This window comes from Propithecus coquereli, unplaced genomic scaffold (genome assembly GCF_000956105.1).
Source record: "Propithecus coquereli isolate 6110/MARCELLA unplaced genomic scaffold, Pcoq_1.0 Scaffold239, whole genome shotgun sequence".
In the NCBI taxonomy this organism is placed as follows: domain Eukaryota; kingdom Metazoa; phylum Chordata; class Mammalia; order Primates; family Indriidae; genus Propithecus; species Propithecus coquereli.
Window position 1 is genome coordinate 2,598,574 of NW_012147941.1, and position 50,750 is coordinate 2,649,323.

The following is a 50,750-nucleotide window of genomic DNA, read 5'->3' on the forward strand; positions in this document are numbered from 1 at the left end:
ATTTTTTTAATGGAGCAAAAGTTTTGAACAGATGGAAGAATATATAGCAATAGTCAATAAGCACATGAAAAGATGCTCAATGTCATTAGACAAATGCAAATTAAGTCCACAAGGAGAAAGCACTTCCTCCCCTCTAGAATGACTAAAGTTAAAAAGACTAATAATACCAGAGATTGGCAAGGCTGTGAAGCAACTGCAACTTCCATACATTTCTGGTGGGGGTGTAAAATAGCACAACCACTTTGGAAACCAGTTTAGTAACTTTTTACATAATTAAACATAAACCTATCCTGTGACACAGCAATACCACTTCTAAATATTTACCCAGAGAATATAAATAAATGTCCACACAAAGATTCCTGCATATATATTCATATTAGCCAAAAACTGGGGGAAAATGAATGTCAGCAGATGAATGAATGTATTAAACAAATGTGGCATATTCACTCAATGGAATACTGCTCAGAAACAAAAGGGAATGAACTACTGATACATGCGGCAAGACAGATGAATCTTCATAGACATCATGGCAAACGAAAGAAGTCAGACACAAAAGAGTACACACTGTACGATTCCATTTATATCAAGTTCTAGAACAGGGAAAACTAATTAATGGTGACAAAAGTCATAATAGTGGCTGCCTCTGGCATTGGGGGAGATTGACTGAGAAAGGGATACAAGGAATTCTCTGCGTAATGAAAATGTTCTGAATCTTGAGAGCAGTATGGTGTAGGAGTGTGCCAAAAGCTTCCAGTTGGACGTATAAAATCTGTGCATTTTATTGTATGTAAATTAAACTGCAATATAGTTGATATAAATGCACATGTGGGATTCCCTCATGGTCTGTCAGCCTGCGCTGGAGTTTAGGAAGGGAACCCCTCTTCCCTGAGTCTGCTTAGTAGCAGGCAGCTATAGAACCGCCAGGAGGTGCACTGGTAGCCTGGCAGAGGCCCTCCCTGTGACCCCAGCCAGTGACCATTCCTGGGCCTTTCTTATACTGATCCAGCTGTTCTCGGCCAACCAGAGGGAACTTGGGCATGCCACAGACATGGGAGGGCCCCTCTATCGAGATACAAAGTTGACAGCTTTGTAGTCAACAGATTTGGGGTTCCAATCCCAGCAGTAGGCTTCCTTTAGAACTGTGTGACCTTGGCTAAATCACTTAACCTCTCAGCTAGGTGAGGTGGCTCATGCTTGTAATCCTAGCACTCGGGGAAGCTGAGGCAGGTGGATCATTTGAGTTCAGGAGTTAGAGACCAGCTTGAGCAAGAGTGAGACCCCCATCTCTACTAAAAATAGAAAGAAATTGGCTGGACAACTAAAAATACATAGAAAAAAATTAGCCGGGCATGGTGGCACATGCCTGTAGTCTCAGCTACTCGGGAGGCTGAGCAAGAGGATTCCTTGAGCCCAGGAATTGAGGTTGCTGCGAGCTAGGATGACTGATGCAACATAGTGAGACCCCATCTCTACAAAAAATTTAAAAAATTAGCCGGGCGTGGTGGTGTACACCTGTAGTCCCAGCTGCTTGAGAGACTGAGGCAGGAGAATCACTTGAGCCCAGCAGTTTGAGATTACAGTGAGCTATCATGACACCACTGCACTCTAGCCCAGGCGACAGAGCAAGACTCTGTCTCAAAAAAAAAAAAGTAAAATAAGAAACAAAACAAAACAAAAAAATCACTTAACCGCTCTAGCGTTTAGTGCTCCAGAAAGGCAAGGAGCCAACGGCTTTCACCTTTGTACCTTCAGTGCCTGGAACACACATCTACTGAATGAGCTGCCCAGTGCTGGGGCAGGACGGCTGTTCTATGGGCTTATAAAGTAAAAGTAAATATCTGCTCCCCTGGAAACAATGTTAACATTTTAGATCTCGAACCCTGTTTGAGAATCTGATGAAAACCTGTGTCCTCTCCTCCCATAAAAACGTACGTACACAGGCCATTTTACATATTCCCACATGCCTGGGAATGCCATGGACCCTGGTTCTGGAAGGTCTCACTTAACTCTGAAGAGTCTATGGAGCAGTCTTGCAACTCAGCTACCATCTATTCTGCACCTGATCTCTGCCAGAGCCTTTATTCACCTTATTTCTTTTCGTCCCTTCCACAATCCGCTGAGGATGGTTTGCAGGTGAGGGAAATGAGGCTTAGAGAGGCCAAGTGACTTGCCCAAGATCACACAGCTAGTGGTGGCTGGCGTTGAGACGTGACCTCATTTGTGCCTTCTGGTTCCAACCCCCTACTCGTGGAAGCATCAAAGCCCATGCAAAGGGCCCAGGAAATGTAACGCTCCATAGCAGCAGCAGGAATGACTTTGCCCAAATCCAGCCCTGGCAAGAAGATTCTGCAATGGATGAGCGACCCCAGGCCCCTCCCAGGTACAGGCCTCACACCGGCTCAGACATGTGTCATCCACCCCTCGATTTCTCAACTCAGCCCACAGCCTGAGGGGTGGGTGTGAAGTGGAGGAAGGGAAGAGAAACAGAGGAAATTATAAAAAGAAGTCTCAGATTGAGTCACAAACATGAGTTATAACTCAGAAAGAGGTTCTGGGGCAGGAGGGGACAGAGAGCAAAGCTTTGCGAGAGGGCTCCCTCTGTCCACGGGGAAGGATGCCCAAATGAACCGACTTCTCTTCAAGCTCTGGATGTCGTTCCCTCTACTTAAAATGGGGCAGAGAGAGAGAGAGAATGAGAGAGAGAGAGAGAGAGAAAGAGAGAACTGGGAGGTTGGAGTCTGTGCCCTGGGAGGAAGGAGGGTCAGAGCCAACACGCATTAAGTGCTTCCTTGCTTGGGCTCTGTGCTATATGCTTCTCACGTATCGCCTTGTTCCACCGTCCCGCAAAAAGTAGACACTACTATTAACTCCCACTTTAAAGGCAAGGAAATTGAGGCAGAGAGTGAAATGGCTTGCCCGAGGTCCACAGGCAAGGGGCCAGAGCTGGACTGTAAGCCAGGACTGCTTGTCCCTCAAGAGAAAAGCTAAACAACGAAACCAGGCCAGCCTAACCCCAGGTCTGCTCCTACCCACTACCCAGGCTGCTTCCTAGTCCTGGTTGCTGTTTGCTTATACCTGAGCAGCTCTGTACATGCCTCACACACCTTCCCCTTTAATGCTCACTATAGCTCTGTTTGACAGTTGGGGAAATGTCAGAACAGGGAAGCCACTTGGCCCAAGGTCACACAGCAGGTCAGTGTTGGGGCTGAGGTGTGATTGCGGTGGGTCTGACGCCACGTCCAGCACTGTTCCCAGTACCCGCTGCCGCCTTCCCGGGTGAGCTGGGCAAGAGTCGAGGTGGTGGTGGGGGGCACTGCAAAGGTCCAGGGGATGGTGGCCCACGAGGTCCTCCTGCTCACCTCTCCGGGTCTTTCCCTCTCTTGGCACAGCCTTTGTAGCCCTCCTTTGCCTGTCACCCACAGCTACCTTCACTGGGGGTGGGTGTTCAGTGAGATTTCCCTCCTGCTACTGTTGAGTCATTTCTCCCCTGAGTCCCCTGCAGTTAGTGGGAACCCCCACGAGAAATGGAGGCTACTCAGAAGACCTCGGTTCAAGGTGGAGGAACTTTCCACCACAGCGGGGGACTGCCTTGTGATGTGGTGGATTCTCCGTCGTGGGCCGTGTTTGAGCAGAAACTGGATAACCATCTATTCCTGTAGTGGGCGGAGGCTGGGCCTAGGGGCCTTTAGAGCCTTTCTGACTGTGAGATTTTATGAGTCACTGTGGGATGAAATTTAGTGTGTGCATCAGGGTTGAATAGGACACGTACGAGCTTTGGAGCCAGACAGACCTGGGTTCACTACCTGGGTCAGCCACCTCCTTGCTTGGGGACTGGGCAAGTTTCCTCTCTTAGCCTCAGTTTCCTTGTTGTAAGATGGAGATAGTAATACCTACCTCATGAGATTGCTTTGAGTATTGGGGATGTAGTGTATACTGTGCCCAGTGCAAACCAGGAACTCAATAAATTATGCAAATAGCTAATCATGGATCAGCGCATTCTTTGGTGGCCTTTCATTAGGGGTTGAGTGAGCAAATTAAATCCATGTGTCAACCAAGGTTACCATGTGTAGGAAACCAGCCTTTTCTCTGGGGGTGCCTGTCTTTGAAACAATCATGGAAAACATGATACATAAGTGGGTAAAACACAAAAAAAATACTCAGGGATTTTGATGTCTGTGCCAACAATTGGGAATCTGAGTCACTGAAGCGAAGGGGACATGTGAGATCATCTAAACAGACCCCTATGCAAACAAGAATCTCCTCCAAGACCTTGACAAGTTGTCATTAGTTCTTTGTGTGTGCCACCCAGGTGATGGGGAATGCACTACCTGCTGAGATTGTCTGTAGGAACCTACCCAAATTTACCACTTATTTTCTACTGTTTGCCATCCAGGAAATAGAACTTTCTAACAACTATGTCCTCTAACCCAGGAGTCCCCAACCTATGGTGAGTTGTGTAATTATTTCATTATATATAACAATGTAATAATAATAGAAACAAAGTGCACAAGAAAAGTAATGCACTTGACTCATCCTGAAACCATGCCCCCCTCCCCGGTCCATGGAAAAATTGTCTTCCTTGAAAAGAGTCCTTGGTGCCACAAAGGTTGGGGACCACTGCTCTGAGACCAGACCCCAATATTATAGGAATTTTCTGATCACATGGGTGGCTGAGGGGAAGGGTAACCAGACGGATCTGCAGAGCACGCAAGCAGGTCTGGGGCATTCTCAGAAGCAGGAAGATGAGACAGCACACTGACGAGGCCTGAGTTTCAGAATCACAGAGATCTCGATTTGAGTTCTGCTCTGCCACTGAGCTGTGTCCTTGGGCAAGTCACTTAATCTCCAATCCTCAATTTTCTTGATTCTCACATGAGAATCAAATGACATAAAGCACGGACTCAGCGTGGTAGTACTACAGATTTTAAAAAAAGAAAGAAAACATAGAAAGCACTTGGCACGCAGCGTTACACATAGTGACCATTTGCTTAACAGATGGCAGCCAACATTTCATGGGAGGGGACATTCTGCAGGGTGGGAGCTCAGGATTGTTACTTGGGCATTAAAGGGAACCCAGGGGACATGTGGATTGACAATTTGTTTTCCCAAGATGTGTTATTGCGATTAGTGGGTTCTGTCCAGGGAGTTGGCACTCAGGGAGGGAAGTTCATGTTGGAGGTGCTGGTGGGGGAACTGTGCTTCTGGAGTCCAGTGAGTTCTCGGAGGGGGACTGTCCTGACTTTGTGAAACTAGAACAGGCTTAACTGTTCTAGGGTTTCACCTTCCTGAACACAGTCATATTCACTCACTTGTTTGATCTTCAGGTGATGCATGGGATGGGCAGGAATTATCCTTATTTGGTAAGGAGGGAAACTGAAGCCCAGAGAGGTGAAGTATTTGGGTTTGGGATCTGGCTGCTGAGAAAGCATTTATGAACATCCACCCCCCACCATCCCCCCAACCTCATCCACCAGCATTTCTTGGCTCTTGAATCTTCCCTCTGGTGCCTGGGGCAAGACACTAACTGCTCAATATCTCAGAGCACCAGCTTCCCTTCCTCCTCCCCAGATGCCTTCCCAGGCCCGTGCTCCCCCAACACCAGCACACCCACGGCTCCCGCGTTCGCTCTCATGCACCCATTCAACAGACACTAGCTGAGGGCCAAGATACCGAGTGCCAGGTACATGAAATACCGGAATGAGCAGAGCACAGCCCACACCTCAGCTTCACAGACCGCTGGGCAGGAAACACATCATCAGCTGCTTCCCAAACAGTGTGGTATACAGAGATGGAACATGTGGGTATCTGAGGACCCTAAAGGAGGGTCACCAAACAGTTCGGTTGGCCTCCTGGAGGCGTCATTTGAATTTTCCCAAAGGATGAGAAACTAGCCAGGCACATGTGGCAGCAGAATCCAGTGGTGGCAGGAGTGTGGCAGGTTCAGGTCTTGTGAGCAGTTTGGGGACAGGTTACCAGGGCTGATGCTGGGGCTCCACCGGGGGCCAGATCACCCAGGACAGCGAGTCTGGGCTAGGATGCCTCAGCTCTATCTTGCGGACAGCAAGGGGTCACTTCAGGGCAGATGCCGAGTCATATTTGTGATTCTAAATGGAGTACGCTGGGGACACATTCTGGAGAGGCTCAGTAGGCTGCTGGAAAGAACCAAAATATGTGGAGGGCAGGGAGGAAGGAGAGGAGGGGATGGATCCCCAAAATATTTAGGAAACAGAACTGACGGGGCCAGGACGCACACCGGATGTGGGAAGTGATGGGACTGAGGATGATGATCAGTTGGGGTGATGGGGTCCAGGGTGGACAACCTTGAGTGGTGGTGCAATGGGAAATTTTGTACAAATTGGGGAAACCAAGTCTCAGAGAAGCGAAACACATGCAACACGGGTGAGGGGCTCAGTACCGTGTGTCTCTGGGTGCTCCTCAGCCCACGGGGCCTCAGCACTGCCCTCCCTGCTACTGAGGAAGGCAGCTGGGCTCAGAACCTGCCTGCCTGGGCCAGCCTCGAAGCCGAGCTGCTGCTGATGGCCAAGATCTCCCTCCATCATAACAGCACCTGTTCACGTCACGTCCAAGGCCCTGGCTCTCCCATCTGTAACGTGAGGGCTGGGAAGTAATGGAAGCAAAGGCCCTGGTTCATACAGCTTCGAATCTTGCCAGACTGGCAGGTCCTCGCTCACTGGTTGTCATCTCTACCTTGCCAGTGCCCCCTCCTCCACCTCCTCCATCTTTCCATGCCGTGTGCACCAGGGCTCAGCACAGGCCTCCCTTCCTTCTCTGCTCAGTCCCTAGAACAGCACTTCTCAGACTTTACTGTGCACACGAATCACATGCAGACCTTGTTATAATACAGATTCCTATTGATCAGGTCTGGGGCCTGAGAGTCTGCATTTCTATCAAGCTCCCAGATGTTCTCAATGATGCTGGGCCACGGACCACACTTTGAAAAGCCCAGTCTCTTGGCTTTATAAACTTTCTCCAAGCTAATGACTCCCAAATTTATATTTCCAGTCCAGACCTCTCCCCAGAACTCCAGCTTCTAATGACAACTCTTATTTGACATCGCCATTCAGATACTTAAAAGGTATCTTGCACAGAGCTCCAAAGATTTCCTATATCCCTACTCCTCCCTAATTCTTCTCCCCAAACTCAGAGATATCCTTGAATCTCCTTTCTTTCTTTCTTCCTTCCTTCCCTTTCCTTCCTTCCCCCCTCCCCTCCCCTTCCCTTTCTTTCCTTTCCTTCTTTTTTGGGACAGGGTCTCCTTCTGTCGCTCAGGCTAGAGTGCAGTGGCATCATCATAACTCACAGCAACCTCAAACTCCTGGGCTCAAGCGATCCTTCTGCCTCAGCCTCCCGAGTAGCTGCGACTACAGCTGCACACCACTATGCCCAGATAATTTTTTAAAAAAATCTTCGTAGCGATGGCGGTCTCACTATGTTGCTCAGGCTGGTCTTTTTCTCTTATCCTCTACACCCAAACTGCCAGCAAGTGCTGCCTGCTTTGCCCCCAGAGCACATCCTGACCCTGTCCACCTCCTCCCCATCTCCACTCACCACCCTAGGCCAAGCCACATTTCTTGCCTGGGCTACTGCAGTAGCCACTAACCTGGTAACCCTGCTTCCCTCCTGCCTCCTCCTCCACCATCAATTCTCTACATAGCAGTCAGAGTGATCTTTTAAAAATGCATCCCACTTAGAATTAAACCCACACCTGATCCTGGTCCTACAAAGCCCCATGTGACTGGCCCCTGCCTCCTTTCCACCCTCCACTTGTGCAAACCCCTGGCTCCAAGGTCACAGCTACATCAGCCTCCTCTCTGGTCCCTGAGCCACCAGCCTGTTTCCCCCTTGGGGCCTTCGTCCTGACACTGCCCTCTGCGTCCCAGTCTTGGTGACCCCTTCTCACCATTCAGATTTCAGCTTCCGGGTTACCTCCCCGGAGTGGCTGCCTCCAACTGTCCAATCTCCAACCCCAATTTAACTCTGCACATGTCTTGTCAGTAGCTGACCTGGGTTTGTCAATTGTCCGTTTCTCCTACGAGCAGGTGAGACCCATGAAAACAATGACCTTGTTCTTTATTTGGCTCACCAGCATCTAGAGCAGGGCCAGAACAGGTGCTCAGAAAGTATTTATTGCATGAGAAAATGGCATTCCCTTCTCTGAGCCTCAGTTTCCCCATCTACAAAATGGGGATAATAACATAATAGCATCTACCTCACAGGGGTGTTAAGATTAAATGAGAACACACATGTAAGGTCCAGGCACAGTGCCTGGCACTTGGTCACCAGTGGTTAATGACGCTGTTACTGTTACCAATACATGATGGAATCCCCTGGCAGTAACGTGTGGGCAGGGCTGGGGGATTCCCACAGACTCCCCTAAAGACCCGGGTTCCAAGCAGCTGGGCTATGTGGCCCTGGCCCATTTCTTGTCACTGTCAAAGTCTTGGACACCCGACAGCAGAGAGAGGGCAAATTCAGGATGAAGAGTGAGCTCAACTCAATTGTAAGTTTATTAGAAAGGCCATGGACAGATGAACCCTGAGTTATCAGCTGAGGAAGAAATGAAAAAAGCCCCTACCCCTCATGGCCCGCCCCACTGGCCTCCCGTGAACTCTGTCCTGTGGCAGACCCCAACAGAAGTCGGCCAAAAGTGCTTTCCACATCCTCTCCCTGGGGCTGCCCGACCTGACCGCAGGGGACCCAGTGGCGGCCGATGTGGATGCTGGTGCCTCGAGCTGGGAGCCGGCAGGGCATGGGTCCTCCCCTGTAGCAAAGTGGTTCTAGAGCCCCCAGCAGAACAGAACGGAAAAGGAGCCAGCTGGGGATAGAGTGAGTTCTGCGAACAGCCAGAGGCTCTGAGAGGTGACGCTGGGCGACCCTGGAGGTGTGTGCAGATGGCTACAAATGGCCCATTGTGGGGGTCCACATGGAGGATCCCAAAGCTGCTCTAAGAAGTCTCAGCCACAGAGAGCCCTAGCGTGACTTGATGCCCCTCCCGGGGCCGCACTGGCTATTTCTGCTCCCACATAGGCGAATGGATCTTGTAAAAATCCATGTTGGCTGATACCATTTTTTCCTTTAAAAAAAGAGTCTGTACAGTGAATCGCTTTCAGCCAGCAGAGCCAGAGCCGAGAAGAGTCCGTCCTGGGGAAGGAGAAGGCACTTCTCACACCCTCACTGGGGGTGATCGGGGCTGGCTGCTTCCGGGCCTCTGGGGGGCTCCAGCTCCCTCTGGCCCTGTGGCTCGGGCCTGCTCCCTCTGGGAAGGATGCTGCGTCCATCAAGCTAGCACTGCTCTGCGGCCTGACAGCCCCGGCCCCTCACAGGGTGGTGGACGGCAGCTTCCTCACTCGCCTCTGGGCCAGGATGGATGACTCAATGGGCTTTAGCTGGGGGGTGGGCTTGGAGCTGTTGAGGGCGGAGTACGTGGCTGCCATGGCTCCCTAGAGAAATGGGGGGAGGTCAGTTCACAGTGGGGGGAGGTGTGGGCGGGAGGGGATGTGTGTCCCAGGGCCAGGCCAGTCCCTCCCCATGTCCCACAGCCCACCCAACCACAGTTAATCCAGCCTCGGGGGTCCTTTGTGGTCATTGGTCCTGCCTTCCCCTTCAGACTGGAGGCCTGAGGTCAGCAGCTGTGTCCTCCAGAGGACTGGGAGCCCAGAAGTGCACTGGGACACCGTGGCATCTTAGCCTGGGCTCCCTGAGGGCAGGGCTGTGTCTCCTCCTCTGTCCCACCTCAAGGTGCCTGGTACAGACATGGCATCTCTTGGCCCTGCCACCTCAAGTCCGTGCTCATGCCACCCTGGCCTCACCCCTGCAGATGCCCAGCAGCCCAGGGTGGCCATACCTTTACAAGCTGCAGGTCCTGGTGGGACAGCTGGCTCTGGGGAAGCTTGTCTTTCTGGGTGATCCACGGGTGCTGCAGGACCTGCTTAGCTGTGAGGCGCTGGTGGGGGTCCACGTGCAACATCTTGGACACCAGGTCCTGGGGGCACAGTGGGCAAGGGGGTGGTGGAAGGGACGGCAGGGGAGCAGACAGCTGTGTCCCGCTCATGGGGACAGGAAGGCCACTATCTCCCTGCAAAAGCCCCTGGGACCTACTGTCCACACTGCTCCAGGGCTCCCACGCATAGTCAAGATATTCCTTTCTCTGGGACTTTGCTGCTCTTGGCCCTTCTTCCTGTATACCCTTCCCTTCCTCCTTCACCTTCGAAGAGTCAGGTGGGAAGGTGGGAAGAGCCTAAGGTTTGCGGTCAGGCAGACTCTGATCCAAAACCTGACTTTTCTACTCATCAAGTGAGTGCCCTGGACAAGTTATTCAACAATCTGACCCTCAGTTTCCCCTCTGAGAGACAGGAATAACAATGCCTGCCTCATAGGCTGGTGGGAGGTGGTACTCTTCAGAAGGGGCTCAACCCTGTGTCTGGCACAGAGGTTCCCAGTGGGAACTCCCAGGCTCTGGTTGCTCCCAAGAACTTTGCGAATACTGAAAGCTCACGTCCACCTCCTTTGAGAAGACACTGCTTGGCTGGGCCAGTCGCTCTGCTCTGTGCCTCTACTGCCTGTACCCCTGGCCAAGGGGACTGGCCTCTCTCTGCTGCCTGGCACCTGTTCCTTGCATGCAGGCCTGTCTGTCCCACCAAACTAAGTGTCCACAAGGCAGGGAATAGATTATGCAGCCCTCTGCCCCCTAGAGGGCCCAGAACATGAGAAGGGCCAGTGAATGGTCACCAAGTTACTCAACAAGGTTGAGAGGGGGTCTGCCTGGGAATCTTCCACTTGGAGAAATACAGCAATAGAACATTCTACTCAGAGAAACAAGGCTGCAGGAAACCTGTTCGTGAACTGCTGAAAAGCGCTGGGTTGGGACCCTGCCACCTTCCTCCGAATGAGCCCCATGCTAGCCTCACAGACTCACCTTGGCCGTCTCTGAAACCGTGTTCCAATTTCCCCCACTGAGCGTAAACTTCCCACTGCCGATCCGGGTCAGGATTTCCTCTGGTGTGTCACTGGGCCCGTTGGCAAATGGAGTGTATCTGCAGAAAAGCCACATAATCTGGGTACGGACTCTGGCCTCCATCCTAGGGCCAGGGGTGGGGTGGGAGACACAGTCTTCCACCTCCACCCGTAGAGCTCCCAAAGCAGGCCCACATCTCCTACTTCAGACCCCCCTGAGGCAGGGCTGGATCTCTCCTATCAGACAAGCCCCACCCGGCCCAAATGCTAGGGCTGGAGCCATGGGAAGGGGTCCAGGCCAGGGGCACTCACCCCGCTAGCATGGTGTAGAGCAGAATACCCAGGCTCCAGATGTCACAGCCTTCATCGTAGCCCTGGCGCTTCAGCACCTGCCAGCAAGGCAGGGGAGGGTGGTCAGCTTGGGGGACAGAATTGGCCACATATCCTTGCCTGCTACTCCCCAGAAGGGTAGGAGAAGGGTTCCAGCCACAGGCTGGATGTTCCCTTGGTACATGGGCCAAGGTCAGAGACTAGAGCCCTGGCCAGTGTGGGGCCTCTGCGAGGGGCACAGGCCTCCAGCACCCCCTCACTCTTGCACCTGAGGAGGCTGGGCCACTCACCTCGGGTGCCACAAAGTTGGCTGTGTAGCAAGGTGTCATGAGGAGCCCGTTCTCAGCCCGCAGCTGTTTGGCAAAGCCAAAGTCACAGATGCGCAGGCACTCGGGATTCCCGGACTCATCCACGTACAGGATGTTGCTGGGCTTGAGGTCCCTGTGCACAACCTAGGGGCGGAGGGCTGGGGTCAGTACTCAGGGTAGGGAGGCTGCCAGTGGCCCAGGCCAACTGCTGGGGAGGAGAAGGTTACCAAGACAGGGCACAGAGAGAGGGACAGATGGAACCAGAATTCCGAAGAAGGGGAAGGGGCTGAAATGGGGGTCTTATGGCTGCTGCTGCTGTCTACTTGAAATCTATGTGTAGATGCCTACAAGGTGGCTCTAACTTAACCTTCTCCCTTAAAATCTACTCATCTCATAATCTTACCTAGTGGCCACTCCATCTTTCCTGTTGCTTAGGTCAAAATCTTGAGAGTCATTCTGAATTGCTCTTTTTTTTCTCATATTCCTCAATCCGTAAGCTCTGCTGGCTCCGCCGAAACAATATATCCAGACCCCGACCATCTCTCAGCCCCTCTACCGGCAGCACCCTGATCCCAGCCACTCTCATCTCCCCCACCCACAGCCCCACAGCCCCACAGCCCCGGCTTATTGCAACCGCCTCTTAATTGGTCTCCCTGCTTCCACCTCTGCCTCCTGTCACAGAAGCCAGGAGCAGCCCGTTACACATATGTCAGATATCATGTCATCCTGGCTGGAAACCCTCCAAGGCCTCCCCTCTTGAGAGGAAAAGTCCTTACAGTGGCCTACACGGCCCCACCGATGTCTCCACTACCCTGCGCCCACACCTCTTCCACTCTCTGGTCTTCTAGTGCTCTCTCCCTTGTTGAATGTTTCAGCCACACCAGCTTCTTCTTCTTTCTCTTTTTTTTTAAGAGATAGGGTCTCACTCTATTGTTCAGTGAGTGCAGCAGCATGACCATGGTTCACTGCAACCTCAAACTCCTGGGCTCAAATGATCCTCCTGCCTCAGCCTCCCGAGTAGCTGGGACTACAGGTGTGTGTCACCATGCCTAGCTAGTTTAAATTTTTTTTTTTTTTTTTTTAGAGATGGGGTCTTATTATGTTGTTGCCCACGCTGGTCTTAAGCTCCTGGCCTCAAGTTATCCTCCTGCCTTGGCCTCCTAAAGTGTGGGGATTACAGGCGTGAGCAACTGTGCCCGGCCTCACACCAGCCTCTCTGCTCTTACTTCAAAAGCCAAGTACAAGGCCGGGCGCGGTGGCTCACGCCTGTAATCCTAGCTCTCTGGGAGGCCGAGGCGGGCGGATTGTTTGAGCTCAGGAGTTCAAAACCAGCCTGAGCAAGAGCGAGACCCCGTCTCTACTAAAATTAGAAAGAAATTAATCAGACAACTAAAAATATATAGAAAAAAAATTAGCCGGGCATGGTGGCGCATGCCTGTAGTCCCAGCTACTCGGGAGGCTGAGGCAGGAGGATCGTTTGAGCCCAGGAGTTTGAGGTTGCTGTGAGCTAGGCTGACGCCACGGCACTCACTCTAGCCCGGGCAAAACAGTGAGACTCTGTCTCAAAAAAAAAAAAAAAAAAGCCAAGTACACTCCTGCCTCAGAACCTTTGCACATGTGGTTTTCACTTTCTGGAATATTCTTCCCCCAAAGACAGGGCGCAGAGAGAGGGACAGATGGAACCAGAATCCTAAAGAAAGGGAAGGGGCTGAAATGGGGGTCTTATGGCTGCTGTTACTGCCTACTTGAAATCTCAATGTAGATGCCTACAAGGTGGCTCTAACTTAACCTGTGCCAAACTTGAACTCCTACCTTCTCCCTTAAAATCTACTCATCACATAATCTTACCTAGTGGCCACTCCATGCCTGGCCCATTCTCTGTCTTCTTTCAGGTCTCAGCTCAAATGCCACCATATCAGTGAGGCATTCTCTGACCATCCCATATGAAATCTTAACCACCCCCCAGTCCTCCTTACTCTCCCTACACTGCTTTATTTTTATTTACAGCATTCACCACCATTTGAACATGTTTGTTTTCTGTATCTGCCTGCTGGAATGTAAGCTCCGTGAGTGTTTTGCTCACCGCGGTATCCCAGCACCTAGAGCGGTTCCTAGTATATAGCAGGTGTTCAGTAATACTTGTTGAATGAATGGATGAATGACACTTACTACTGCAGCCGTAAGCAAATGACTTTCCTCTGGACCCTGTTTGCTCGTCGGTAACCTGAAGGGGCTAAACCACTTCACTCTTCATTCTTCCCCTCTCCTTCTGTATAGTTCTATTCATAGACAATCCTCTAACTGTCACCTAATTCTACCAACAACCCTCAGTTCTCTAACCCTAGTCCACAACTTCCCTGAGTCCAGGCTCATATATCCAGCTACCTATCAGATGCTGGATATTCCACAGAGCCTCAAACTCAACTCATGTTCTCACCTTCTTGCTCCTCCTCCCATGAGCTAATGGAACCTCCCTGGGCATTGGCAAAAACCTTCAATGGCTCCCTACTATCTGTAAGATAAAGCCCAAAGTCCCTTAGCTATCTGTTCTAGCCTCGTCGTCCACTGCATCCCCTCAGGAGCCCTAAGCCCAGGCTGCTGGGGGCTCCTTTGCTAATGACCATGACCACATCTGTCCATGGGATGCCTGTTCACCTCCAACATCCAGCGCAGGGTCCAGCACAGAGCAAGTGCTAAGTGAACCTTATGTGAGGAATGAACAAATCACACCTCTGAAACATGCAGACACCTTGCAGGTTAGATTAGTTGAGTATCACAAGTTGGCCTTGTCAAAGATGGTCCTTTCATAGTCCCTGTCAAGCCCTGAGCCCTGCAGCAGGTGCCCGTGGAGTGGGCAGATAAGAGGGTAGACACGGCCCAGCATGGTTCTCCTCTACAGAGGGAAGATGCAGGCAGGGTAGCCCCAGAGGCACACCTCAAATTCTATCCAAGCCTTGGAGAAGTCCCTTGGGCTCTCTCCTTCAAACACAATCACACGGCCCAGAGCGCAAGCACAAGCCCACTGAGGGCCCAGCCAAGCTTCCTAAAGGTCAGGGATGTTCAGCTTGGCTGAGGATGCCAACTACCCTGTACAAGTTAATTCCCAGTTTACAAAGTACTTTCCCAATCCTGAGCTCACTGGTGCTACCCACTGAATCTCAGTAAGTGGGTAGGCAGGGACTGTTGGCTCCATTTTACAGAGGAGGAAACTGAGACTCTGAGAAGACAACTGACTTGCTTGTGTAAATTAGAGGCAGAGGCAAGACTTCGATCTAGTTCTGACCTTAATTCCATGGTCTTTCCAGTTTAGTGTGGTACAAATGACACTTCTGGGAAACAGGGATATGCAAATTTTTGATCTTTATCCGCAACACAGAGAAACAACATACTCCTATAGGAAGCTGTCTCACCATTGCCAGTAGCAGAACAGTAGGGAGGGGGAAGCACAAAGCACCACAGGTGATTCTGACACCTGACCCTCAGGTGTGTATGTGGGGGAGGTAGGTACATTTTCTTTTTTTCCTTTGTGAGACAGAGTCTCGCTCTGTTGCCTGGGCTAGAGTGCTGTGGTGTCAGCCTAGCTCACAACAACCTCAAACTCCTGGGCTCAAGGGATCCTCCTGCCTCAGCCTTCTGAGGAGCTGGGACTACAGGCATGTGCCACCATGCCTGGCTAATTTTTTGTATTTTTAGTAGAGATGGGGTCTCGCTCTCGCTCAGGCTGGTCTTGAACTCCTGACCTCAAGTGATCCTCCGCCTTGGGCTTCCAGAGTGCTAGGATTACAGGCATGAGCCACCGTGCCCAGCGGAAGTGGGTACGTTCTCACATCTTATTGCACTGAAGTCACAACAGGCTGGGCAAGTCACAAGGGAAGCCAGGTGGAATGGGAACCGTGCCAACCAGCCCAAAGGGGAAGCTGCTACTTGGCTCTAGCAGACAGTCACTATGTAGCAACTTGGACCCAGTTTTTTCAAAAGCAGCCAAATTACCAAACCTTACCAAACCAAACCCCAAGCCAAAAAACACCCCACATCTGGCAGGCCAAACAAAATATGCGTGCAGGCTAAAAGTAGCCACGGAGTCAGACACTATGACCTCTAGCAGAGCTGTGATCTTGGTCACAGGAAGGAGTCAGGCAGGCCAGAGTGTGTCATGGCTTTACCACCCACCCAGAGCTGTGTGGTCTTGGGCATGTTATTGAACCTCTCTAGCCCTCAGTTTTCTCACCTGTAAAATGGGGCTGATCATGGTGCTCCACCCCCAGGGGTGAAGGGAAGAGCCTACTTAGCCCAGGACTTGGGAAATGGCAGCTGTTGTCACAGTATCCACAGAGCTGCCTGGGGCTGAACCCACCATCATGCTGGATGTGAAGATACAGTGAGCGCCTGTGAAGAAGCACTTAAAAACTACAGGACAGCAAAATTAGAGGACAGATGCTGTCCCAAGCAGCACCAGTTGAGAGCACAGACTCTGGAGCTAGATCAGCTATGAGGCTTTGGGCCAGTTACTGAGGCGCCCAGAGCCTTGATTCCTTCACTTGTAAAATGGAGATAGTGACAATACCGCCTTTGCAGGCACAATTAAATGAGTTAATACGTAAAGTGCCTAGACCCCTGCCTGCTTGTGCACAGTGGCATGTAGTGTTAGCTGCCGCTAGCAGCAGCAGCAGCAGCAGCAGCAGAGGATGTGCGTTTGGGCACCTGTGACCAGCCAAAAAAGAGGTGGAGTTGTTCTGTAGGAATCACCTGGTTAAAGAGAGAAGCCAAAGCATGGGGCCGACTCTCTACAATCCCGTAGCCCTACAGGAACAACCTAGAGGGAGGCCGGGGACTTGAGAGGGCTCCACACATGAAATAAAGAACTCCTGCAAAATACAATGGGAAGGGCACACAACCCAATTGAAAAAAATGGACAAAAGACTCGAACAGGCATTTCACAAAAGAGGCTTTATATGTTTATTGTCCAAACAGCAATAAACACATAAAGAGGTGCTCGACTTTATTTGTCACCAGGGAAATGCAAATTAAAACCACAATGCAAGACTACTCCACACCTACTGGAATGACTATGGTTAAAGAGATAGAAAATATCAAGTGTTGGTGAGTACCAGAACCCTCACACACTTCTGTTAGGAGCATAAATTGGTAAAACCACTTTGGAAAACTGCTTGGCAGTATCTACGAAAGATGAACACGCAGACGCTATGATCCAGCAATCCCCCCTAGGTGTACAAACAACCTTAAAAGGTACATACGTTCACCAAAAGACAAGTACTATTAATAGAATAGCACAGCAGCATTATTTGCAATAGTCAAAAACTGGTAACAATCCAACATCTATTAAAAATAGACGGGACAATTAAATCATATGAAAATGAACGAACTGCAGACACACAACAATGTGGACGAATCTCAAAGACACCATTGAGTGGCCAGACACAAAAGACAAAGTTTATATAAAATGCAAAACTAATCTATTAGAAGTTAGCTTAGAATGGTTACTTTAGGGGAGGGAGCTTTTGAGGAACTGGAAATGCTTTGTTTATTGATCTGGGGTCTGGTTACATGGCTATATTCACTTTTTGAAAAGTTATGGACTTGTACATTATGATTTGTGTACTTCTCTGTTTATACAATACTTAGATAAAAAGGTAATATTAAAACAAACAGGGGTTCCAGTGGCCCCTGCTCCCTGGTCATCCCCTTCCTATCCCTCAGCTAGTGTGGGATCCCCAGCTTATAACCACAGCTACTGCTGACGCCAAATCAACCCGGAGAATCCCCTCCAAATATCTCAATGAGAAGAGCTTCCCATTTCCTCATCATCTCCTCCTGGTATTTGGAAAGAGCCAGAAATTTTGGAGACCCATGGATTTCTGGCTTCGGGATGGAGAAAATTTCCTCCAATAACTTCCCTATCAAGTGGCTGTCTTGAACACCCCTAGTGGAAGGGTCTCACTGCCTTTGGAGGCAGCTTGCCACTCTAGAAAGTTCTTCCTTGCTCTGAGCTTCAGGCGACCCACTGGTAACTCACTGGCTTGGCTGTCTTCTAAACCTTGGAGGTAACCTTAACTAATATTCACTTAAGAACAAAACAGGAAAAGGAAACACATTTACTCTCTGACCTGACATGGTAAATATTAGTCTGTTTGCACTGGCCATTTCAAAAACCAAAGCCACTTCAAACATAACCATTAAAAGCACACGTGGTAACCAAATCGAAGCTTTAGTTATGAGACAACATTCTTTTTCATAAAAGAATTCCTCCTAATAAGTTAGACATAATCAGGCATCGCCACTTTCACAAACCCTACCGAAATAACAGATTCAGGCAAAGATCCTGAAAGGACAAAAACCATCAGATGAGGATCTTTACGACCACGAGGTCAGATTGTTCCCACCTGACATGACTGATGGGGGGGGCAACGTGACGTGCACTCACGAATGTGATACAAGGTGAATTGTACCACATGTCCCATGGAGTGGATGACCTTGGCCTTCTGAATTTTATTCCCATCCCACCCAAAAAAGCTGAAGTTGAATCTAATAGACATTAGAGAATGTGTAGGTTACAGAAAATATAGGCAATAGAGAAACAATGTAGATCAAACAGACACATCCAGAAGGTGGGACATCCCACAGAACTGATCTCTTCAAGTCAATGGCATAAAAAAGGAAGTCTAAGTATGGAGGTAATGTGGGTGTGTTCATTTAGCAAAACGCATCGAACTGTACACTTAAGATCTACTGTATGGGCTGGGAGCGGTGGCTCATGCCTGTAATCCTAGCCCTCTGGGAGGCCGAGGCAGGAGGATCACTTGAGCTCAGGAATTCGAGACCAACCTGAGCAAGAGTAAGATCCCGTCTCTACCAAAAAGAGAAAGGAAAAAAAAAGAAGTAAAAAAACCCAAAACCCAGCCGGGCGTTATAGGACACATCTATAGTCCCAGTTACCTGGGAGGCTGAGGCAGGAGGATCTCTTAGAGACCAGGAGTTAGAGTTTGCAGTGAGCTACAATGACACCACTGCATTCTACCCAGGGCCACAGAGTGAGACTCTGTCTCAACAACAACAACAAAAAAAACAAGGCAATAAACCAATCACAAAAAATACATTTTTGAAAGGACATTAAGGGAAATGTGTCTATGGACTAGGTACTACGTGAAAACAAGTAAACGTTAATTTTGTTAGTTGTTATGAAAGAAAATATTCACTGCTTTTATTTTTTTATTTTATTTTTAAATTTTTTTAGAGACAGGGTCTCACTCTGTAGCCCAGGCTAGATTGCAGTGGCACAATCATAGCCCACTATAACCATGAACTCCTGGGCTCAAACAATCCTCCTGCCTCAGCCTCCCACGTAGCTGGGACTGCAGGTATGCACCACCACGCCTGGCTAATTTTGAAAAATTTTTTGTCTCCAACCCATGGAGCAGCAGGCAATAAAAAAAAAAAAAAAAAAGAAAGTAAAAAATTTTTTGTAGAGATGGGGTCTCACTATGTTGCCTAGACTGCTCTCAAACTCCTGGCCTCAAGTCATTGTCTCACTTCAGCTTCCCAAAGTGCTGGGATTACAGGAGTGAGCCACCACACCCAGCCTGTTTTTAGAGTTACAGATATACGACTAAGATGATGTGAGGTCTGGGACGTGCTTTCAAATACTTTAGTTGCAGGCATTTATGGATCAAGTCTCATAATGTCTGCAACTTCCTCTCAAACGCATCTGCAAAAACATATACTGTATACTTATATTTATAGAGAGAGACAGAAAAAGAGAGATAAAGCAGGTGTGGTGGGCTGTTAAGATTTGGTTAATCTAGAGGAAAATGACTTTCATTGTACTATTCTTTAAACTTTTCTGTAGATTTGAACTTTTTTCTCATAAAAAGTTGAGAAAAATTCTTCAGTAAGAACAAAAAAGAAAGGGAGGAAGGAAGGGAGGGAGGTAGGAAGGGAAAAGGAAGAAAGGAGGGAAGGAGGGAGGGAGGGAGGGAAAGAAAGCAGCAGCAAGTGTGGTAAAAACCCCAACAATCCTTAAATTTGGGTGATGAGCACATGGGGTTCATCACACTGTTATGCACGGTTCTGTGCTGGTCTGGTCCTGTTTCCCCTGCACATCTGTGCAGTGTTTACTGCAAGCCCACACTGGACCATGGTGCTTCCCCACGAAGTACCTACCTTGCTTCACCCCACAACCACCCTGCGATGCGCCAGCTCTTGTTATCACGAGTTTGCAGACGAGGAAATGGCTCAGAGGGATGAAGCGGTTTTCTCAACCTCACCCACGGGTAAGTTAAGAAGCCAAGGCCTGGACTCAGCCAGTTGGATCCCAGAGCCTGCATTCTTAACCCCCACACTGTCTAATCAGAAGCACCCTAAAACGTGACCTCATCCAGACAGAACTCATGCTAACGCTACGGTTTCCGGCTTTAATACGCCCTAAGTAACTTCTCTCCTTCTTTCAGCGCTGCAGCCTTGACCCAGGGTCATCTAGTGCCCCCTTGCCTTGTGCAACAGTAAAGGCCAAGTTCTGCTGTTTGGACCGACACCTCTTCTGCAGCACTTCTGTGTTTCTAGCAGCATTTCCTCCTGCGTCCACTTCCTCTATCTTAGCAATCAAACCCATGGCCAAGTTCACCTCCCTGAAGCTCCACACAGTGACCCTGCCACTGTGTGGCAAAAAACTACTCTCCACCTGCACGTCCCCACCCAAATTCCTCAGTCTGCCATTCTGGCTCCACTCTTCCCTGGCTGTGTGACCTTGGGCAAATGACCTCACATCTCTGAGCTTCAGCCTTCTTACCTATAAAGTGGGGCCAATAACAGCACCCGCCCCAGGGTTGTTGTAAAAGTCAATTGAGATCAGGTGAGGAAACCTCACCTTACATTAAATCTTAGCATGGTGCCTGGCACACAGTAGGTACCGAATAACGTCCCCTTTCACAGTGTGGCCTCATCTCTCCCGCTCTCCATTCCTGGCATCCACCTACTCACCCAGTCTCCCCTGTGTCGGGATGCGGGGGTTGGGGGCTGCCACTCCTGGGCTGGCCCACAGTTCACCCACCGCCCCCTGCCCTGCCCAGCTCAGACTCACCCCCTGGGAGTGCAGATACTCCACCGTCTTGCTGATGGTGTGCAGGACGCAGCTGGCCTCCCGCTCCGAAAAGAACTTGTGCCGCAGGATCTTGTCCAGCAGCTCCCCGCCCCGCATCAGCTCTGTCACCAGGTACACGTGTTTGCCATCATCGTACACCTGCCGAAGACCTTACCATCAGGGTCCTCTCCCCAGTGCCAGGCCCAAGCCCCTCTGGTCACAGCTCCGAGGACCAAGGAAGAATGACAGGAGCCTTAGACGTGTGTTCTGCTCTGTGCGTCAGTGCCCCTGGCAGGGCCTTGCCCCATCTGGGCTCCTGTCCTGCCTGGATGGGGGATGCTGGCCCTGGGCTTCTGCTGAGCAGAAGGGCTCTCAGGGAATGCCTGCGTCTCAACTGAAGGACCCCCGGGGTGTGGCCAGACCAGAGGGAACAAGGGTCCTCCTCCTCTGCTCACGAGCACTGGAAAAAGGATCAGAAGTGAAAGGAATGGCAGCCCCGAGACAAATCCGAGAGCGCTGGGTGCCCCGGCGCCCACCCCAGTCTCAAGGGCCCCACTCACATCTTTCAGAGTGATGATGTTGGGGTGCTGGCCGTACCGCAGAAGAATCTCTATCTCTTCCGAGGGATCCCGCTTGCTCTTGTCAATGACCTGAAGAGAGGAGTGCATGTGGCAGTGGCAGGTTGACAGACTCCGGTGTCCCTCCCTGCCACAGAGCCACACCGCAGGGCGTAGGGGTCGCAGCTGCCCGCCTTTCACCCATCCGCAGAGCCCGGGCATCACCCTCCCCGCCAAAGGGCCACAGCTACACTGGCCTCACCCCCAGCCCAGCAGCCTTGGCCGGGACGTGGTCAGGAGGCCCACCTTGACAGCATACTCCATGTTGGTGGCCTTGTGGACACAGCGCTTGCACACAGAGTAGGAGCCCACACCGATTGTCTCCTTTACCACGTAGCCGTCGCTAAAAACCAGGTTCTTCCCATGGAGTTGCTGCAGGAAACCAAGACATGGGCCTGACCCCTGGCTCCGGAATGCCAGGGGCCACCGCAGCACCCCAGGCCTTGGCTCAGTGGAGATGGAACCAGGGAAGAGCCAGGAGGCCTGGGGTAGAGTGGGTCATGCGACCTCAGGTGAGAACCTGTCCCTCTCTGGGCCTCAGTTTTCTACTCTATACGATGGGCACACTTGCTGGCTCCCAGCCTGCCTGGGCCGCAATCTGTGGTCAGAGGGTGGCAGAAGAGGTGGGCAAAAGAGTCACAACATGCACATCGAGAGGTCTGTGGTTCTGAGAAGACTGGGCAGGTCTGAGAGGGACACAGGAGCCCTGAGTTGGGTCCCATCTCTGCCATTTACTGTGGCTTTGGGTGAGTTGCCTCTCCTTTCTAGGGTGTCACGGCCCATCTCACGGGGCGTCTCAAAGTGCTGAGACATTACCAATAGCAAGTGCTCGCATGGTGCTCAGTGTGTGCTGTGGGCCAGGCACTATGCCAAGCACTTTCAGCTGGGTGTATGTCCCAGGGACAGTCCTGGCTTGTGTCTGTTGTCCTCGCATCCAGTCTGGTTTAATTTTTTATTTTTTGTAGAGACAGGGTCTCGCTGTGTTGCTCAGGCTTGTCTTGAACTCCTGGCCCCAGCAATCCTCCTGCCTTGGCCTCCCACAGTGCTAGGATACAGGCGTGAGCCATCACGCTCGGCCCTCAGGCTGGTTTAATATTTGTCCTGGACAAAGATGTCCCAGGCTGGATAATAAAGTACATAGTCACATTAACTTTACACACATTAACTCACGCAGTCCTCGCAACCACTCCATGGAGGCAGCTTCTATCACTTGCCCCATTTACAGATGAGGAAACCAAGGCACTGGGAAGGCAATCGTCTCACCCAAAGTCCCTTACTTGTAAGCTCTGGACCCAGGCAACGTGCTCTGGAGTCTCTCAACTCTAAACTGTCCACGGAGCAGTAGAAGTGTACAAATGGGGGACAAGTATGAGGAGACACAGCCTCCTGCCACCCAATCCTGCAAGAGAACTGCCAGCTACCCCACTGCCATGCTGGGCACCCCCTGGCATTTACCCAGCCCCTGGCTAGGTACCGGGAAATTTATAACCATGTTGTCATCCAATTTTCAGGGCCACCATGTGCGGTACAAATGGGGAAAGTGAGGACAAGGAGGCTGGAGGCCCTGTGGGTGCCAGGGTGTGAACCCAGGCCTGTCCGACTCCAAAGCCTGTGCTCTCAGCCGCCTCCCTTGTGGCTTCCAGATGGAAAAGGACGACGGAGCAGCAGCCCCCACCTCTCTCACCTGAACCACCGAGTGCAGTGGTGCCTGTGTGGCACGAGGCTTGCCGTCATCCTCCATCAGGCCAGTGGCCACGAAGCTGAAGCCACGAAACAGCTGATGGGCACCAGCACTAGGGGGGATGCCTGGGGAATCTGTAAGGACAGGAGGAGGGTGTGAGCCTGAGGAGGTGCCCTTGACCCCAAGGCAGCCCAGCAGAGGGGACCATGAGCTTCCAGGCCTGCCCGAGCACCTGGCCACAGTGGGAGCGCACGCAGGGCCCAGCCATTCCAGGCCCTAGCCCTGCTGCTCACGTGTGTTTAGACCCGCCCAGTCCGGACACACGAGGAACATAAAGACTCCCACATCGGCCGCCAACCCAGGCCAAGACGGTTGCCCCTTCCTGGCTGCCTCCTCCCCAGCCTGTCGCCTGAGGTCTGTCCCTTCAGGTCCATCTCTGCACAGCAGCCAGAGGCATGGTTCCAACCACCAATCTGCCCCCGCCGCCTGCACCCTTCAAATGCTCCCCTCTGCCTTCAGGAGGGAGCCAGGCTCCTTAGTCTGACAATTGAGGTCCTTGTGACCGTAGCCTCCCTCCCTACCCAACAGCTGAGCCACACTGGACTTCCTGGATCCTTAGAGGGGGTCTCTGAGCCACTGCACATGCTGTTCCCTCTACCCGATCATCCACTCCTTGCCTGTCCACCAAGGCTCAGCTCACGTGCTCCCTCCTCTGAGAAGCCTTGCCTAGTGCTGCTCCTCTGGCCCCCGGCCCCTGTGAAGCTGCACTAGTCACATTGCCCAGCCGCTGTCTTCATGCCTCTCTCCCAACGATGGCCTGAGCCACATGAGGACAGAGCCTGGGCCTGTCTTGTTCACCATCAATACCCCTACAGCTGGCACACAGTAGGGACCTGGTACATAATTTGCCAGATAAATGAGACAGACTGCCTGGAGAAGTGCTGAGCTCCCTGTCATCAAAGGTGTGTAAGCTGCAGTGAGAAAAGCACCCCCTCTGCTAAAACATGCCCAGAACCAACACTCCCACCCCCACTGCCAAAATCCAGCCAAAACATTAAGATTTACCCAGCTCCCTCCCAGAAGCCTCCTCATTGGCTTCTTGCAGCAACCCCAGGGAAGAGTGGGTTCGTGGCTATGCCCGTGTTCCAGATGAGCACACTGAGGCCCAGCAGTCAGAAAAGCCAAAGCCAATTCTCACGCCTGCCCCTGACCTGTGGGCGCTGTCCCCTCTGCTCAGCCAGACCGTCCCTACCACACAGCGTTGTGGGGTCAGATTCCTTATCCCTGACATGAGGGTGAGCCTGACGCATCTGGTCTCCCCAGTGGGCTGGAAGATGCCCAGGGCAGGGGTCCTGACTTTTCTATTGTGGCCGTAACCACCCACACACCCCTACTCCCTTGCCTGGACACAAAGAGGCCCACAGAGGCCCAGAGTGGGAGAGTCGGGCACAGTGATGCAGGGACAGAGTCAGAGTCCCCCACAGCCAGACACTCACCGCCTGTCTACCCACACACCTGGGCCTGCCAGAGTCCCCAAATCCCTGCCCCCCACTGTACCAGCCCAGGACAGCCAAACCAGATAAGGGACATACCCCTGGGTGTGCGGGACGTGAATTCAGTGTCAAAGTAGAAAGTGTCATCAGGCTGAGCCACGGCTGGCTTAAAAGGTGGCTTGATCTCGCGACGGTACAGCTTCTGCAAGGCGAGGTGGGCCCTCTGGTCACCACAGCACCCCCAACAGCCCACCAAGAGCCTCGCGCAGGAGCAGGTACTGGGCCTAGAACAGCACAGGCCATACTGCCCAGCAGACAGGACACAATTGCCTATCCTCAGGAGGCCAGCCCTTGCCTCCAAGGGCAGGCTGTCAACCTCTGCTCCTGCATCTGAGGCCTTTGGCAGACCCGCCACCACCCTTCCTGTGGCCACCATGGCTGGGGCCTGGCCAGAGCCCTGGCGTGGACGGACACACTCACATTCCAGTCGATGGTGGAATAGAAGACGTGCCGCTTGATTTCCTCTGCCCCATCGGGGCCGGAGCCTGAAACAGCCCAAATGAAGGGTCTGCCCTGGATGGTCCAACCCCCAGAGCCCGCCCTGCCCACCCAGTGGCCTCACAGTGCTCTGGGACCAGCTGCTGGAGCAGGGGAGAGGAGGGGCTCACCCTGCCCTGAATCTACCCAGCCCTGTTGCCCACTCAGCATTTCCCACTTTCTGGAGCTTTTAATGATCAAGCTCCAATGTACTGATGGAAAAAGAAAGGCCCAGAGAGGTTAGGCAACTTCTCCAAGGCCATGCAGTCAGGACAGAGGCGGGACTTGTTCCAAGATCTATAGCAGGCCCCTACCCATTTCCACTGTAGGCCTCATCTCTGTTCCTCTTATCCTACTGCCATTTTCAACCACTTGACCCTGTCAAGGATCTGGACTTGACCTTACAAAGCTGGCCGTGGACCGGGTGAACCCAGGAGCCAAGGAGGCCAGCACACACTGACCTCCTATCGCACGCCAGGCACGTTCCCACGCCTCATTTCAGCAGAGCCCAGCAAGCTCAGCACCACTACCTCCATTGAGACGAGGAGCCTGGGGCTCAGAGAGGTGAATCACCTGCCCTGGGTCACTTAGCATAAGTGGCACTCATTTGTTCAACAAATATTTATGGAGGGACTGCTGCGTGCCAGGCAGTGGGGACCTGACACAGAGCCGTGGCTGGGACCTGAGCCTTCTGACTCCTGAGCTCATGCTATTTCTCTTGTGCCAGCAGCCTTGGCGGAGAAGCTGCGTGGGGGCCTCTGTCCTTGTCCCCAGAGGGAGTGGGGATGACTCAGTTCCTGCCTTCCCCCTACACACAGGTCAACCCCCCTCTGCAACACCACACATGGAGCCAGAAAGCAGGGTGGCCCGCGGCATTGTCTGCCCACACAAAGGACAACGGCCCCTTTCAGCCCCAGATGTAGCCCTGTGGCCCAGACTGCAGCTGGACCCCGCTCCCACCGCCACACCCCTACCCTGGGCTGGGGCTGCTTACCGAGCCGGTTGGCAGGATTCCGCTTGAACAGGGCCCGCAGGAGGCTCTGGGCTTCTGTGCTCAGAAACTGGGGCATGCCCAGCTTTGCCCTGAAACAGCCCCGGGGCTCGTGAGGGCTGAGTCCCACCCCAGAGGCCCCATCTCCCCTCCCCTCTGCCCAGGTCTAGCTCAGTCCAGACAAGCCATCCACTAGGTCGCCTCCCAAAACTGTAGGGATCCCTGTACGGGCCCCAGTGGATGAAAAGGCGGCTCTGGAAGGCACATTTAACTCAGGGGACTGTCTCATTGATGGGGAATCTGAGGCCCCCAAACTGGGGCCGGGGCTTGGGGGAGAGCCTGAGGGGGAAGGCAGGGCTCTGCTTACTTGAGAATCAGTGTCATGGTCTCCTTCCGGTCCTTCCCCTGGAAGGGTAGGGAGCCCGTCAGCATCTCAAACTGCAGAGGACAAGGGTCTATCAGGCTCTCGTCCTTGTCTCCCATGCCTCCCCTCCCCCCACCCAGGCCACTCTGCTCCACAGGGCCCTTGCTGGCTTGCTGTTCGTCAAAGTCCACCTGGAGCAAGAGCTGTGTCTGCCCTCTCCCCTCTGCCAACCCAGACGACCAAAGGAACACAAGTGGCCTGAGGCCGGGGAGAGGCCCAGAGCTGGGTTAGGGGCACCCCAGGTAGGGTCAGGCCTTGGATTCTTCCAAGGAAGGAAACTAAAGCTGTGTGTAGGGTGAGGCCAGCTTGGCTGAGAGAGGAGAGGGGGAGAGTCTTAGAGAAGATCAACCCCTCACTGTACAGATAGGGAAACTAAGGCCAGAGGCTTGGGCTGGATCCTTTACGCCTGCCTGGGCACTCACCATCAACACCCCATAGGACCACCAGTCCGCACTGTGGGTGTGGCCCTGGCGGTTGACGACCTCAGGGGCCATGTACTCCACTGTCCCGCAGAAGGAGTAGGCCTTCTTTTCATGGTCAATGGCCTCCTTGCTCAGGCCAAAGTCTACAGAGAAGAGGGCAAAAGGACACATCCTGAGGTCCCCTGCCTTCCTTACTGCTACCTTTGGGGTTGCACACCCAACCCCCTGCCTACAGGCCTGATGGTGTCACCCCCATGACATTCAGGAGGAAGCTAAGGCCAGAGAGGTTGGGTGATTTGCCCAAGGTTACACAGCGGGGAGCTGGGATTCAAACCCAGGGTGTTCCAAGTCTGGGGCCTGGGTTTCTGAGCACTTCCAAGTAAATGGCACAGCCTCTTGGGAAGAATGAGCCCTGGCACTCAGCCAAGACGGATCAGGAGCCTGTTCTGCTCTCCCCTGGGGCCCGCAGGGCAGGTGTCCTCCACTCACCTGTGAGTTTGATGTGGCCCTCCTCGTCCAGCAGGATGCTGTAACAGAGAGATGGGTTCTGGTGGCACCACGGGGCTGTGGGAGTTGGGCCCGTCCCTTGCAGGTGCTCCACCCAGATCCACCTGATCAATGGGTGGGTGCTGCAGGTCGTGGCAGTGCCTACAGGTGTGTTGCCTACTTTTTGTTTGTTTCTTTGTTTTTTGGTTTTTTTTTGACACAGGGTCTCACTCTGTCTTCCGGGCTAGAGTGCAGTGGAGTCATCATAGCTCATTGCAACCTCCTACCTTTTTTGCTAATCCTAGAAACAACTATGTGAGGTCAGTACTCTTACGGCCCCATTTTACTAATGGGGAAACTAAGGCTAAAGGAAGTTAAGTAACTCCCTGCAGTCACTGAGCTAGTAGGAAGTGGAGACAGGATTTGAACTCAGGTCTGCCTAACTCTAAAGCCAAATCTCATTCCACCTCGCCCCCTGCTCCCAAGTTATCATTTGAGGGAATTGAGATGTAAAGGGAAATTCTGGAGAGAGCCATATCAAGGAATGACCTTTAATGGTAACACCTCAGATGTCATACTAGATTAGCAAAAAAGGTAGGTAAGGCCGGGCGCGGTGGCTCACGCCTGTAATCCTAGCACTCTGGGAGGCCGAGGTGGGCAGATTGTTTGAGCTCAGGAGTTCAAAACCAGCCTGAGCAAGAGCGAGACCCCGTCTCTACCAAAAATAGAAAGAAATTAATCAGACAACTAAAAATATATAGAAAAAATTAGCCGGGCACGGTGGCGCATGCCTGTAGTCCCAGCTACTCGGGAGGCTGAGGCAGTAGGATCGCTTGAGCCCAGCAGTATGAAGTTGCTGTGAGCTAGGCTAACGCCACGGCACTCACTCTAGCCAGGGCAACAGAATGAGACTCTGTCTCAAAAAAAAAAAAAAAAAAAAAGGTAGGTAACACACCTGCAAGGAGGGGGCCTAGACCTTGACAATGGCAGCAGTAGCAACTGGGCAGCACCCCAAGTAAGCCTGCTGCCGCCACCACCCACCCCAGTCCTCAGACAGCCCAAGAGAGGGGGACGCTGCTGGGGAGAGCCACACCCATCCCATCAGGTGACCCTGTTCTAGAAGAGGCCTCCCCTGGGGAGGTCTGGGTGGGGGCGTCCACTCACTTCTCAGGCTTGAGGTCTCTGTAAATGATGCCCAGGCTGTGCAGGTGGTCCAGGCCCAAAGCCAGCTCGGCCAGGTAAAATTTCACGTCCTCCTCCGTGAACATAACCTACGACAGACAGGGGAGCTTCAGCTGGGACCACCTCTTCCCCAAGAGCCAGGGCAGCAGGCAGTCAGCAACGTCCTTGTCCTGAGGGTCTACCCTGGGAGGACCCTTGGACACCCCAGTGTCATATACCCTTCTTGCCACAAAGGAGTTTGAAGAAGTCACTAACATACAAGTCACTCATTGTGGCATTGTTCAGAAACAGCAAAAAGTAGGCAACAGCCCAAGGGGCCAAGAGAAGATTGGAATAAAATGTCTCCCCACTTGTTCTGATAGGGAACGATCTCCAAGATCTCCAATCTTGACAAAAGCAACGTACCGAACAGCGTATATGGAATGGCACTTTTTACGTAAGAAAGTGGGGGTAGGGATTCAGAACATACATTGGGTTTGTTTGCAAAAGAAACATGGGAAGGTTTAACAAGAAACCAATAAAAATGTTTACCTATGGGGGGAGGGGCTGGGGGAGGAGGAAGACTTCTCGATGAATATTTTTCTTTTGAATCATGTAAATGTATTACCTATTCAAACATTAAAATAACATTTTAAAAATTAAAAAAGAAGTTTGGTTCTCTTTAAAGTGTGAATTGTATTAATGGTCCCAGTTTTTATATCCGTCTCAAATCCTTCTCTATCAGTGCAAAATCCTTTTGGTTAACACGTGGGACAGGAATGCTAGAGTCTCCAGCTTTCTGGGCAGCTTCGGGCTTTTCCTGGGTCCTCACAGCCTGGCCCAGTGCGGCCCTGGAAGAATGGAGGTGGAGAGGGGAGAGGTGCCCTTAGCTCCCCAGAACCAGGGTAGCATCAGATCCAGGGTCTAATTCTCCTCGGCTCTTCTTGGGACAAACTCTCAGGGGCTCTGTCAGGGTGGTTCCAGGGCCAGGCTACACTGGACAAGTTCTTTTTTTTTTGAAACACAGTCTCACTCTGTTGCCCTGGCTAGAGTGCCGTGGCATCAGCCTAGCTCATAGCAACCTCAAACTCCTGGGCTCAAGCAATCCTCCTGCCTCAGCCTCCTGAGTAGCTGGGACTACAGGCATGTGCCACCATGCCTGGCTAATTTTTTCTGTATATTTTTAGTTGTCCAGCTAATTTCTTTCTATTTTTTTGGTAGAGACGGGGTCTTGCTCTTGCTCAAGCTGGTCTCGAACTCCTGAGCTCAAACGATCCGCCCGCCTTGGCCTTCCAGAGTGCTAGGATTACAGGCGTGAGCCACCGTGCCCAGCCATGGACAAGTTCTTTTTTTTTTTTGAGACAGAGTCTCACTCTTTTGCCTGGGCTAGAGCGAGTGCCATGGCATCAGCCTAGCTCACAGCAACCTCACACTCCTGGGCTCAAGCAATCCTTCTGCCTCAGCCTCCCAAGTAGCTGGGACTACAGGCACGTGCCACCATGCCCGGCTAATTTTTTCTATATATTTTTAGTTGTCCGATTAATTTCTTTGTATTTTTAGTAGAGACGGGGTCTCGCTCTTGCTCAGGTTGGTTTCGAACTCCTGAGCTCAAACAATCCGCCCGCCTCGGCCTCCCAGAGTGCTAGGATTACAGGCGTGAGCCACCGCACCCGGCCTCATGGACAAGTTCTTTACAGGGCCCTAGGATGGAGCTGGGGAGGGGACGAGGCCCCTCCCTGGGAGGGTGGCCTCTTCGTACCCCCAGCTCCATCCTGGGGCCCCATGGCAGTGGGATCTCATCTCACCTCTTTTGAGAGGCGTGTGAAGAGGTCTCCGCCACGCAGGAAGTCCAGGATGAGATAGAGCTTGCCCTCGGTCTGGAAGGCTGGGGAGAGGGGAAAAGCAACGGCAGAGTCAGCTGGGCCCCCCCGGGCCTGGCTCCCTCAGCCTGCAGGTGGGAGGGGGCATAGCGTGCAGCGAAGGCAGCAGACCACGGGCAAGGGCGAAGGCTGGATGGGGCAGGAGCTCAGGTGGGGCCTCAATCTCACCGTAGTGCAGCTTCACCACAAACGGGTGGTTCACGTCAGCCAGGATGTCTCTCTCCATCTTGGTCCGAACACGGTCACGCACTGGCCGGAGGAGAAGGGAAGTCACCGATAGTCTGGACACCCAGCACAGCCACTCCCAGGCCCCAGCTAAGGGCTCTCTTTTCCACTCATTCCTCCAGGCCTGAGCTCCTGCGGCTCCCTCGCTGGGGATTTCGGAGACACTCAGTTTTCAGATTCCTTCCTTCCTTCCCAGTCTGTTTCAGGCTCTGCGGTCTGCTCTCTGCTCCCAGCCCTCATGGCAGTGCCCAGGCCTTGGCGCCCTGCCCATCTCCCGGGCCCTGTCTCCCCCGACACCCCATCAGATGCCATTCAATCCAGCCAGTCTGTGCAACTCGCTGTCCTGCTGCCCTGTTGTCTCAGGTCCCCAGACTTTGCCTCTGCACCTCCCCCATGCCTTCCCAAGCTCCTCTCCTGGCACAAAAATCCCCAAATTCTAGTCCGGAGCCTGGTGAGAACAGCCGCCTGGGAGCGAGAGAAGCCAATTCCCTGGGCCTAAATTCCCGATTCACAGTCTAGGTGGGCATCCCTCACGCATTTTTTTTTTTTTTTTGAGACAGGGTCTCGCTCTGTCACCCAGGCTAGAGTACAGTTGTGTCATCATAGCTCACTGCAACCTCAAACTCCTGGGCTCAAGCCATCCTCCTGCCTCAGCCTTCTCAGTAGCTGGGACTACAGGTGTGCATTGCACTCAGCTAATTTTTTCTGTTTTTGGTAGAGATGGGGTCTCGCTCTTGTTCAGGCTGGTCTCGAACTCCTGACCCCAGGAGATCCTCCTGCCTTGGCCTCCCAGAGTGCTAGGATTGGCTGTGAGCCACCGCGCCCGGCTCCCTCACATACTTTTTTTTTTTTTTTTTTTAAAGAATAAAAGGTGCCAGGCAGTTCTGACCATCAGCAGGTTCTTTGACTCAGTTCAGGCCTCACGTCTTCCAGGAAGGTTCTCAACCTGCCCAGCTGGGCAAGGGCCTTGGGGCTCCTGCAGCGCCCGGGCTTCCCCTTCCGAGCACTTCTCACGGTCCATTTCAGTTTTGTGTATCCCTCACTAGACACAGCAGCGACCACACTGTTAACTGCTTTCAAACCACCTCTACGCGCCTGCCCAGGCAAACAGTTCCTCCTTCCCAGGGGACCTTTCCTCTACCATTTTTGGTCTGGACACCTCCTAACTCATCCTCCAAGGCACAGCCTACATGGCTACTGCTTAGGTGTCCCCTGACCTCTGAGCCTACCCTCTCCGAGGCTACATCCCCCCACCCCGGGCTCCCCGGCCCTCGGACATCCGTGCATACCAGTCACGGCATGGGCTGCACCGCACTGCCAGGGTGTGTTTGGCCTCTGCCGCCCAGCCTGTGAGCTCTTCACAGCAGGGACCAAGTCTTCACCTTTCTCCCTGTGGCTCCCACCATCCCTCCTGAAGGATGGCTCCCACCACCACCAGGCTGGCTTTGGGGCACTAAAACCACCTGTGACATCCTTAACACTGCCTATGTTCCCCCATTCGCCCCCCAGCCAGGGCTTGGCTCTGACTTCACCTGGTCAGTGGCCGTACCGGCTCCCAGCCCAGTCAAAGAGTCAGTGTCCAACTCAAAGCCCACCACCACCCATCCTCACACCTGTGTAAGGCCCCAGAACTCTAGACCTGGCTTGGGGGCCCCCTCTGAACCTCTCTGCCATCCAGCCCCATGGCGCTGCCTCGACCCACCCTCTCTCACCTGGGCCAGCTACCTCCCTGGACTGTCTGCCTCTTCTCCCACACCCTTCTCTGCCCAGAGCTCAGGGCCACAGAGGTCACCCTCAGACTCTTCTAGCATCGTGAAGCAACTCTGCTAACAGTCAGAACGCCTGTCTGACCAACCTGGGCTCTCAGGGCCCCACTTTCCCCACAAGCACATACACTCACCCCACTACCTCCTTCCAGACGTTCACAGCCACAGTCCCTGGCACTTGGCTTGGTGGGGGAGAGGTCGGGGTCAGGGCAGAGGGGCTGAGAATAGGCCTGTTTCTCCACCTTCAAACTAGGTGCCCCTGAAGACAGAGCCGTCTCCTCACCAAACCCTTGAGGTCCGGGCTGTCTCCCTCAGTCCTGTGCTCAGCCTGGGCTCCACACAGGCAGGTGCCCCCACTCACCTTTCAGGGTCGCCTTCTTCAGCACCTTCATGGCGTACAGGTGCCCACTGTCAGGCCGGGTGACCTTCCGCACCAGGAAGACCTGAGAAGGCAGAGGGGAAAGCAGGAAGAAGCTGGGAGGGGGTTGAAGCTGCCAGCTCCTGGTCTCCAGGTCTCAGGCTGACCTCTAACCTCCTGGGGCCCCAAGTTGACCTTCTGCTCCCCCGGGTACCAAAGTGGCCTCTCACCCTTGTCCCCTGATACTGTGGGCCCCAAGGTGACCCCTAACCCCTGTCTCTGACATGACCAGTGCTGCCCTCCCAGCCGTGGGCTCAAGACTCACTTTGCCAAAGGATCCCTGGCCCAGAACCTTGAGGAGCTCGAAGTGGGACGGATCCGCCTTCTCGGCGCCGGCCTTGACGTGGTGCGTGATGGCGATCTCCTTGAGGACGCCCTCATCCTGACGGAGGGACAGAGCTGTGGGCATAGTGGCCCTGACCAGGGCCACAGGGGGCATATCTCCCCACCTGACCTCCACAGACAGGCCTGCAGGCCCACAGACAACCGCCCTGGCAGGGCCAGCGTCCAGGTTCACTGGCATCGAAGGGCCTCAAAGGCTGGGAAGGTCACACCAGACAAGGCAGCACCTCTCTGCTCCCGCTGCTCCGGCCTCACCAGGCCCAAAGGGATGCCCAGGAATGGCCGGGCTGAGCCAATCCCAGGCTCTGGCTGAGGCCCAGACGCTTGCCCCAGGTCCAGCCTGTAGGGCTCCCCTCCCCATGCTGCTTTGGTTTGCCACAGTAGGAAGTAGGGTTTGTTCTCATATGTGCCTTTGTTCCTGGTCAGGGTGGGATAAGAGGAGCCCTCGGTTCTGTAGGATGGAGCTTCGGTGCACAGAGACCCAGGAGTCACCTGAATGCCCCCATCGTCAGTCTGTGGTGGGTCAGAGTTAAGGCCAGAGACTCCACGCCCACCTTCCCAAACATCCCTCATACAAGCCTACTAGAAGGCCCTTGCCAGGTCCCAGCTGTTCTAGGACCCTCTACCCTCCCTCCAATCTGCCACTATTGCCCTGAAGCGCCTCCTTACTTCCCCAGGAAGCAAGTCTAGGCAGGGTCCAGTCACCCAGCAGGGCCAGGCCTGGGCCAGGAGAGCCCAAAGCCAGCTTAGGCCAAACTGGCCTCACAGGCACCTGCTCCAAGGGCCACACACAGGCCAGGACCAGACATCCAAGCACACTCACCGAGTCCCGCTGGGGGCCAGAGCCAGGGCCAGGGACAGGCAGAGAGGTCTGGCTGATCCTGGGCCGCTGCTTCCTGGGCAGCCAGGGGAGCAGGGCCCAGAGCCGCAGACGGGGCGGCTTGGGATCCTGCTCCATCTGCCCAGCAGGGCCACGGCACCATGGCAGGAGCAGGCAGCGTCCGGGGCTGCTGCGGAGGTGGCCAGGCCCAAGGCGGATGTGCAGGGTAAGGGCGGGGGCTGGGCCCAGCCCAGGACAGCCAATCACTCAGGGCCTGTGGTTTCCTAGCTCCGGGTCTACACCCTCACCACGTTCCCTTCCTCTCTCTTCTCCCCCTCCCCAGTGCCTGAGGGCTGCCCTCTGGCCACCACCCCCATCCTCCCTGTGGGTCTGCAAAGGGAAATCCCCATGTCAACCCAGCTACGGAGTAGATAGGTACCCAACACGCAGAGACAGCCGCCACCATGTGGAGGCAGATAAAGAGAGACACCCAACAGGCAGAGGCAGGCACCCAACAGGTGGAGACAGATAAAGACTGGCATCCAACAGGAAGGGGCAGGAGGGTACACATCCCCAAAAGGCAGGATGGATAAGAACATGTACCCAACAGGCAGAGGTGGAAGCAACACATATCCAATAGGCTGAGACAGATGGGAACATGTACCCAACAAGGGGAAGCAGGAGGGGACTCATATCTAACACAGAGGGGGCCAGAGACTTGTACCCAACATGTCGAGGCAGATGGGCATACAAATCCAACAGGCAGTGACAGAAGGGGGCAGGAACCCAAGAGGCAGAGACAAAAGGGGACACAAACCCAACAGGCAGAGACAAAGGGGGACATGAACCCAACAGGCAGAGACAGGTGGGGATATACCCAACAGGCACCCAACATGTGACATGTCCCCAACAAGTGAAGACAGGCACTCATCAAGTGGAGAATGAGGCAGGAACTCAACGACAGAGACAGGCGGACAGCAGAGACAGCCAGAGTCAGGGAGGCCCAAGCAGACTGACAGACGCCCAGGGCAGATAGAGTCTGACACCCGGTACACAGGCAAGCAGCAGGGCAGGGATCCCCAGGAAAGGGTTAAGGGCAGAGCTGTGGGTTCTTGCTGGTGTACCTGGGGCTGGGGAAAGAGATGAGGGGACACAGCCTGCAGACCCCCAGCACTCAGGACAGCAGTCCACTATCTGTGGTAGACCCAGCTCTGAGGTCTTCCATTTCCCTAGGATTTTCTTCCCATGCCAGGGCCCACGGGGCCTATCTCCTGAGTGCAGTCTGATGGCTTTGACTCTGATCCAAATAGCCTAAAAGCTGTTAGCCCCATTTCAGGAACAGGAAACTGAGGCCCAGAGGACAGTGACTCATCCAGGTTCAAAGCAAACCAGTGGCAGAGCCAACCTGAACCCAAGTACCTCCCCTGGTCACTGCCTGGCTTGGGGTCAAAAGGCCTTAAGTGCCAGGAAAAGGTGGGCAGGTAAGTCGGCCAGAGCCACTTCCTGCCCACCCAAGCCCACCCTCTCCCTGGGTACTAGGGTCAGCCTGGGACTTCCCACTCTAGGTCTTAACTCTCAGAGACACACCCAACCTTCAGGGAACCCTCCCTGACAGACAGGAGACTGGGTCTAACAACCCCACATGAAAACCAAAAAGCTGTGGCTAATCAGACCCCTGAGTGTAACCTTCTGGTAAGACAGGCAGGAAGCCCGGCTCAGAGAGGGGCTGAGATGGGCCAAGGCCACACGGCAGCCCCTGTCCACCCCACCCTGAGATCTGAGGCTCCACCACTTCTGTCTGCTTCTGACTGAGAACACTCCCTGGGGACAGAAGCAGCCACCCGGAAACCCCAGGGGACAGAGGCACTGACAAACCCATTCCTTGCTCAGAGTCACGGTGACAGACACTGCTGGAGGCAGGCCACCCTTCTGCTCACCTTTCTGGGACAGGGGACCGAGTCTCTCTCAACCCTGGGGAAATCTGCCGGGGTCTGCATGGTGGGGCCCAAGCCAGTGGCCAGAGGCCCCGCTACTATTCTTACTTCTGCTTTTCTTAGCCTTCCTGGCCCAGAAGGCAGGGTCCTTGGCCCCCCTCCTTCTCACTTCCCCCTCTGCAGGGAGGAGGGACAGAGGTGGGCCAGGCTCCCCTACTGAGGAGGCGACAAGCAGACCCCAAGCCCATGACCCCAGGGAGGGCCGGGGTATACCCCTCCCTCCCTCCTCTGACCCAAAGGAGGGGAGACAGGAACAGAAACAGAAGTCATAAGGCGAGGAGGCAATGACATAGGGGGCATCCCAGTACCCGAAAATATCTGCAGAGGGGACACAGGGCAGAAGTCAGCAAGGCCACAGTCTGACTGCCCCAGCCCAAAAGGGCGGCCCCCAGGGCAGGCACCACTAGACCCAGCCCTGCCCCTGCTCAGCTGCCTGATGACGCCTGCCAGTCCAGAGCCCTGGGTGGGCAAGGGGACAGAAGGCCGCTGTAGCAAGTGACCAGTTGTGTGGCTCATGCCCGTAGGGAGCCCAGAGCAGGAAGATCACTTGAGTCTGGGAGTTCGAGGTTGCAGTGAGCCATGATGATGCCCCTACACTCTAGCCCGGGTGACAGAGCAACCCTGTCTCAAAAAAAAGACAAAAAAGAAAGTGGCCGGGAGGCCTGGCAGGAGGAGGAGCCAGCGGCTCCAGGGCAGGGGTTGGCCAGGCCCAGCTGCCATGAGGCCTCGCCCCCTCACTCGCACCAGCACACCCCAGGAACTGACACGCGCACTCGGGCTGATGATCAGAAACCCTTTCCACAGACATCCCCTATGGAGAAACGCGCCCCCACGCACACACGGACTTCCCCTTCCCTGTACTCTGGGCCGCTGATAACAGTCTCTGCAGGGGCCTGGCTGCAGGGATTGTGAAAGATGCCTCCCCGGACTCGGCCTCTCAGTACCCCCCAGCTTCCTCAGGCTGGAGTTGGGAGGCTAGGGCAGCCCTGGGAACCCCAAAGGTCTCTGAGGGGCCAGCACCAGCTCCCCCAACAATCCCCCGGTGCCTCAGAGGCAGAGGAAGAACCTCTGTGGCTACCAGGGTACCAGAAGGGGCAACAGGAAGGAAACAGTCTCAGAACTGCCTTCGCTGAAGGGTGTGTGGGGCCTGAGGCCTCTGGTGGCAGGACGGGGGGAGGATAGCCACCAGCCCACATCCCTTGGTCCCTGCCCCAACCCCGACAGGCACTTCCTCTTTATTCACTTCCTCTCACAGAACAGCTGGGAGAAGCCCAGAGCCCCCTAGCCAGATCCCTGGCCCCTAGGGTCCCCACCCTGGGCCTTGCTCTGCCAGCTGTAGCCAAGCCCACCTGCCAATCCCTGGCCGTAACGGACACCAAAAGCTCCTTCCCCAGCTGGCAGCATGTGAAGGTCCTCCCAGGTGCTACCCCCTCTGGTGGGACATATGTCCTCAGATGCATCTCCCAGCATGCCTCTGGGCAAGTGAGGAGGGGTCCACAGCTCCCAGGCATCCTCAGGTGGGGGCAGGCCTCAGGCACTAGGTCAGGACTAGTGCGGTATGATGATGTGAATTGTGCCTCCTACTGAGCATTTAGTGCACTTGGCCATTTTTTCCTTCAACCTCTGCTGAAGTGGATTCTGCCAGCCTCTGTTTGGCACTGGGTCTTAGCTCCAAGGAAGGTACTGCCATCCCCGTTTCACAGATGAGAAAACTACACTCAAAGAGGGTGACTTGCCAAGGCCACATGCCTAGAAAGGGGGAGAGCCAAGTACAAAATCAAGGGCTGTTTGCTCCCAGAGCCTACACTCTTAAGCATTTCATCACTACCCTCCCTGCAAGGCCGGCCAGCCTGCCTCCCCTCTGGACATCACTTACTGCTCCTGGCCCCTGCTCTGTCCCAGGCCAGGAGCAGACACTAGGAGGCACAGGTGTTAAGGCAGACTCTGGCCTTGTCCTCAGGTAGCTCTGAAAAGAAATACGTGATAACAAAACACAACTGTCCTGTGACATCTGCAATCAAGGTGTTGTGGAAGCCCAGAGGTGGTGACTATCTGCCAGGGGGTGAGGTCTGGAAAGCCCTTCCGGAGAGGGGCAGTGCAGCTGGTTGGCCCGGCAGAGAAGAGGAAGAAAGACACTCCAGGTAGAGAAAGACCAGTGTGAGCAAGGCGCTTGAGGCCAGGAGTGCAGGTGGGAAGTCAAGAACTGGCTACTCACTAGCTGAACATTCCCTGGCAAATCTCTTTTCCTGTCCGAACCTCAGTTTCCTCCCCTGTAAAATGAAGGTGAAAACTACATGCTCCACCCTCAGAAGGTTGTTTCTAGAAGCAAAATGGGCCATGGAGACGGAGGGACATGGCAAACAGAACTTCCCCTTGGATTAGTTAGACAGTCTTACTGCTCAGGGTCTCCCCTGGGCAGGCCACAGGGCCCAGGTGCTGAGGGGGCGGGGGTGGGCTGGCCTGCTGTGGCCAGACCAAGGGAAGTTCCTCCCAACACCTGAAGCTGCCCGAGGCTCGCCGAAGTCCACAGTCACATCCTGCCTAAGCTCCGGCGAGGGGAGCATGAGGGATCCAGGAGGGATCAGGGTTTCATAAACAGGAAGAGAGGAGGGGAGGGGGGGACGCTTAGCTCTCAAAATAGACCTGCAGACGCTTCAAAGGGGTCCAGCTCCGGAGACAGCAGGGGCAGAGGGCCTGGGGTGCCCAGTCCACTCCCAGGAAGGGAGGGAAGTGAGTGGAGCCCCAGTGTGCCTGACGATGCCAGAAGCGCCCAGGTGCTAAAGGGATCCGGGGGGCTCTCACTGTGGACTTGCTGTCCACACCATTGCTGCTAAAACTCAAATCCCCCTTTCTGCCTGTAATGAATAAAATAAACAAGCATTAAACACCAGCATTGTGCTGTATACTTTAATTTATGCCCATCACATTCTCTCTTCCAGTGCCCTGAGAGGTGGGCTCTATTCTCCTTTTACAGGAAAAGGATCTGAGCCTCAGAGGGGCAAGTTACTTTTCCAAGGTTACAAGGCAAATGAGAAACAGGAGCAGGATTCCAAACTCAGAATGCATGACTCCTGAGTCCCCTTCTCTGTCCCTTCTCCATCTGGAAGGTAAAACTCTTTCTCTGGCTGCAAAAATCCTGCCTTTCGAGGCCCAGCCAAATGCCAGCTCCGCAGGCAAGTGGCCCAGTGCCCCAGAGCCCACTCCAACTCTTCTTCCTCTGCCACATAGAGCAGTGACCGTGTGTCTGGTCCACACTCAGCCCTGAATTGAGATGCCACCAACTGAGTTCCCCAGGATGTGCTTATTTCATCATGTCACTGAGAGAAATGTGGGCACCTGGAATGTGGTATGTCTCTGCCAGCACAGGACCTAGCTCAGAATGGAGGTTCTATGTGCCTGTCCATGGCCGTGTCCTTCCCCATCACAGTACCACCACCTGGCTCTCCTGTCTCCACACTCCACCCAAAGCCTGGGAGCTCCCGGAGGGTGGGTGGGTGTTGACTTCATTTTAAGGCCCCCCAGTGCCACACAACAGGATGCCCTGAATGTCTGATGAAGGATGAACTGGCCCATTGCCCCCTCATCCCACTGCACAGTGATGAGGTCCTGATCACAGGTTGAGCGCCCCCTGGTGCACTAAGCCCAGTAGTGGGCATTAGGGACACTGGTGGCTGGGGCAACAGAGATGGGTGAGCCAGTGCCCAAGACTGGCAGCACTTGGGATCACAGAAACCCAACGCTCCTCTTCTTCAGCACTCGGGGTTCCCTAGGCTATAAGTAATGTGGGCTCTGTGGTCAAACAAGACTTGACTTCATCACCCACCAGCTATGCAACATTGAACCTCAATTTTCTCATCTGTAAAATGGGGATAGTGACAATTTATCTCTGAGGATGTAGTAAGAACCAAAGCTCCTGGTATAGTGCCGGGCATGGGTTAAGCTCTTTCTCTTCTTTAATGTGGTATCCAAGACTCCTTGTCCCACATATCTCAAGCCTTGTCTCCAGTTCCACCCCAGGGTCTTCTGCTCTAGGGCAGGAGTCATAGCCTTGGGAGCAAATGGAGGTCACCTGCCTGTAAAGCTCCTGCCCTCTCAGTCAGCCCCTCTAGCTCTTAAGGTGAGAAGCTGTGCTCACCACCAGCTCCCTAAAAGCTGCAAGCTCCTCTGCAGCCCCCAGAACCTCGGCCCTGAGATCTGAACACCCTGGTTCTTCACTGGGGACCTACAGTCCCTTTGTTTTGTTACTAGGCAGCCAGAGGTAGCTACTTCGTGGGAGAACATTCTCCACACACGGGCTGCGATAAGCCAAGGGCCCAGTTCACTCTGCTGACCTGCCTCTGAGGGACCAAGGTTGCGAGGACGGGGGAGCCTACTTCTCTCACCCTGCCCCACCCGCCAGCTCAGATACCTTATCTTAGGAACCTGAGTCAAGGTAAACATCAGAACAAACCCTGAACCCAACTCAAAGGTCAAGTTTATGGCAGGTGTGGAGCTTGGGCAGACCCAGGCCTGGAAGGTGGGGCTACAGGCAGGAAGTGGAACTGACCACACAGCAGGGCATTCCTGTTGCCAGTGCTGGAGCTGCTGTGTGCCAGGCAGGTACTACCTCGTCGTCCTTTACGTCACTCCTGTGACACAGGCACTACTTCCTCCAACTTACAGGTGAGGAAACTGAGACTCAGAAGGGAGACGAGCTTCTGGTCAAATGGTGGACGCGGAGCCAGGACTTGAACCCAGGTGTGCTCTAACGCCAGAGTCCAAGCTCTGCCCCTGACTAGGTGGCTTCCACAGCCTCTCCACAGCCAGTATCTCTTGTGATCTGTGAAGGGGGTGTGGTCTTTCAAACTATAGAGATGACAGGGGACAAGAACCCACCCAAGGTCACACAATTGTCACCCAGTCCCTGGCACTTTTGGCAACACACAAAACCAGTGACAGGGGCTGAGGGGCTACAGGAAGGAGCCTAGGAGAAGCAGAGAGAGCAGAGGTGAGGGAACAAGCCTCTGGCTGGGAGGCAGGAGTCCTGAGAAATGGCATGAGTGCCACATGCCAGGCCTGGGCCCAGTTAGACTTGAGAGGCCATCAGGTTCCCCACAGCACCACCTTCCCAGCTCACATGCCAAGACGCTTCCAGGCCCTCAGCAGGCCCTGCTCTACCAAGGGGAGGAGCAGCAGGGCCGGCCTGAGCCTCTCCCATCACTTCTTAAAGCCAGCTCAAACTTCATGAGTAAATAAACCACAGAAGTGTCCTGGGCTGGGTGACAGGTAACCGGAGTTCTAGCCTGGATTCTGCTTCAGACCCCTTCTGGGCTGCAGACCCTTTACCTATAAAATGGGAAGGTTGGAGCCAAGTGATTTCTTTTTTTTTTTTTTTTTGAGATAGGGTCTCACTCCATCGCCCAGGCTGGAGTGCGGTGACACGATCATAGCTCACTGTAACCTTGAACTCCCGGGCTCAAGTGATCCTCCTGCCTCAGCCTTCTGAGTAGGCCCACACATCACCATGCCTGGCTAATTTTTTTTTAATGTCGGGGTCTCGCTATATTGCCCAGGCTGGACTCTAACTCCTGGCAGATCAAGGGATCCTCCTGCCTGGGCCTCCCAAAGTGCTGGGATTACAGGCATGAGCCACCATGCCCAGCCAGAGCAAGTGATTTCTATGCCCAGGGTTGCCATGAGGACTTGGTGGAACCAGAGAAGGACAGCTGAGCTGGGCAAAGGGGCATGAAGCCAGGGCCCACCCTCCTCGAGGCCATGCAAATAGCAACCCCCAGGGTCCCCAGCCTAGGGTGCTGGCTCTGGTCCTCACCTTGGATGGCTGAAGTCCAGCTTCTTCCCCTGAGGCCTGTCCATTCTGGAAAAGAGAAGGGAGATTGGGGAGCATTGTCAAAACTTACCAGTGTGGAAGAAAGACAGACTCCATGGGACACCCCCACCCTTGGCTGTTCCCAATAGCCAGGGAGGCCATCAGAGGCAGAAGTTCTGGATGGGTCCCCTCCACCTCTACGTTCATGGTGGGGGTGCAGATACCAGGTACTATCAACTCAGATAGAACATTCCCAGGGCCAATATTTCCTCCCTCGTGCTCTCTGCCTGGCAAATACCTCATCTTTGAAGACTCAGCTCAAATATCACCTCCTCCCAGGGAGAAGAGGGTTATGTGTGGCTCCCAGGTCCACCAGAGACAAATTGTGTGACCTCGTACAAACTAATCAACTGCGGGACCTCAGTTTCCAACCCGTAACATGGGGTAGTTACTGGGACCTCCCAGAGTTGCTGCAAAGGTAGAGGGAGACAAAGTCCAGGCCAGAGACAGTGGCTGCCTTACTCTGCCTCACTCTGGGACCCTTCCCCTGCCCTTGCGGACAGAATGACCGCTGCCTCCACTGCGCCCCTGCATTCCTTCATTGTACGTGTCACACTGCAGGGACTATTTACACACAGGCCTGCCCTTCCTAATAGATGGGAGTCCGGGAGGGCTTGGTGCTAACAGCTGCTCTCTTCCGAGCCCCTGCCACATGCCAGGCACTGGGCTCAGTGCCTCACACCTGTGGCACCACGTAATCCCCACGACAGCCCTGGGAGCCCTGGCCCCATTTGGCAGAGGAGGAAACTGAGGTTCAGAGGGACCTAGTGATGGCATCTAAGGTCACACAACTGGTAAGTGGGGATTTGAAATCTGATCCAAAATCCAGGAGGTGGTCAAAAAGCTCAGTCGAAGAGCAGCCCACACCCCAGCCAGGGGAACTCTCTGCAGGGACGGGCAGATACTGGAGCCACCCCTGGGTAGGCCTTCCTTTTCCAGCCCCCAGACCTCACCCTCAGGTGGGCATTAAATGCTCTGAGGTGGACCAAACCCAGCCCATCTGTTTCTTGTGTGATATGAGGTGAGTAACCTACCCTATCTGAGCCTTGGGAAGCTGCAAGGAGCTGTCCTCACCCCTCCTAGCACCGCAAGAGTGTGGCGAGGCAGACAGGAGGTTCCCAATGGCTAAGAAGACCCAGCCTAGGGCAGGTCAGGACTTTGGAGCCAGGAACTGGGTCCACAGGGCAGCTGTGGCCTTGCTTGGCAGCAGCAGGCACAGCTGTGTTCTACCCATTACATAATCTCCCTGCCCCTGGGGCAGCCTTCCCCTGCCCCTCCCAGGACATCCTGCCCCCTGATCCCCTTTAATGCCCCTAATCCCCCCCCAAGGGGCCAAGTGTTCTGCAGGCCCCTCCACACACACATACAGACACACTGCCGTCTCTCAGCAGCCTGGGGAGGAGGGATGGTTAATCAGGGCCCTGGAGTCAGGGGGATGCATTTGTAAACTAAGTTCCACTTCACCCAGCATTCTAGACTCTTGACATAATTCCCACAGATCAACATAGCAACCTACCCACCAGCACCTCCCCACTCAGCCTTCCCCACTCCAAACCCTCATCCTTCCTAAAATCCATTCACCCACTCACTCACTCACTATTTATTGAGGATCTATGTACCAGGCACCAAACCCTTCCATGGCTCCCCACTGCCTGTAGCATAGAGTCCCAGCTCCTTAGCGTAGAATTCAGCGCCATTACCTCCAACTGCCCAGCACAGTGATTAAAAATGTGAGTTCTGCCAGGTGTGGTGGCTCACACCTGTAATCCTAGCACTCTGGGAGGCCAAGACGGGAGGATCATTTCAGGTCAGGAGTCCAAGACCAGCCTGAGCAAGAGTGAGACCCTGTCTCTAAAAAAAAAAAAAACCAGAATGGGGGTTCTGTAGCCAGGTGTGGTGGTGGCATGTACCTATAGTCCTAGCTACTTGGGAGACTGAGCCAGGAGGATTGCTTGAGCCCAGAAGTTCGAGGTTACAGTGAGCTATGATAGAGAGAGAGCGCAGTGGCACTCCAGCCTGGGTGACAGAGCCAGACCTTGTCTCTAAAAAAAAGAATGTGGGTTCTAGAACCTGACCTTGTGGGTTCAAATTCTGGCTTCTACCACTTGTGTGACCCTGAGAAGGTTAGTTCATTTCTCAGGGCTTCAGTTTCCTCGTTTCCTCATCTGTGAAACGGGGATAAAAGTAATGTACCTCATTGGGTGGTTGCAAGAAACAAATGACACAAGGCCTCTAAATACACACATCTGGCATGTAAACTGGTCTACAAACAATAGCCATTTTTATTACTAGGCCCTATTTTTGAACTAAAATGAACAACCTGAGACCCTGAACAGAACAATTTGTTTCATATCCCCAAGCATTTGCATGGTGGCTTCCTCTTCCAAGAAAATCCTTCCTGCCTTGTCACTTTGGCAAACTCCTGGTCTTCCTTTAGGACTGAATTCAATGTCTCCTTCTGTGTCCACACGGCTTCAAGTTCTTTCCTCCCTCCTTGGTCCTCCCACAGCACTGTGTATACCACGGGTTAAATCAGGAAGGAGCCACGGCTCGTCTATCATCATCTCCGTGGCACCCAGCCAGGGTCTAGCATGTAGTTTGTCAAATGAAAATTCAATCCAGCAGAGAGCAAGAGGCCAGAGCAAGTCCTATTACTCCCAGTTTTTCAGATGACACTCAGAGGTGAGTCTCTGGCCTGGGCGCCATCCTTATAGAACCTCATACCTGTGAGAGCTGATGCATAGGTCCCTAGAGGGAAACGGGGCAGCCCTGGAGAAAGGACTGGGGGGCGCGGAACAAGGACCATAGGTGAGCTTCCCCCTTGGAGCCTGGGTCCTGGGAAGGCAGAGGTCATCTGACCCTCTGGCCTGACTGCTGCATGGGAGGGTGGAAGGAACATAGCTGTGTAGCCATGAAGACAACGGCCACTAATCCCAGCTCTGCCTGCCACTCACTCTGACCTTGCATCTGTCACAATACTTTCTGAAGCCTCGGTTTCCTCATCTGTATCATGAGTGCAGGTTTGTCTTGTTGACGACAGCTGCACCTTATTGCTTGGAATAGCATTTGTCACAGAAGTACTGAATAAATAAATGAATGACTGAATGGGGCCAGTGATGCTCACCTTGCAGAAGACTGAATGAAGGACCTTGTCTAAAGAGCCCTTTGGCCTCTTAGAGCAGGGGTCCCCAACTTATGGTGAATTGTATTATTTCATTATATATTACAATAAAATAATAATAGAAATAAAGTACATAATAATGTAATGTGCTTGGATCATCCTGAAACCATCACCCCCTTCCCCAGTCTGTGGAAAAATTGTCTTCCATGAAAACGGTCCCTGGGCCAGGCACGGTGGCTCGTGCCTGTAATCCCAGCACTCTGGGAGGCTGAGGTGGGAGGATTGCTTGAGGTCAGGAGTTCGAGACCAGCCTGAGCAAGAGCGAGACCCCGTCTCTACCAAAAATAGAAAGAAATTAATTGGACAGCTAAAAATATATAGAAAAAATTAGCCGGGCATGGTGGTGCATGCCTGTAGTCCCAGCTACTTGGGAGGCTGAGGCAGGAGGATTGCTTGAGCCCAGGAGTCTGAGGTTGCTGTGAGCTAGGCTGACGCCACGGCACTCACTCTAGCCAGGGCAACAAAGTGAGACTCTGTCTCAAAAAAAAAAAAAGACCCCGTCTCTACTCAAAATAGAAAAACTTAGCCAGGCATGGTGGTGCACGCCTGTAGTCCCAGCTACTCGGGAGGCTGAGGAAGGAGGATTGCCTGAGCCCGGGAGTTGGAGGTTGCTGTGAGCTAGGCTGATGCCACGGCACCCTAGCCCAGGCAACAGAGTAAGACTCTGTCTCAAAAAAAAAAAAAAAAAAAAAAAAAAAAAGGAAAAAGAAAACAATCCCTAGTGCCAAAAAGGCTGGGGACCACTGTCTTAGAGGATGGAGATCCTCTCCCCTCTCTCTTCCTCAAAGCACTGCTCATGAAGACAGCTGCCAGGGCCCCCTTCCCAGGGGTCAGAGATAGGTTCCAACAGGCATCTTTACTTCCTACCCAAGCAGCTCTGTTGTGGGAAGAGAGGCCCAGGGAAGCGTTTGAAGCTGGGCAGCAGATGGAGAAGGACAGCACGTGCCCTGCAGGCAGGAAGCAGCCTCAGGAGCTGGGTTCTGAGCCCAGCATTGGCAGCCCTGTGCACTGCTGGAGGCTGGGGGCCAGGTGCCAGGGCTAGCTGGCACTGCCAGCCCTCGGCAAAGACTGGACAAGGGCCCTGCGGGATGCGGAGAGTCTGCCAACATCCGGAGCCTCTCTTGGAGTACCTTCCACCTGGGCCAGTGTGATGCCAGCCATTCCCCACCCTTGAGCCTCTCCCACTTGGTAGAAGACAGCGAGAGATCTAGGTTCCAATCCTGGCTCTGACATTAAATCATATGCCAGTTCTCCTTTCTCAGTCCAGTTGTCCCCTCTGAAAATGCGGGTAATACTCTCTACCTGAAGAAGTTGTATGAGAATTAAAGAAGGGTGACATAGGTGAATCGGAGTGGGTGGCACATAGTAAAGCTCTGCATGTGGCAGGACTGGGCCTGGGGACAAGACTACTGCTTTCAGCAGAGCCAGGGAAGGCCTAGGCAGAAACCTCACCCAAACTTCCAAAACCTGGGCCACACCCTGGGCAGGCCCTGTCTTTCAGAGGCCCATTTTCAGCAGCATTATGGGAGGGCAGAGCAGTCCAGACCCCAGGCCTTTGGCAAATGTCTCAGTCAGTCTCTTGCCTGTCTCCTTCCTGGCAAGGAGCTACCGGCAGTGGCAGTGCCTGTACCTGTGGGTCAGGCCGCTGTATCACTTACATGTCACCTGGGCTAAGAACAGAGAGGCCCTGTTCTCCGGTAAGAACAGCCCAACCCTCACCCTGGCTGCCCCATGGCTCCTGTTACCCAAACAATAACACCCAGTCACCGGGCACCTCCAGGAATGGGGGTGGAGAGGACAGGCAGCAGTATGCGGGACTCTCCACCCTCACAGGCCCCGGAGGCAGAGGCTAGAACTTAGCCCTTCCCACTGGGGAAACAGAGGCTCAGACAAGCTGAGGACTGGCTGAGGTCACACAGCATTTCTGGAGTGAAGCTCCTGAGGAAATCACGCCCCCCTCCCCACCAAGCCTGGGAAATACACTGGTCTTCCCCTGCCACAAAGTTCAGGTACTCAAAACCAAGATGGGTTTCCCAGTTAAACCTGGCCCCCTGGTGAAGCTGGCCCTGGCCTCAGGGTTCCCCAAATGGAAGCAGGAAGTGCCCTGGACCAGGAATTGGGACTCAAGTTCCTGGTATCTCATCTCCCTACTAGTATAACCCAAGGCAAGTCTGCAGGTTATGTCTCCCTCCAGCCTCTCCCAACTCTACCTTCCCCTTGGGAGGCCTAGGTCCCAGGGGCGTGCCCGGGCAAAGGAATCCATCTCTGAGCGCACCCCCCAGGCCCTTGTGCCCCAGTCCTAGTGGTGGGGGGGGGCATAAGGGCTGCAGAGGGCAGTGTTCCTCACCTCAGAGGGTGAGTCAGCGAGAGAACCTCTGAGCAGCCTAGCAGTGCCTGTAAAAACCCCATGGCAGGAATCCCAGAGCAATTTACTCCAAATTGCGCCTTCAGGTTGGTTACCTAATCCTGCCGCGCCCACCCTCCAATAGGCAGTGTGTATTGGCCATCCCTTTAAAGGAGAAGCACATCCTGGGCACTGGGGACCTGTGTCCTCACCCTGATCTCAATCTGTGGTCCTAAGAGGCAGGACACATGGTGGCTGCTCTAGCTAAGAGAGGACAGAGGAGGGGACCTAGGCAAGGGCTAGAGGCCCAAGCCAGGAGAAAATCACCTTGGCTCCTGGGCTCAAATGAGGTCTTCCATGCCCTCCTTGCACACCCCCAACAGCCCCCTTGGAAGGGGAGAATCACCTGCCTCCTTCCCAGCAAGATGCTAAGGGGGAAATTTTTGACCTGCAGGTTCAGGGGCTTGACTTTGACCCTGGGGGTCAAAAGGCATAGGAAGAGCTGGCCTTCTGCATGCTTAGGGCCTGGCACCATAGAGCTCTCAAAGGAGGACAGGAGCTGCTTCTGGGAGAGAGGGAGGTGGTTGTCTAGAGAGTTTAGGCTGGCAGAGGCCAAACTCCCCATGGGCCCGGCCTTTCCTATGGGAGAGGACACAAGAAGGGAGGGAAGCAGGCACCAAAATCCCCTCACCAATAATCTTCACAAGGTCTCAGGGTTCTTTCTCCCTCTCCACAGCCTAGGGTAGGGAAAACAGTTGTCCTCTGGCCCTAGCCTCAGAGCCGCAGGGCAAAGAAAACCAGGCGTTCCAGCCCCAGAGGGGCGGTGCCATCCCACATTCCACAACCGCCAGGGGTCAAGGGGGGCAATCCTTCCAGGGTCAGCAGCGGTTAACTGAGAAGCCGTGAGCTCTTGCGGGAGGCACTGGGGGAAGTAGGGGGGGGTCCCATGACCCTTGTCTCTGGTAGAATTTCATACATCTGGCGCCCAAGCCCGGCCCGTCTGTACTAATGGAGGAAGCTCCGACAGCTCCCGACAGATGCCAGGACCCGTCCTGGACGTGTGGGGTGAAGCGAGCCAGATCCCCACAGGATCCCCTCTCCTGGCTATGGCCGGGAAGCACTCAGTGCCTGGCTGAACTGCCCCTCGCACACGCACACCGGGGCACAGGGGGGTGGAGCCGGACAGTGGGCAAGAGATCGGAGGGCACTCGCGCCCTCGCGGGCGCCCGCCCAGCTGCAGCAGCGCCGCGGGCCGCCCCGCCCCTGTGGGGATCCGGGCACGCCGGCCGCCAGCGCCCGTCCCCCGCCCCGCTCACTCACCTCCGGGTCCAGCGGCACGAGCTCCATGAGCGGCCAGGGCTCCTTGAGCTGAGCGAGCGGCATCGCGCCGCCGCCGGACAGCCTGCGCTCCTCCGGCTGCCCCGGCTGCGCTGCCTCCCGGGTCCCGGGGTCCCCGGCTCTGCGCCCCTGCGCCCCACGGCCCCCGAGCCCCTCGCGCTCGGGCTGGGCCGTTCGCCGCCGCCGCGGCACTAGCACTTCGGCTCCCTCCGTCACCCGGCGCCGCCGCGCCCATTGGCTACCTGCGCGGGGGCGGGGCCGTCGAAGCCCCGCCCCAGCCCCCGCAGCGCGGCATTCCCTGCGCGGACCCCCGCCCCCGCCGCGCCCGGAGCGCCGGCCCCGCCTCCACCGCGAGCCCCCGGCCCGCGCTCCGCTCCGCCCAGAAGAGGCCCTGTTGGCTCCTCCCTACCCAGCCGAGTCCCCCTGCGCAAACCATGCCCGGGCACCGCTCTGCTCATTTGGAATACCAACCCAGATGTTCCTTCTCCTTCCAACCGGGGGCAAGCCCCCTGTCCCCTCTGCCCTACTCACCGAGTCACACAGGGTGTCTTGGACCTGATCCAGGCGGAGGCTTGAAAGGAGCCTGTGCCCTGCTCGCCTCAGGCCCTCACCTTACCAGGCCCTAGAGATCCCCATTCCGATCCCAGTGCTGGCACGGAAGCCACCACTGGGATCCCGAGGTGATCTCCGTGCCCCAGCCCCAGGTAGGCTCCAACTCTTCTGTCACCACCATCAGGACCCACAGCGCCCCAAGAGTGTTTTTTTAATACGCATCTTTTGCAGTCTGTGCTGAGCCCTATCATTTGAGGGGGCTCCGTTCAAGCCGAGTCTCCTTGGAGTCAGCCCAGCTCTGCACTGGTGTGGACTTACGCCCCTCTGAGGAGGGCAGGCACCAGCTTTCCAGGATGGACCGACACTTGGTAGGACTTCGAGCAAAAGGATTTCCTCTGGAGAGACTCTGCCGAAAGAGAGCTGAGGGGTCCAGGTGTGGTGAGATTCATTCATTCACACGTGATGAGCGGAGGGATGGGCTTGCTGGTTTCACAGGCAGGAGGATTGGTCAGTTATTTGCAAAGCTGTTCTAAGGCGGGGGATGGGAAGGAATGTTTATCAAAAGCGAACCAGGCTCCACCAACATGTGATTTCCTTGAGAGCTCACCACCACCTAGTTTACAAATCAGCCTCAGGAAGACGAAGGGACTTCCCCAAGGTCACATAGCCGGTTGAGAACCGACTGGCGCTGAAAAAATCAAAGTGGATGAGGGTTTCTCCTGAATCCGAATACTGCCCTTATTCCGTGACTTTCCCAGCGTGGGACCTCAGCTGTTGACCTGAGTTTTGAGTGGAAAGGACTTTGGAACCCAACCAATCTGGATTTGAGTCCCAGTTCTGCCACCTCCTCAACCTTTGGGAACTCATCTTATGTCTCTAAACCTCAGTTTCCTCATATGTAAAATGGGAATTATAATCTCAATCTATCAGGTACGTAATGACTAAATTCATTTCATTCAATAAATTATTTATGGCTACATATTGTACACCAGGCCCCCTTCCCGAACATGTATTCTGAGCCAGGCCTTGTTCTAGATGCTGAGAATATAGCAATGAATAAAACCAAGTCCTTAAAAAAAACACAACAAAAAAACCCCAAAGCCCTTGCCCTCATGGAACTTTGATTCTGGTGTGATTAAACAAATAATTACAGCTAACACCGACAGAGCACTTAATCTGAACCAGGCACTGTTCTAAGCACTTTACCTGCATGCACTAAAAAGGTGAGGATGAAACCCCAGGCTGCCTGGACCAGAGTTGGCCGCCATCATTCACCTCAGTGTCAATGTCACTCAGCTCAGTTGCCTGGAAGCAGTTTGTGATGTCCCAACCCTTGCTGCTCAGGGCTTGAATTGTAATACTTGGACATACTTTGAAAAATTATTTGTTGTTTATGTGAAATTCAGATTTAACTGGGTATCATGTATTTTGATTTGCTAAACCTAGTAATCTTACTCAGGGCTCAGGACAGACCACAGTCAGGTGCCAGACACCCAGCTTGCAGCC

The 50,750-nt window shown here is 53.9% G+C and overlaps 1 protein-coding gene across 2 annotated transcripts; it reads right to left on the reverse strand.

Annotated features, from left to right (window-relative positions):
* Positions 1–8,510: 8,510 nt before the first annotated feature.
* RPS6KA1 (ribosomal protein S6 kinase, 90kDa, polypeptide 1) lies at positions 8,511–48,904 on the reverse strand. Of its 2 annotated transcripts, XM_012645990.1 has the most exons (22): positions 48,675–48,904; positions 41,773–41,817; positions 33,073–33,189; positions 32,751–32,832; positions 30,567–30,647; positions 30,324–30,403; positions 28,522–28,628; positions 27,361–27,398; positions 26,872–27,014; positions 26,393–26,463; positions 26,029–26,117; positions 24,978–25,042; positions 24,597–24,699; positions 23,008–23,138; positions 21,570–21,695; positions 21,267–21,356; positions 20,707–20,865; positions 11,595–11,756; positions 11,287–11,363; positions 10,937–11,054; positions 9,866–10,003; positions 8,511–9,461 (listed from the first exon to the last, which is right to left on the reverse strand). In XM_012645990.1, the coding sequence occupies exons 1-22, from the start codon at positions 48,735–48,737 to the stop codon at positions 9,339–9,341; spliced, it is 2,208 nt and encodes a 735-aa protein (XP_012501444.1). In that variant the 5' UTR covers positions 48,738–48,904; the 3' UTR covers positions 8,511–9,338. The 2 variants fall into 2 exon arrangements, with proteins under 2 accessions (XP_012501444.1, XP_012501445.1); XM_012645991.1 differs by lacking the exons at positions 41,773–41,817; positions 48,675–48,904 and adding an exon at positions 33,973–34,153.
* Between the last annotated feature and the right edge of the window lie 1,846 nt (positions 48,905–50,750).

Excerpts from the sequence above, each read along its gene's own strand:
- RPS6KA1 (XM_012645991.1), bottom strand. The coding sequence starts at position 34,107 with ATGGAGCAGGATCCCAAGCCGCCCCGTCTGCGGCTCTGGGCCCTGCTC. Across the intron at positions 30,404-30,566 it reads TGTGGTGAAGCTGCACTACG|CCTTCCAGACCGAGGGCAAG; the intron begins GTGAGATTGAGG and ends CCCTCTCCCCAG. Across the intron at positions 27,015-27,360 it reads GGGCCACATCAAACTCACAG|ACTTTGGCCTGAGCAAGGAG; the intron begins GTGAGTGGAGGA and ends TCTTCTCTGTAG.